Source organism: Microcebus murinus, chromosome 1 (genome assembly GCF_040939455.1).
Source record: "Microcebus murinus isolate Inina chromosome 1, M.murinus_Inina_mat1.0, whole genome shotgun sequence".
NCBI classification, from domain to species: domain Eukaryota; kingdom Metazoa; phylum Chordata; class Mammalia; order Primates; family Cheirogaleidae; genus Microcebus; species Microcebus murinus.
In genome coordinates this window covers 53670392-53742480 of record NC_134104.1, presented here as the reverse complement: position 1 = coordinate 53742480, position 72089 = coordinate 53670392, and the positions used below count along the sequence as shown (strand labels likewise).

At 36.6% G+C, this 72089-nt stretch overlaps 1 pseudogene; it reads right to left on the bottom strand.

Moving 5' to 3' along the window:
* Window positions 1-46375: 46375 nt before the first annotated feature.
* LOC105878063 (large ribosomal subunit protein eL32-like) lies at window positions 46376-46809 on the bottom strand (annotated as a pseudogene).
* Window positions 46810-72089: the final 25280 nt, after the last annotated feature.

Sequence of the window (72089 nt, the reverse complement as noted above, 5' to 3'; positions counted from 1 at the left end):
GTTACTTCATTAAAATTAAGAGAAACTAACTCTAGGTAATCAAAGAGGTTGAAGATATAAGGTACTTACTCACAAGTACAGTGGATAGCTCACAGAATCGAAGAAAGCATTGTGTAGCTAAACCTCAGGAAAGATAAGTTTAGCGATTTCAACAGCGGAGGTCCTTGTGTGGTCACTTTCTAATTCTGACATGGATTAATCAGCATGTTTAATTAGCCATCTCATATCCTGCATGTCTTAAAATTCAAATTTCTGAAATAAATCATGTAACTAGCTTGGGTCTCATGCCCCACTCCTTTTATCTACAAGTCTCTTCCGTACTTTGTCCACAAGGGAAGTGTCCACTTATTTGGAAAGGCAGTCAAGCACAGCTTGCCACTCTTTGGACAGCCACATAAGAATGACTGTGAGATTGGAGCATTCTTTTGCAAAGAAACAAAAAGCCCTCACAGCCTGTGCTGGGCATGTCTCTTTGCTTAGAAATACCTTTCCTTCTCTGGGCTTGATGCATGCTCTTTTGTTCTACCTAATAGTTTGTGGCTTATGGCAACTGGTCAACCCCACACTGTATATGTTCTTAGTAGGAAGTGAGTGGACTTTATCACCTGCAGCACAAGAGGAGTGCAAGCAGATAATCTCCCAAGATCACTGGCCATGGGGACCAACCTAATAGTAGAAGATGATCTTGCTCTGCCTCTTCTCCATGTGGGTCAAGTGTTATGTCATCCATTGCTTGTGAGAGTCACATCTTACTTGATGACCCCAACACCTGCAAGCCAGGCAGTGAGTTGACATCATGGGACTGCTGCTCCTGGTTGTAAGTGTTGTTATACTGTTTGCTATCCTCCAAGTAGTGGGTCTCCTCCCTTGGAGGTGGTAGCAAGTTGTACTTGCTTGATATTAATCATTGTTTAGAAAGTTATTCACCTTGTTCTTTCTGTTACTATAGTACTTTTACTTAACTGTAGAACCCAACCTATGTTAATAATACCTGAAATTCTTTATTTATATGTTTATATATGCTAGTAGATTGACATTTCTTTGGATAAGTCTATATCTTATTTATTATTGCATCACCAACACTTGCTGTGGTTCCTGACACTTAAGAAAAGTTAAGCAAAGACTTATTAATTAAATAAATTAATAAATGGATAAATAGATGAATAAATGAATGTTATTCATCTAAACCTGTTCTAAAGGTTACAAAGCAACAAGGAGATCTGGATACTTGTTCTTGGAAGGTGGTTTCACAGTCTCCAGTTTGGTCTTTGTTTTCAGATCCTTTCTTTTTATCTACCTCTGTACTACTCTTTCGAACAGGCGTCCCCAACCTATGATGAGTTGTATACTTATTTCATTATATATTACAATGTAATAATAATATAAATAAAATGCACAATAAATGTAATGCACTTGAATCATCCCAAAACCATCCTTGCCTCTCCAGTCCATGAAAAAATTGTCTTCCATGAAAATGGTTCCTGGTGCCAAAAAGGTTGGGAACTGCTACTTTAGAACACTGATATTTCCTTGCTCTTTATAATTTAATTCTAATTTCAATACTCAATTCCTTTTGAGAAACCATGTAATCAGATTACATTTTAAATGCCAGTTTCTTTCTCATTTCTAATATCAAGATGTCTGTCATGAGTTCTATCACATTTGGTTCATAACAATTTGGGAATGTATAGTCCTCACTACATTCAAGGCCCATGAAGCTCACCTAACTAGTTAGTGTCTAAGCTGAGACATTCTCTCAATCCATCTTTTTTTTTCATCGTACTAAACACTACCCCATGAGCTAAAGAAGTAACACCTCTTCTCAAATTGCATAAGTTCAGGTATAAGTGGGGCTACCTGTTTCATTATGTAAATCACAGCAAATGCCTAATTTTTCTCCTGAGATCTTAATAAGCAGAACAGGGAGGTCTATAAGTTTAGGAGCTGTTAGAACACATTAATACCCATGAAAAACCTTACTCCCTCTTAACATCTTTTGAGAATTCTGCTGTGTAGTTTTGTCTTAGATCATTTTGCCAATGCTAAGTAATGTGCTGTTTTCTTGCCTTCATTGCCTTGTTTGTGAAACTAAAGGAAAAAAATTATATTCTACAATATCATTTCTCTTTCAAGACTCATAAAGAAGAAAATCTTTTCTTCCTTGTTTGCTTTTTTTTTTTTTTTTTTTTTCCGGTAATTGAAACACACTCTTTCTCTTGCTAATTGAACCCATTCACCTATGACAAATGCAAGGTGTGCTACAGTTAGGACAATACAACCTTGTCAGCAGGGTCACTCACAGAATGCTCTTTGCCAGGGCAAATTTGCTGATGCTTCAGAATATTCTTAGTTGTTAAATTCCAGCAGGTGAGCATAAACAGATAGCTCCATTTATTCAAGAAAGGGAAAAAGTTGAGAGGGGAGTGGAGATATGACAATTGCTATTTCCATCTTCTTGCTAAGTCAACCAAATTCTGAACAGCATAGCAAATCCATTATACATGATACATGTCTTGCATGGCAGAAACATACTGGATTAAAGCTTCTTGAGCATTTGTTAACTTAGTTCTCTATGCTGATCCTTTACTAACTTCATCTGCAGCAAGAGACTGAGAAAAAAATCAAAGTATAATGGCACCATGGCTATTCACTATAATGATGCTGCCTGCATTTCACAAATTAATTTCTGAAGTTTCCATGTACCGTTTCATAGATGGCTCAACTTGAAGTGAGCTCCTAAAACACTTGTAATTTATGCCACATATTTATTTATTATTTATAATTTCATCTTCAACACACATGATTTCTGATATATCAGAAGAATACGGAGAGCTTTGTTACTTGAGTAAGGAAATGGATGAATGAATGAATGAATGAAGAGAATGAAATTTTTCTCTCTAACTAGTCAACAAGATCTTTAATCTTAGTTTCCAAGGATTACCTTCTCCTTAAATTTCCATATATCTTAGCAAATATACTTTCTTTTATTTCTTTTACTAACTATAATTCTGAAACAAAGAAGATACTGAATACAAATTTATTGGTTGTATTATTTCTAAAATGTTGTATTGTTTCTAACAGTCCTATCAGGTCACTACATAGTTACCTGAAGACCATAAAACCTTTGTAAAACATAGCTCATCTCTTTCTGATGAGCCAGTGACACATCATTTTGTCCCTTGGAATACTAAATGAAAAAGGTGAAATCAATCAGTGGAAAGCAAAATCCATTGCATTCTTCTGACTAACAGAAGGCAACTCCAGGAAAGAGGTTTATTTTTAGGTTACATTATTTGATAGACAGAGGAAGCCCTCGTGGGGAATACATTGGCTGTTTTGGTGCTGTTCTCACTTTCCTCCCCCAATCATTCCCATTGTGCCCTGACCTGAACCTGGCAGCACTGGACCTCCTCAAATTCCAGGCCATGAACTTGCCCCCAGCCAAGATGATGAGAATTATTCTGGGGATAAATGGACAGAGCCTGGAGTGGCAAGGACTGTTCTCAGAGCCGAAGTGTTCTTATAATCCATAGTTGAGTTAGGTAGCACTATTAAAAAAAAAAAATCTGTTAAAGACATTACTCATGAAGTTTCCTTAAGACCAATTGATGTGTTTCCAGAAGTGGAACATAGAACTGGCAATGTGAAAGTAAAGCTTCCAAAGGAAAACATAAAACAAAAACAAGAAACAAAAAACCCAGAGGCACAGTTACTCCTGAACTTTATCCTAGGCTAGTGGCTAAACACCATATTTCTGTTCCACAACTTTGGCCTGCGAACATTAAATATTGTTAGATGATGTGATGAAAACAGATTTGTTTCCTTCAGTATGTGGATGGTAAATTTCCCTTATCACATCTGATCCCCTTTATTCTTCAAACTGTTGCTATATCAATCTTTTTTTTTTTTTTTTAGATGTTTTGCTCTCATTTTTCAAAGAGAATTTGTCCTCCAATTAGAGCTATGCTGGAGACCATTTACTAATGCCTGGTTGTTAGTATTGTAATAAATCTAGAAAAAGTCAGAAATAATAATTTCAGGCTTCACCCAATGCAAAATGCAGAGTTTTAGGAATAGAACATAAGAATAGACCTATACATTTCCCAAAATGAGGTGGTCTAAAAAAATAATTTTTTTAGAAAAAAATCAAGACAGTGTCCACTATATTAATATTTCAGTTGAGAGAGATAAAGCAGCTGTTGGGAGATGCATGTTCACTGTTTATTATGATACCAGAAAATTTTAGGACAGCAAATAAAATCAAAAAGTGCCTAACCAATTAAAGTTTGAGAGACAAGTGGGGCCCTGCCGTGGACATAGATTGACTTCATGTTTCCATGTGATTCAACGCAGAGAAATCTGCTTGTCTTAGGTATTCAGAAAACAGAACTTTTCAAGGCCAAAAAAATAAACTGAGGTTTTATATTTAATGGTAATAGTTAACATTGTATGCAACAGAGATAATAAGTATTTGCTGAATTTATTATTGCTCTTAGCATTATTATTTCTCATACTGAATTTATAAAGAAATAAAATAGTTATGTGCTCCAATCTAAATATATTGACCCGCAAGTTCTAGAGCCACAGATAATTTTGCTCTTGTACATTTTATTTCTAAGAATTTTCTGCATAAATAGATTCATAGTCTATTTATTTTAACTAGATTACTGATAGAACTGTTCTCTTGTTTGTAACATTAGCACAATGAAGGTCTTATCCTCAAGTAGAAACTTTGTTTAATGGTCATATTTTCACCTGTGGATTATTTCCTCTTCTTGTCATTCACTGATGCAGTAAAAAAAAATTTCATTTGTTTAATTGTTTCTTTGCTTTTGTTTGTATCCCTTTCATGTCTATCCACCTCACTTCTTATTATTTCTTGTTTAGCTGTTCTATAGCACCATGGAAGCATTAGATTAGAAGATTGGAAATGATTCTAAGCCAGAATTTACCTCTACTTAATCATATAGCACATTTCCTCCCTGGATCTGTCTTCTACTACCTGTGAAAGGAGTATATTGAACTAAATCAAAGTCAAATGTAAACATCTGTGTGTGTGTGTGTGTGTGTGTGTGTGTGTGTGTGTGTGTGTGTGTTTCATAAGGAGAAGATCTATTTTTCAGTTTTTCAGAGGATTTATTAAAATCATACCTGGTTTATTACTTAGAGTAGTTGATCAACATTCTCTTCTCATACATCTCCTAAAACAACCAAGGCAATAGGTACAGACATTTTTCCCAATACAGGCCCCAAAAGTACTTAGATATTTCTAGAAAATTTTTAAAAATTATTCAGAAATTAAATGGATTTCAGAAAAATCCAGTTGATAGAGAAATTCAATGGACATCAATAATAAAACTAAAAAAAATAATAAAACTTTTTAGAAACTATGTTAATAAATAAATAAATAAAATCTGGGTATTTATAAGAGTACTATTAATGCCCTTAAGTAAAGAATGCACTATATAAAAGTATTTATTAAAAATAAAATGAGGGAAAATTGGATAGCCACATGTAGAAGACTGAAACAGGATCCACAACTCTTACCTCTCACAAAAATTAACTTGTGATGGATAACAGACTTAAACCTATGGCATGAAACTATAAAAATTCTAGAAGAAAATGTTGGAAAAAAACTCTTATAAACATTGGCCTAGGTAAAGAATTTATGAAGAAGATCCCAAAGGCAATCACAGCAACAACAAAAATAAATGGGGCTGGATCAAATTAAAAAGCTTCTGCACAGCCAAGGAAACTATCACAAGAGCAAACAGACAACCTACAGAATGGGAGAAAATATTCGCAAGCTACACATCCAATAAAGAGCTGATAACTAGAATCTATGTAGAACTCATGCAAATCAGCAAGAAAAAATCAAACGACCCTATCAAAAAGTGGGCAAAGGACATAAACAGAAACTTTTCAGAAGAACTCAGAATACAGTCCAACAAACACATAAAAAATGCTCAATATCTCTAATCATCAGGGAAATGCAAATCAAAACCACAATGAGATAACATTTAACTCCAGTAAGAATGGCTTTTATCAAAAAGTCCCAAAACAATAAATGCTGGCCTGGATGAAGAGAGATAGGAACACTCATACACTGCTGGTGGGGCTGCAAACTAGTACAACCTCTGTGAAATGTAATATGGAGATACCTCAAAGAGCTAGAAGTAGAACTACCATTTGATCCAGCAATCCCCTTACTGGGCATCTATCCAAAGGAACAAAACACATTCTATAAAAAAGACATCTGCACTAGAATGTTTATAGCAGCACAATTCACAACTGCAAAGATGTGGAATAAACCCAAGTGCCCATAAATACACGAGTGGATTAATAAAATGTGTTATATGTAAACCATGGAGCTCTACTCAGCCACAAAAAACAATGGTGATCTAGCATCTCTTGTATTATCCTGGCTAGAGCTGAAGCCCATTCTACTAAGTGAAATATCACAAAAATGGAGAAACAAGCACCACATGTATTCACCATCAAATTGGTATTAACCAATCAACACTATGTGCACATATAGTAGTAACATTCATCGAGTGTTGGACAGGTGGGAGGGAGTAGGAGGAGATGGGTATATTTACATCTAATGGGTGTAATGCGCACTGTCTAGGGGATGAACACTCTTGAAGCTCTGACTCAGGTGGGGCAAAGACAATACATGTAACCTAAACATTTGTATCCCTGTAATATGCTGAAATAAAAAAAAAAAAAATATATATATATATATATATATATATATAAAGAAACAAAAACAAAAATAAATAAATCCTTTTTAACAAATTGCCTTGAAAAAAATAAAAAATAAAGTAAAAAGAAATACAGTACCTTGAAGTGATAGAATACTATGCAATAATGCTTTTATACAATGACTGATTACTTCAACTATATTATTAGTAATGCTTATTTGGAAAAATATGATGTTTGGACATAGTATTTATGTTAAACATTTCAAAATTTAAAATTAATTTCATTAAAAGCTAGCCTGAGTTTGCATGTGAACATACAAAAAAATAGATATTTTATGGTAAAGTATGGCTTCTTTCCATAGTGTTATAGCCAAATAAAAATGATCTAACTTAATCACTGTGTAGTTTTACATTTTTTAAACAGACCTGTCCTGAAGGACTATTGCCAAGAAGGTGTTTATTGGTGTTTCACAGGGTCTGACATGATGCTACTTAGATGGGAATTCTATTTTCAACCCCGACTCTAAGCAAGAAATTGCTGATCTTTCCAAGAGAGGTTTAAATCCCCTATAGCCACACTACACTGAATACCAATCCCTGCAGAGAAAAAGAACATACAGCCTGCTCACACTAGATAAACACAGACACTATATTAATCCACGGTGATTACAAGTATTTTGTGGGTATATTTCATGGAAAGAAGGATCCAGTAATCTTTAGCTGATAAATCCCAGAGACAACTCTTAGAATTTCATAGAGAGATCAGTAAATGGTTCATACAAAAAGCAATAGCTTTCCTTTATACCAGCAGTAACCACTGGAGTGTAATGAGGGGAAAAAATAGCACATTGACAATAGCAGCAAAATCCATAAATACGTAGGTTTAACTAAACATGGAATATGTAAATTCTATATTTAAGAAAAGTGAGAGAGGTTATAAAACTTTTTTCAAGGAAAGAAAGGTGATTTAAAATTATCTTGGTGGAATGAAAGAAAAAATATTTTAAAAGCATTAATCATCCACTAAATTATAGAGTCAATAAAATCCAGTAAAATATAAAGTTTATTTTTAATGTTATAAGCCAATTCTAAGACCATATGAACTCAAATATTACACCTCTTTGACTCTTCACCCTAGACTCAGTACTTGATAGGTCCTGAACTAATAACTATATTTTAAGTAAATAAATAAATGAATAAGTACAATTTAAGTAATAAATATAACATTGTTAGTATGTGCCAAGAACCAATATATTTTGGGAGAAAAAAAGTCTATTGTATATCAGAATATTCCATGAAGTTATCCACTGCCTGTCATGACTCAGTAACACGCTCGAGACTAGCCTTCTCATCATAAACAACTATAAAACTGGAACAAATAAATGAGGCAACTGTCTGCAGACTTTGGACAAAAACAGTGAAATACTGCAATCTCTGGAAAGAAGGTAAAATCGTAAGGTGAGTCCCACTTGTGCTCCATTCTTTGCTCAGGGACAACTTCCTGACTGTGACAAAGAAGGAGCCCAAGGAGAGTGTGGCAGTCCTTTTACAGGAACTTTGTAAAGACTTTACAGAATAATTATATGCCAATATCTTTCATTAATGTAGATTTAAAAATCCTCAACAAAATACTAGCAAACTAAATCAGAAATATGTAAAAAGAGTGCTTTTTATGATCAACTAGAATTTAGTCTCAGGAATGCAAGGTTGGTTCAACATTCAAAAATCAATGTAGGCCAAGCATGGTGGCTCACACCTGTAATCCTAGCACTCTGGGAGGCTGAGCCGGGTGGATTACTCAAGGTCAGGAGTTCGAAACCAGCCTGAGCAAAAGCAAGACCCCATCTCTACCAAAAATAGAAAGAAATTAATTGACCAACTAAAAAAATATATATACAAAAAATTAGCCAGGCATGGTGGTGCATGCCTGTAGTCCCAGCTACTTGGGAGGCTGAGGCAGTAGGATCACTTGAGCCCAAGAGTTTGAGGTTGCTGTGAGCTAGGTTGACACCACAGCACTCTAGCCCAGGTAACAGAGTGAGACTCTGACTCAAAAAAAAAAAAAAAAAAAAAAAATCAATGTAAACTACTACATTTAAAGAATATTCAGGAAAATCAAAGTACTTAAAACCACCTTAGTAATAAAGGCCATGTCCTAAGAAATGGGCATTACATCACCCAGAACAATAAGTAATACTTTTAAAAAGTAATATATGGGGGGGGCGGAGCAAGATGGCGGACGAATAACACCGCCGGACAGAGTATCCCTGCAGAAAAGACAGATTCTAGCAGAAATTAGAGGAAAGAAGCAAGAAGACAAGCATACAGCGGACAAGGGCCGGAAGGAGGGGTACCTGAGACCCCGGGAGACTCCACGGGAGGAGGCTGCGGAGGAGAACTGGAGGCTGAGACCACCAGAGCAGCCCGGAGACCAGTGGCAAGGGTAGGTGGATTTGCTGCTTCCCCTCCCCTGCATTCAGGACTGCTGGTGGGCTCCCCAGCGGGTGGAGAGACCTGCGGACACCAGCCCAGAGACCGCAGCCGCCGCCAGCCAGCGGTGAGCCTGTAGCAGACGTGGTACCAGGTTCCCAACTTCCTCCAGGCACCTCCGTGTGCACAGACCCAAGCCCCGAGGCAGGCGCCATATTGCCTCCTCCTTCCCTCCGCCGACCCTACCCGCGGCTGCCCAGAGAGACAATACAGCCACCAGCCAGATGCACCTCCAGGGAACGGGACCTTCCCTTTTGGGACCCTACACCTGACTCAGGGGAACTCAGACTGTGAGCTCTCTACCCGCCCGCCTTCCCAGGTGCTGCTGGCACCGTGTTCCCAGTAGAACGGTGCCGACTCAGAGGCTGAGAGACATAGACCCAGCTTGGGCTCCCTGTGGGTGAATTGGGACCAGAAATCCTCTCCCTGGTGGGGATACAGTTTGAACTCTGGGACCCAGAGGTCGGACCTGCAGACCAGATCCCCTGCACCGAGGGCTAGCATTGCCCGGGGCACAGAAGGGTTATACCTGAACAGCCTACTGAGGTGTGTGTGCCTCCAGGGGCGGATTGGCATCCTAGAAGACAACCCTCTTCCCAGGAGGAGGCTGTGCGCCCAACCCAGGTGGCGTTCCTGTGCAGGGAACCTCCCCGCCGGATTCAGTCCGGGGAGGCCTGGTGGCTTGTGGTCTGGCCTGCTGGCAGAGGCCCAGGAGTAGCTGCGGAGTTGGGGAGGGTGGAAAGAGGCGAGGCCCGCTCTAGAATGCAGGTCTCAGACAGCCCCACCCCCACACACAGACTTTCTGGCTGAGCGGGTCCATTCCAGCCCCGCCCTGACAGCTTTCCCTGGAAGCAGAGGACAGAACTTTGACCCCTGCAAACGGCCTGAGGGTAGGCTTACCCAACCCAGCTCCGCCCAGAACAAGAGCTGTTAACAGAACACAAAATCAATAGTATAGCCTGTTCCTCCAAGCAAACGCCACCTACTGACAGGATGCCTACTGACAGGCATCTTGCACAGCCTTTCCACGGCACCCACTGACTCAATATACAGGGAGTGGTCCAATTTCACCCACAGACACCACCTAACGCCTCAGAAACTAAACAAGGTGTGTGAATACCCAAACAATAACTTCAGGAAAGAAACAACAACTGATCGACATGGGAAGAAATCAGCGAAAGAACTCAGGAAATACGAAGAACCAAACGGAAAACACACCCCCAAAGAGGAGCACCAGCCCCCTAGAAATGGACACCGACCAAAATCAGGCAACCAATATGACAGAAGAGGAATTTCGTATGTGGATCATAAGAACACTCACCCAGCTGCAACAACAACTCAATAACCAACACAAAGAAACCACAAAAAGTCTCCAGGATATGGGAAAAGAAATAGACACAATGAAGAAAAGTGTAACCGAACTCCTGGAAATGAAGAACCAATTCAAGGAACTACAAAATACAGTGGAAAGTCTCAAGAACAGTGTAGAAGAAACAGAAGAAAGAATCTCAGAGCTTGAAGATAACACCCTCCAATTAAATAAATCAGTCACAGAAATAGAGCAGAGAAACAAGAGAAAAGAGCAAAGCCTACAAGAGCCGTGGGATTATGTGAAGAAACCTAACGTGAGGGTCATAGGGTTACAAGAAGGGGAAGAAGACAACACTCAAGGGTTGGACAAGCTGTTTGAAGATATAAAGAGGAAAATTTCCAAGGCCTTGCTCAAAATCTTGATATACAAGTTCAAGAAGCTCAGAGGACCCCTGGGAGATTCAATGCAAACAGGAAGACGTCACGACATGCAGTCATCAGACTGACCAAAGTATCAACTAAAGAGACCCTTCTAAGAGCTGTAAGACAAAAGAAGCAAGTAACATACAAGGGAAAGCCAATTCGAATAACATCAGACTTCTCTAATGAGACTTTACAAGCAAGGAGAGACTGGGGCCCCATTCTCACTCTTTTGAAACAAAACAATGCCCAGCCTAGAATATTATTCCCTGCAAAACTAAGCTTCGTATATGAAGGAGAAATAAAAACATTCTCAGACAAGCAAAGGCTCAGAGAATTCACCAAGACAAGACCAGCCCTACAAGAAGTACTTAAAACAGCGTTATGCACGGAACATCATAATAATAACCCACGAATATAAAAACAACCAAAACCCAAAGATATTAAAGGCCAGATATTACAATGGCTCAAGACAGAAATCATAGCAACAACATCCAACCCAACAGAATGAACAGTAATCTATCTTACCTATCAGTTCTCTCAATAAATGTGAATGGCTTAAACTCTCCACTCAAGAGACATAGGCTGGCTGAATGGATAAGAAAATACAGGCCAAGTATATGCTGTCTTCAGGAAACACATCTAACCTGCAAGGATGCATATAGACTAAAAATAAAAGGGTGGAGATCAATATTCCAAGCAAATAGAAGCCAAAAGAAGGCTGGTGTGGCAGTTCTAATATCAGACGATTTAGTTTTTAAACCAACAAAAGTAGTAAAAGACAAAGAGGGTCATTATATAATGGTGAAGGGCACAGTCCAACAAGAAGAGATAACAATTTTAAATATATATGCACCCAACTTAGGTGCACCCAGATTCATAAAGCAAACCTTACTGGAGCTAAGCAAATGGATTAATAGCAACTCCATAATCGCCGGAGATTTCAGCACCCCACTGACAGCACGAGACAGATCCTCCAAACAGAAAATTAATAAAGAAATAATGGACTTAAACAAAACTCTAGAACAATTGGGTCTGACAGACATCTACAGAACATTCTACCCAAAATCCACTGAATATACGTTCTTATCATCAGCTCATGGGACATTCTCTAAGATTGACCATATCCTAGGACACAAAGAAAATCTCAAGAAATTTAAAAAAATAGAAATCATACCATGTACCTTCTCAGATCACAGTAGAATAAAACTAGAAATCAACCCTAACAGAAACTCACATTTCTACACAAAAACGTGGAAATTAAACAACCTCCTACTAAATGATTACTTCGTAAATGAAGAAATCAAGATGGAGGCTGGGCGCGGTGGCTCACGCCTGTAATCCTAGCACTTTGGGAGGCCGAGGCGGGCGGATTGCTCAAGGTCAGGAGTTCGAAACCAGCCTGAGTGAGACCCCGTCTCTACCAAAAATAGAAATAAATTAATTGACTAACTAAAAATATATATACAAAAAATTAGCCGGGCATGGTGGCGCATGCTTGTAGTCCCAGCTAATCGGGAGGCTGAGGCAGTAGGATCGCTGAGCCCCGGAGATTGAGGTTGCTGTGAGCCAGGCTGACGCCACGGCACTCACTCTAGCCTGGGCAACAAAGTGAGACTCTGTCTCAAAAAAAAAAAAAAAAAAAAAGAAATCAAGATGGAAATAAAAAACTTCTATGAAGAAAACGACAATGGAGAGACAAGTTATCAACTCCTCTGGGACACAGCTAAAGCAGTTCTGAGAGGAAAGTTTATCTCCATAAATGCCTATAACCAAAAGGCAAGAAGATCACAAATAGACAATCTAATGAAATGACTCAAAGAGCTGGAAAAAGAAGAACAGACCAACCCCAAACCCAGCAGAAGAAGTGAAATCAACAAGATCAAATCAGAACTAAACGAAATTGAAAACAGGAAAGCTATTCAGGAGATTAATAAAACAAAAAGTTGGTTCTTTGAAAAAATAAACAAAATTGGCATGCCATTGGCTAAGCTAACGAAAAGCAGAAAAGAGAAATCTCTAATAAGCTCCATCAGGAATAAAAAAGGAGATATCACAACTGATCCCAAAGAGATACAAGATACAATTTATGAATACTACAAAAATCTTTATGCACACAAACTGGAAAATGTGGAGGAAATGGACAAATTTCTAGAAACACACAGCCTCCCTAGGCTCAACCAGGAAGAAATAGATTCCCTGAACAGACCAATCTCAACAGCTGAAATAGAAACAGCAATTAAAAATCTCCCTAAAAAGAAAAGTCCCGGTCCAGATGGCTTCACACCTGAATTTTACCATACTTACAAAGAAGAACTAGTACCTATCTTGCAGAAACTATTCCACAACATGGAGAAGAACGGAAACCTCCCCGACACCTTTTATGAAGCGAATATTACTCTGATACCAAAACCAGGAAAGGATGCAACAAAAAAAGAAAACTACAGACCAATATCCCTAATGAATATAGATGCAAAAATTTTCAACAAAATCTTAGCTAACCGAATCCAAACACTTATCAAAAAAATAATCCACCACGACCAAGTGGGCTTCATCCCAGGGATGCAGGGATGGTTCAACATACGTAAATCTATAAATGCAATTCACCACATAAACAGAAGCAAAAACAAAGACCACATGATTCTTTCAATAGATGCAGAAAAAGCTTTTGACAAAATACAACACCCTTTCATGATACGAACACTTAAGAAAATAGGCATAGAAGGGACATACCTAAAAATGATACAAGCCATATATGACAGACCCATAGCCAACATCATACTGAATGGGGAAAGATTGAAATCATTCCCACTTAGAACTGGAACCAGACAAGGCTGCCCACTATCTCCACTTCTGTTCAACATAGTGCTGGAAGTCTTGGCTACAGCAATCAGACAGGAAAATGGAATCAAAGGTATCCAAATAGGGGCAGAAGAGATCAAACTTTCACTGTTTGCTGATGATATGATATTGTATCTAGAAAACCCCAAGGATTCAATCAAGAAACTCCTGGAACTGATCAATGAATTTAGTAAAGTCTCAGGATACGAAATCAATACACAGAAATCAGAGGCATTCATATACGCCAACAACAATCTAATTGAGAACCAAATCAAAGACTCAATTCCCTTCACAATAGCAACAAAGAAATTAAAGTACCTAGGAATATACTGAACCAAGGACGTAAAAGACCTCTACAGGGAGAACTATGAAACACTGAGGAAGGAAATAGCAGAGGATGTAAGCAGATGGAAATCCATACCATGCTCGTGGATCGGCAGACTCAATATCATCAAAATGTCTATACTACCCAAACTGATCTACAGATTCAATGCAATACCTATTAAAATCCCATCAGCATTCTTCACAGATATAGAAAAAATAATTTTACGCTTCGTATGGAACCAAAGAAGACCCCGAATATTAAGAGCAATTCTAGGCAACAAAAACAAAATGGGAGGCATTAATATGCCAGATATCAAACTATACTACAAAGCTGTAGTAATTAAAACAATATGGTATTGGCACAAAAATAGGAATATTGACCAGTGGAACAGATGTGAGAATCCTGATATAAAACCATCCTCATATAGCCATCTCATCTTTGACAAAGCAGACAAAAACATACGCTGGGGAAAAGAATCTCTCTTCAATAAATGGTGCTGGGAAAACTGGATAGCCACCTGTAGAAGGCTAAAACAGGACCCATACCTTTCACCTCTCACAAAAACCAACTCACGCTGGATAACAGACTTAAACCTAAGGTATGAAACTATTAGAACTCTAGAGGAAAAAGTTGGAAACTCTCTCCTAGACATTGGCCTGGGTAAAGAGTTTATGAAGAAGTCCCCAAAGGCAATCACAGCAGCAACAAAAATAAATAAATGGGACATGATCAAACTACAAAGCTTCTGCACAGCCAAAGAAATAGTCATGAAAGTAAACAGACAACCTACAGAATGGGAGAAAATTTTTGCATCCTATGCATCCGATAAGGGACCGATAACTAGAATATACTTAGAACTCACGAAAATTAGGAAGAAGAAATCAAATAACCCCATTAAAAAGTGGGCAAAGGACTTGAACAGAAATTTTTCTAAAGAAGACAGAAGAATGGCCAACAAACATATGAAGAAATGCTCAACATCTCTAATCATCAGGGAAATGCAAATCAAAACCACAATGAGATATCACTTAACCCCAGTGAGAATGGCCTTTATCAAAAAATCTCCAAACAATAAATGCTGGCGTGGATGTGGAGAGAGAGGAACACTCCTACACTGCTGGTGGGACTGCAAACTAGTTCAACCTCTGTGGAAAGCAATATGGAGATACCTTAAAGCGATACAAGTGAATCTACCATTTGATCCAGCAATCCCATTGCTGGGCATCTACCCAAATGATCCAGTGACACTCTACAAAAAAGACACCTGCACTCGAATGTTTATAGCAGCACAATTCATAATTGCAAGGCTGTGGAAACAGCCCAAGTGCCCATCAATCAAAGAATGGATTAATAAAATGTGGTATATGTATACCATGGAGTACTATTCAGCTCTAAGAAACAATGGTGATATAGCACATCTTATATTTTCCTGGTTACAGCTGGAACCCATACTACTAAGTGAAGTATCCCAAGAATGGAAAAACAAGCACCAGATATATTCTCCAGAAAACTGGTATTAACTGAGTAGCACCTAAGTGGACACATAGGTGCTACAGTAATAGGGTATTGGGGAGGTGGGAGGGGGGAGGGGTGCAGGTATATACGTACATAATGAGTGAGAAGTGCACCATCTGGGGGATGGTCATGAAGGAGACTCAGACGTTTGGGGGGAGGGGAGGGAAATGGGCATTTATTGAAACCTTAAAATCTGTACCCCCATAATATGCCGATATAAAAAAAAAGTTAAAAACAACAACAACAACAAAAAAGTAATATATGATTTGGAAATTATAATAGTTTCTTCGAGAACAGAAACTAGAAACTGAGATCAAAACCAACTACATATAAAGAGATACAGGAAAGAATATATAGATTTCATTATAAAGCATGATTTTAACCCATCTTCACAAATCCTTTTAACTTCTTCATAATACCTGAGCTGAATTGCTATATAAGTATACAGACACCTACTGGATCTTACCTGGCCATTAGTGTCCAGTGATTAGATGGCAAAGAATGGTCAATTGTTCCCCTTGGAGAATTTAGCTTTAATGAGCTTTATCTCTATCTGGTGTTTTATGTGTTACAGTTTCATACATTAAAATATATGCAATTGCTAACGAACAATTAAATTTAAGCTCCAGCATTCATTTTCATATAAACAGTTGTTCTTCAATAAACCATGGTACTAGAAAAAGTATAATGCCTCAGTTATAAATTTTGCTTTACTATGCTTCCACACTGTTTCAGAGCTTACTTTCCCCAACCCTCACGAGATAAAGAAATCCAGATCACTAATACACAGCGGTTTGCCAGGTTACAAATCTTGCAGAAAAGTGGAAGGAGCCTTATTGTGTCACAGGTAAGAGACTTGAAAAAATAACTGTCAGGACCAACTTACTGGTCATGGGAAATTTGAAGAATGAGAATTACTTTTAAAAGGAAAAAATAGCTATTTCGGCCTCTGAACTGTCTTTCATTTGCTTCACCTCTGATTTATGGCATTTTGGTGCCTAAGACTGGTAATGTTTTTTATCCTGGCTATAAGCGCCATTCCTAAGCCTTGCTCTCTGAGGCATTCCTTGTCGTTTTTAGCCTCAGCTTTACAGGGGTAGGGATGACTATAACAGGCTCCCACATCAGCTGGCTTGCGGCTAGGCCTATTCAGAGGCACTGGAGAAGCCTAGAAGCTAGAGGAAGGAGAAGCCAGGGCCCTCCTCTCTCCCCTTTCCACTCAACTTTTGGCAGTGTTTCAGATAATAGCTGCATTTTCTATGTGGTGTCAGCTCCCACCTACAGGAATTAACTAGGTAACCTCAGCCTGGTGGCTCCTTTATCCATGCTTGCTCCCTTCATCTCTCTAACCTAGCAGTGGTGACAGTGGCTTCCTGCTGCTGCTAACCTCTGAGTTGCTTCGCCATCCCCTGTTCGTCTTCCATTACATGTTTAATATAATCCCTTTATACATTACTTCTAATTTAAATACTCAGAAAGGTTTCTGTTTTTTAGATGGACTCTAAAAGTCATTCTCCATAAGAAAAATACACATCAAAATGAAATTCTGGGAGCTCCCCCTTAAGCAAAAGACATTGCTGTGCCCTTCTATTTTTCATCAGCACGCAGTGAAGGTACCCCCTTTAGATGAGGTTCATGAGGTTTGTGTGTGGTTTTCACTACTGCTGCTGTTGCCTCTGCACTTGCTGAAAGAAAACTGCTTCCCTTAACTGCAGGTATGAACATGTTGATCCCAGGACTTCTTAGAGTCTTTGACTTTAATACTAGCTCACTTCTGTAAATGTTTTCCAGCTGCCTCTAAAATTCCTTCTGACTTCTACAGGCAGTAGACATTTGTGTTTGGCTGCCCAGCATTCCCTGTAGCAAACTCGAGGAGCTCGATGCCCCTCTCCCTGACCACAGTGGTGGTCATTTTACCTGTGCCTGGCCAATGAGAGATGTGCGCACTCCTGACCACAGTGACTGGGTAAGAGATTGGCAAGGTAAAAAAACAAAGGTGATCAGAGCCCACACTCTCACACTGAACTGTTGTGATTTCTACAAAAAAAGATCTCTTCTTTCAACTGGATTGTCCCATTAGGAAGATTTTTAGACAAGGACTAAGAGCGTGATCAGCAAATATCTTCAGTTATCAGTTTTTTCATGATTTGCCTAAGTTTTTAAGCGCACCTTCACCTGAGCTTGTGCCTTTCCTGGGGTAGTCTGCATCCAGTGATTAAGCAAAGTAGGGGCATAAAGACTCATTCATTCTGACTTTAAGCAGGAAACTGACAGACTATGCTTGCTAGTTTCTAGAATGTTTGGCTGAGGTTTTATCAGCCTTGAATCACAATGTAACTTTTCCCCCTACCCATTCTGCTTTCTCCTGCCTCCTTTCACAGATGTTGATACATAATAAACACTTTGCACATTCCAACTCAGTATCTATTTCTATGCAACCCAACTTGTGAAAGTTGGTATCAGTAGGGTCTAACAAAGCATGAAATAAGATGAGGTTTTGGAACTGGCTCACTTGCCACACAAATGCAATGAGGAACCCATTGCTGATGACATATGGAACACAAGCCTCAGATGACTGTTATAATTTTCATGGAAAGTGAGTATTTGTCAGATTTGTCAGGGTTCTCCAGAGAAACAAAACCAATAGAATGGGTCCCTCCCTCCCCATACACACATACACTCACTCACTCATACACACACATACATGTAGAGAAAGAGAAAAAGATTTATTATAAGAAATTGGCTCCCACAATTATGGAGCCTGATCAGTCTAAAGTTTGTGGTGTGGTCCATCAGAGTAGAGACTCAGGAGAGCTTATGGTGCATTTCTATTCTGAACACTGGTAGGCAGAGTCCTAGGACAGTGGAAGAAGTCCAAGAGCAACCTGCTGGAGAATTCACTAATGTTTATGGAGGCTAGGTTTTTTTGGTTCTATTCAGGCTTTCAACTGGTTGAATGAGGCCCACCTACAGAATGGAGGGCAACCTGCTTACTCCAAGTTCACTTATTTAAATGTTAATGTCAACCAAAAGCATTTTCCAATTTGACATATAAAATTAATCATCATAATGTGGTACATTGAATAATTGATACCCAAAAGGTATCCATGTCCTTATTCTAGGACTCTGTGAATGTTACCTTATAAAGCAAGTGTCTTTGGAGGTATGATTGAGGATTTTGAGATGGAGAGGTTGTCCTGAACTATGAATAAGCCCTAAATGTAATCACAAATATCCTTATAATAAGGAGGCAGAAGGAGATTTATTACAGAAGCGGAGGAGGTAATGTCATAACAGAGCCAAAGATTGAAGTGATGAGCTTTGATGATAGTGAAAAGTACCGTTAGCCAAGGAATACAGATAGCCACTAGAAGCTAGCATTTTCAGAAGAAATAAGCCTGCCAACCCCTTGGCATTAGCCTATTTAAACTGATTTTTGATTTCTGAACTCCAGTCATGGAAGAGAATTAATTTGTTTTATTTCAAGCCATCAAGTTTGTAGTACTTTGTTACAGCAGCCACAGGGAACTGAACTCATATGGTACACTTGGCCCATTTCAGTCTTCCTGTCCAGCTATTAATAAGCAGATATTGCAACCTTAGATAAAGAATAACATGGCAGGCCAGGACTCAGATCTCTTAAGTTCAGGGTCTAAGTCATGGCTATAGGTAGGCTATTGAGGTGAGCACAGATGGCAGCTAAGAATAGGAAGAATCTTCAGTCTGTTGGGTTATCTTTGATCTAATGTCTTCACCTGAAGGATGGACACTCTAGAAGCTCTGACTCAGTGGTGGGGGGAAGGGGTTGCAAGGGCAATATATGTAACCTTAACATTATTTGTACCTCTAGAATATGATGAAATAAAAAAAAAGAAAAAAATCGATACAGATTTGTAAATAAAAGTATGTATACAGAAAAAAAGAAAGATTGGAATATACAACAAAATGTTAATAACAATTTTCTCTGGAAGTTGGGATGACACATGGTTTTCATATTCCTCTTTGTGGTTTTCCATATTTGTAATTGTCTACAATAAACATTTGTTTATGATAAAAAAAAAAGAATAGGAAGAATCTAGGATGGACACGAGAGGAGGGAGAAATAAGTATTAATTGTGACGCCAAGACCAGCTTCAGTGGCAGGGTCTGTAGTTCTTCCCACAAAACTGTCTCCCAAATATAAGTTGAAAAAGTAGATCTGAGCAGCATGATATGCAAACTGTAATAGACATGAAGATCCCCTTTCAAGGAAAAACATTCTTCCCAACTGCACAGAGTGCAGTCAGTAGACATCCTCCAGCTGTCAGACCCCTCAAGGATCACTATATATAGAGAGAGCCATCTTGCCAGGGGTCACACAATTCCTAGGACAGCAAGCGTCCAGTGACTGAGTGAGTACAAAGGGGTACCAAGGCCCAGCTGTCTGTGCCTGATGTGAGACAACTCTGAAAGGCAATATTTGCTCCAAATTTTCTCACCAGGTTGGTTGAGGCTTTGTCAGACTGAATTTAATTTTGATTTCTTCCTCTGCCCAATTCTGTTTCCTTCCTCTTCCTTTCACAGGTGTTGATCCCTAATCTATAGTTCGAAGTGCAAATTCCATCTTAGCATCTGCTTACAGAGAACCCAACCTATGATGGTTTCTAAGCCAGTGGGTGAGATTATTGGACTACTGCCCATGATCTGTCCAGCACTCCCAAGTCATAGAGAGAAACTGACATTGAGGTCACTACTTAGCATGACCCATGCCATGCCTAAAGCCAAATATACTCCTGGACTTCACAGTTTTGTAAACCGATAAATTTAAACTATTATTATTGATGTTAATGCATAAGCTATTTTAAATATATTTCTATCACTTACAACTATATAATTTTGACTGACTAATTTTATTTAAAAATAAACTATAAATAGCTATGAAGGAAACAGAAATTGTATTCCATCATGGCCTGCCCCAAAAAGTCATGCTGATATTGAGCTTATTCTCCTCTATTTCCTGGTTTAATAGTGAGCAAATGAGTCATTATCATTACTTATCATACTGGGTCAGAATTACCTTGTACCTCCATGAGGCCACTGGTTTTAAATCATTTCCCAGAGAAAATCTGCCTAGCTTCCAAAATATTATTTTTAAAACATTAAGGGCATAATGAATAAGGGGATCTCTAATCTGTTTGCAAAGCCAAGCAGATAAACAAAAGCAGTAAAAGCAATAAATCATAGAGAAAATCTAACACATCTTTGAATTGACTGGTAGGTGAGTCCATTTCCTACATGATTTATAGTTCATAAGTAGCCTTGAAGAATTTTTTTATCTTTATTATCTGAATACATAAAGCAACTACATTAAATAAACTACCTGGTGGGAGATATCTTGGAAATGTCATAAATGTTACTTAGGATTTCTATTTGAAATGACAATTTTCAAGAAAAGGATAAAAAATAAAACAGTACGATGCTAAAATTTAATAACTGCATAGCACTGTACAATATACAAAGTTCATTTTAAATCCAAATATATTATTATCATCCTATATTTATAAATTACAACTGTGCATAATATAGGTTAAGCAAGTTGCTCAAAGTTACAATGAATAAATTGTGGACCTGGGAGTTGTTATCAGTTTCTTTATCCAAGAGTAATGATGTTAAGTTGGTGTCATTGCACTATTCTATGTGGCCACTGGAGCCGAGAATACAATGTGAATTTTTCCCTCTCACATTGGACAAATGATATCCTTGATCACCTAAGCACAGCTGTAGGGCTTAAAGAGCCCTGATCTGAAGGAAGCTGCATGGCTCAACAATCTAATGGGTCCCTGAGTTTATTTATGAAAGAGGAATAATTATAAACATTCTGCCTAAGTAAGCATTACTGAAAGCTAAAATATGCTCTGATTCTACCAAATGATGTGTACAAGAATGTTCATAACACCTTTATTCATAATATCCTTGGTTAAATAAAATATTCTGGCTAAATGCATTTATATTTTCTTTGGGTTCTCTTCTATTGAGATCATTAATGCATAAACCCCCAAAACAAAAGGAAGTAGACAAAGACATCAGAGATAAAGGATTTCAGCAGTTTCAAAAGATGGATAACAGATATAAAATGGGGAATGTCATTTAAAATATTTAAGAACCAGCATGATCTGGGCACCAGCCAATCAGAAAAGAAACCAGAAGAGTTTAGAGCTGAGTCCTGGAGGCCCCCTGTGGGGCCAGAAATTAACCCACTCATGATGGATGAATGGTGAGGAGTCAAGGGCTGGGGCTGTTGAGAAGCAAAAGACTATTTTGCAGGGTCAGAGAAGGTGATTTTTGTTTTTGTTGCTGTGCTTCTAATCCTTTAATCCTTCATTTTCTTTCTTTTCTTTTCTTTTCTTTTTTTTACAAAAGACTCCAATTTACCTAGGATTATTGATGACTTTAGTTTGAACACATACAGCAAAAATTAACATCTCTACTTAATCAAAGATAGGATTCAATACTTGGTATTTTCTTGGTGCTAATTCACCATAATTTAAAGACATTATTGGATTCTCTAGTTGATTGTAGGACAACTAAGATGTAGGGTTAATTGAGGTTTTGGTCAAAAGTTAAATCGGTTTCATATCCTTTGGATCTAACATGCTAATTTGTATCTTAACATTTATGCTAATTCTGTTCACCAAACAGAATGGCATTCTCTCTTTTCTCTGACCTTTAACATTTTATCCACTCTTCATGAACAGATTCAAATTCCATTTTATTGGTGAAAGCTTTCTCACTAATTCTTAGTCATACTGACTTTTTACTACCCTGCCATGCTACAGTGCTTACTTTATGTATCATACATTTTGGCTTAGAACTAAAGATGATCTAGAACTATTGTCGCTGCTTTTCATCTGTGTGGACTAGTTCTCCTATGAGATTGTGAGCCCTTTGAGAGAGAGACTGTGTCTTGTCAAGAAGTATATACTGAGTGTATTAAGGTTCAACCAGAGAAGCATAACCAGTAGGAAATATGTTTATTTCATGGAACTGGCTAGTACAACTGTGGAAACTAGCTAAGAAAGTCTAAAGTCCATAGACAGCTAGGAAATAAAGATGACAGACAGGCTGGAACCACACAGGCCTGGGCTGAAGCTTCCTGTTCTCAGGATGGAAAGGAAGATATAGGCGCAAGGGAAAGCAATTAGAGATCCAGGAGCTATATGGATTCTTGACCTTAGGAAAAGTCTAAACCCTCTTTTAAAAGCTTTTCAAACAATACATTCAGACCCACCCAGGATAATCCTCTTTTTTATTAACTTAAAGTCAACTAATTAGGAACTTTAATCACATCCGTGAAATACCTTCACAGCAGTACTGAGATTAGTATTTTAAAGACTGGAAGGAGTTATGTGGATGCTGCAATGTGACCATTGCCTCTTTTTTCTCATGAGAGAATATCCCTTGTAATCTGCCCTAACCAGATACATATAAAATAGAGAATTCTGGGGACTGTAGTTTAGCCTACTCAAGCTGACACATTAAAACTTCAGAACACACTGAGTATGCGGTATGTAGGAGACACAGAACACACTGAGTATGTGGTGTGCTGCCCTTTAAGAAGAAATAAAGCCCTATACAAATAAAATAATTTCCTATCTCCCCAAATGTCTGGCTCTATGCTAGATATATAACAGGTACACAGTAAACATTTGAAGAAATAATTGGTGGCCTTAGCTAATTTCTACCTAATTTGATTATGATTGATTTGAGCACTAAACAAGTTTGATGAGTACATTGTTTTGTCTTCCTTAAATGATGTAATGGAAGAAATAGTTGAGTTAATGGCACTGTTGTGTTTTTATCTCATTTATTTCTGTTAAGAAATACACACTGAATGGCTATTTCTGAAAACAGCACAAAAAATATCTTATTATGTTTCATAGAGCATTTATTCAGCAGACTATTTGAAATTCACAGCAGAAGCCATCAATACAAATTACCAAAATAATTGAGGCAATAGTGGTAATCTATCCTTTAAGGTCAATAGTTCCATTCATTTATTCATTCATTCACTCATTAATTCAATAAATATTAATCAGCTGCCTTCCGAGTGCCATCATTGTTCCATGTGCTGGAGATATAGTTGAGGAAAAAACAAAGCGTCTGTCCACATAGAACATGTATTATGTGGGAGACAACAGAATATAAAAAATTCAACAATTTAATACACAAAATATCAGTTAATCGGGCCAAATTCAATAACTTAGAACCCAAAATTTACATAATTTTTCATGGCATTGATTAAAAGAAAAACAAAACCCATAAAATCAAATAATGCTAACAAATCAGTTATATACCCATTAATACTTATTTAGAATGGGAAGATAAACTATAAATTTACAAAGCCAATATGATGGCTAATTTTATGGGTCAACTTGACTGGGCTCAGAGATATCCAAAGAGCAAGTAAAACATTATTTTTGGGTGAGTCTATGAAAGAGATTAGTATTTGAATACTTAGACTGAGCAAAGATCAGTCCTCACTAATGTGGGCAGGCATCACCCAATCTACAGAGGGCTTAGATACAAGAAAAAGGTAGAGGAATGGAGAATTAATTCTTTCTTCATGGACTGCGGCATCCATCTTTTCTTGTGTTTGGAACCAGAACTCCAGATTCTCAGGCCTTTGGACTATAGGACTTAAACACCAGTGGTCCCTCGGTTTCTCAGGTTTTTGACTTTGGACTAAGAGTTCTACATCAGCTCCCCAAGTTCTCAGTCTTTAAAGTCAAACTGAATTATTGCAACAGCTTTCCTGGTTCTACAACTTCCAGATGACAAATCATGGGACTTTTCAACCTCAGTAACCTCATAAGCCAATTCTCACAATAAATCCCCTTTTACATATATGTTTATATGCTTTTGGTCCTCTTTCCCTGGAAAACCATGACCTATACAGCTGACAAACAAGAAAAATCACAAAATTTACAGAAATGTCATAATCTTTTAATTAATTATTATAATTACCTGGCACATTCTAAATAGTAATTTTTTGCTATTTTGGGGCAGCATACTCTGATGACTATGAAAATTATTTTATAATATTTTCTGTATAGGTTGTACATCAAAACAGATATTTGTGAGGACAAATGACACGAAGACCCAGCTAAGAAGGAGGAGAAGGGATTCCTTAATGACGAGGATTAAATGTCTTCCACCCTGCCAAAATGGAAGACTAAAAATAGACATCAAATCAAGGTATAAAATAAGTAAAAACTAATATATAAATAGAATTATAAAAAATTATAAATAGAATTAAGAATTAAAATAAGAAAAAGTAAAAAGAATTATATGTTTATGTGTGCGTATATATATGACAAACACAAGCACACACATATGTATATCTTGCATACCTGAATTGTGCCCCGAAGAACATAGCTTATACCCCTAGTTATCAGATACCAAGCCATTCTATTGTAGGCATTCAAAAAATGGCTATCTTTCTTTAAGAAAAATTATCAAAGAATTTATTAATGAATAAACATCTCAAAATCCTCAAGACGATTCTGCGTAACTTTCATTAACTCATATAAGTTTTTTCATGGATAAATATTAGCATTAATATGTTCTGGATCTATCTCTAATGTTATTTATATTTCTCACACTGAGATAGGTGAATTTAAGTATTAATCTATTGATCTACCCACACTATAAAAACTATATCTTTAAGGATGCAAACATCTAACTTACAAATTATCACTAACAAACTACTTGGGTTTTTAAAATTACAAACATAATAAGAATCTTTATGTTAATTCTAAATACATAAGCTATATTCCAGATTAAATATGGCTATTTTTATGAGATCTATATTATCTAGTCCTTAACCTTGGATAAATTTTATAGAATATTAGAACATCAACTTCAAATTGGCAAATATGCTAGGTCACTAACCAAGTGCGTTTAATTTGGCTGATGAAGTAAATATTATTCATTTTTTCAGAATTACATTTAGTATTTCAGGCCGATTAGATACACTTGTCATACTCTTACTCCCATTCAGTACTTGGTGCCCACAGAGCCTTATCTAGGAGAGCTATGCGGAGGGGGAAGTTGCATCTAAGCTTGTCAGGGTACATGGTGTACCCAGCTGAAAATTGTTAAATTTGAATACTGGTAATCAAGGATACAGTAAAAAGTGCCAGTTTGGAAAAGTTCCCGATTTCAATTTGTAGTCACCTAAAACCCCAAAATTATTTCAAATGCACTTGTAAGAGCTAAGCAGGAATAAGAAAGGAAGCTCACTGAGTAAAAAATTAATGGACCCCTCTCTTCTTTATTCTCTATACTGTCCCCCTTTTCATGTGCCTCTTTAGCCGCCTGGAGCACTGCAGGGCTTCCTGTTTTTTGAATTATGAGAGAGAAGTATTCACCTCCAGCAGCAGCCCTGGAAATAGACACACCGGAGAAGGAGCTGAGGAGCAGAAAACTGGGCTACTTGTCCCTAGTACATAAGGTCTTGTAAGAATCTGAATTCGCTTTAGGACTGGGAGAGGGGCTGAGGGTGGGTAGAGGACTCAGGGATTGAGGTTTGGGGATTGCATACAAGTTGTAATTGTGAAGTTAAATCTCATTATCATTTTCAGGACCTAATAAAGCAGAGGAAGAAAATGTGAACTAAATCACCAATTAAATTCCTCCAGAGGGTCATGTGGACTATTTTGTTAAGTTTCCACTCTCAAAAATTTCTCATCAACATATAAAAATAAGAATAAATACAAAGTAAGGGAATTATGTCCTTTTAGGGTTAGCAATTAAAAGAAACTATCAGGTAGGCTGTAATTACAAACTGCACAAAACATGCCTGCAAGGCAACTGATCAGGCACACACATAACACTACTTCATTTGGTCATTCTACAAATGTTTTTGTGCACTGGCTGCCAGCATACAATGATAAACGAGATTCTGTCCCTAATTTTCATTAAATATATAGTCCAATATAAGTGTGTATGTGTGTGCTGGGGAGGGAGGGCAGAGATTAATCAAATCATTTACTCATTCATTAAACTAACATTTATCAAATGGCTACAATATGCCAGACCTGTTCTACATGCTGACAATGAAAGCAGTTCCTGTCCCCTGTCCTTATGATGGCTCACATTCTAATGAGGGGCACAGAAAATGAGCAAATAATATTTAAGGTATTGGTAAATCCTACGAGGAAAAAAACCAAAGGAGTACATATGAGTTATGTGTGAGTCCAGGCTATTAAAGATTGTAAGGTTTAGGCAGTTTAGAACGGGCCCCTCTGTGGAGGTGACATTTCAGCAGAAACCTGAATAAAGTGAGGAAATGAGCCATGAGAATACTTAAGAATGAAACCTTTTAAAGAGAGAAAAAGAGCAAAGGCCTGGAGTTGGAAATGTGCTTGCATGTTTAAGAAATAGCATGAATGCCAAATTTATTAGGCACACAATTTAGTGAGCTCTGACTATGTGCCAGGAATCAAAAGACTCACTTAAGTGAAACCAAGTCCTAGCCCTCAAGGAGTATAATAATCTCTCAAAGATTACAGTAGAAACATATACAAACACAAAGTTCCCCCACCCAACTACCTCTGGATAGTCAGGGAAATTGTCTTAAAAATTCCCTGATAAAGTTAATGTGTTCAATGAATATTATTAAGGGGTATAAGAAATTAAAATCTGTGCAACAGAGCCAGCTCTAAGGAAAAGCCATGACCATTATAGACAGGAGGGTCCCCAGATATAAATGTCATTGGTGGGAGGAGTGTGGAGGAATATGGGAAGGAGAGGAGGAGAACCCACGCATTTATAGAAATATATGATCAATAATATGGTACTATTACCTCTACTAAGAAATAAATAAATAGAGGCAAAGTCGCTTATAAGATGGTGTCACATAAACACTAGTATTCCATTGCCTAAAATCACACAAAAGTGTTTATATATATATAACTTCATTATCAATGACAGATGTCAGTTAGTGGGACTATTAAGACAAGAACATTAAAATGAAAATTTCCCAAGGTTTCTGTTATTAGCAGACCAAACTATATAGTTTTCTGTTGAAATATATACCTTTGGGGTATTTTAAATAATTTTATTAGAAATTATTCTACTTCTTTTTAAGCCTCTTCTATCACCAAAGAAATTATTATACCTTTGAATTAGCCAAGTAATCTATCATCTTCTAAGAAAATCGAAGGTTTTTGGAGATTGTCATAAATGATCTATTTCTTGATGAAGAATGTATCTTTGCCACATGCATGTACAAATGCAGATCAGGACATGTTTAAAAGGTGTGATATGAAGGGGATGCTATGTTAAAGTTAGCCATTCCTTTTGTTTCCAGAATACCTCAAATGACTCAGGCAAGATTTTATGCAAAAGCAATAGAACTGAGGAGAGTAGATAAAAATTGACTGTAAATTTTCTATTAAAATAATTTGATCAGTTTTAAAAATTATAGTGTAGAAAATTTATAATAGCCTTAGGTTTTTTTTTTTTTGTCTTTATTAGTTTGATCAAATTAGATGTCAATGCATCTGGGATTTCCTAGGATCAAAAGTTAGTATATTCTGAAACAACCATTTCTAACAAATATTCAAAACCCTTTAAGAACAGAAAGAAAGAAAGAAAGAAAGAAAGAAAGAAAGAAAGAAAGAAAGAAAGAAAGAAAGAAAGAAAGAAAGAAAGAAAGAAAGAAAGAAAGAAAGAAAGACAAGAAAAGACAAGACAAGAAATCCACCAGGTAAATTAAGAATTTAACTGCAACAAAACCAAAGGCAAGAATTTCAAATCCACACTTTCCAAATTTCAGAGATGTACACCAAGCTACCCTTTCAAATTAATGTTGGTATACAGTCCCAATGCATAAGAAATTCATCCACTGCCTAGGCCTTTCTTTATATACAGTACTTAAGCCATAGGAAAACAAATCAAAATCAAATGTTCAAGTGTTACATTCTATGTGAGATACTCCATGGGCTCTTTGCATCCTAAAGGCTTGTAAGAAAATAGCCTCAAAAAATGATTTTTGACAAATTTGTTCCTCACCTGCTATTCTAACTTAAGCTATCAAAAATAATATCCTGAGAGCAAGAGAGTAAACCTGAAACATCATGGCCCTAATCATCTACTCTCATACCTTGCTATTGGAAGTAAATAGCCTGTTAGGGGAAATTCAATTTCTTCTTTGCAGCCAAGAGCCCTAGAGCCAAGCATATAACTTCCTTAGACACATTTATACAGTCAAGTTAAAAAAATATGAATGGTTATGACAGAACTCACTATTCATATATCTGATATCTATAATATAAAGTTATATAACCTATTCTCGTGTATATGAATAGGTTCATACTTTTAACATTATTCATTCAGAATATTACATCATAGAATTTTTTTTCTCCATCTAAAAATCTCTCGTTAAACAAAAATGACTGGTGTGATTGAACAATGGTAAGAAAATTTATGTCAGCTACACTGAGAAAAGCCAAAAGGCACAATATAAAATTAAGAGACTCCTGGGGAACTTTCCAAGATTTCGCTGAAGAGGAACAGCTTTTGATGGATTCTGAATCATTATTTTTCCCTTCTTTTTGAATAATTGTATATCTATCACCTGAAAGTGGATTATAGAATGTCATTTGATCAGAATCAGTCAACGTGATGGAGTCAACCACAAGGCCAGGTGCTCCTGCTATGAAACTAATAATCAGGGTTCTTTGAGAACAGTAAAGAATATAAATGGGCCGGGCACAGTGACTCACGCCTGTAATCCTAGCACTCTGGGAGGCCAAGGTAGGCGGATTGCTGAAGGTCAGGAGTTCGAAACCAGCCTGAGCAAGAGCAAGACCCCCGTCTCTACTATAAATACAAAGAAATTAATTGGACAACTAATATATAGAGAGAAAAAATTAGCCAGGCATGGTGGCACATGCCTGTAGTCCCAGCTACTCAGGAGGCTAAGGCAGAAGGATTGCTTGAGCCCAGGAGTTTGAGGTTGCTGTGAGCTAGGCTGATGCCGCGGCACTCACTCTAGCCTGGGCAACAAAGTGAGACTCTATCTCAAAACAAAACAAAAAAAAAAAAAAAAAAAAAGAATATAAATGCAACACACAAAAAATCTCATTATAAAACTGTACTTCCTGTTATCATAAGTGGATACTTATAGGTCAAATTATATTTTAGCTTAAATCATAATATTGAAAATATATTTCTGAAGTGTAAATAAAAAGGAAAAATATAATAAATCCTTAAAATCTCTCATTGTTTAAATTGTCCTTTAAAGTATTTATTCCCTTTGAAGTAATAATTCCATTTCTAGGAATTTATTCCAAGAAAATAATTAGAATGTTACCCAAATAAGAGTTTTTATCAGAGCATTATTTAAAGAAATAGAACTACATAAATAGCTTAAATATCTGTCACTAAAAGAAGAATATGTAAATAATGGCAAATCCATATTATAGAATTTATTCATTATTTAAAAATTATATTTTCAAGCAACTTCTAATATTTTAGAAAATGTTCATGGTAAATGTTAAATGAAAAAAGTAAAATGCAAAATATACTTTGTTTAACATTTAATGTACATAAATGTACAGAGAAGGGGGCCCAAAGGGAATAAATTACAATGGCAACTATGCCATTATATCATCTTACTGTTCAGAGAGAAGCAACTATGCTTCCCTATTCCTATTATGTATTATATAAATACATTTCTATGATAAATTTAATATTTTTATTCAGCATAAAGATATTTATTTTTAAGTATTAATTTTGTCTAAATCTTTCTAATACTCAAAATATCATCAACAGTAAGAAGTACCTTCACACAAAAATATCTTGAAAATGAATTCATAAAATTTCATTTCTAAAAACATAAAGTTTATATACCAAATGCAATATACCAACTGCTATTTTTTTAAATTGTTGCTTAATTTTTTGAATAATTTTTACATATTAGTACTCTAAGAGATTATGTTTCATTTTTTCTTTTGTTTTATTATTATTATTATTAGTTTTTTCTTCCCTGAAAATCTGTTTTGTCCTTCTACCCAGCATATTATCAGTAATCATTGACCAAGATTAGCTACCTGATTAATTTATTTACTTAAGATCCAGTTGCCACTTGAATGCCTGTACCACATAACAATGACATTTTCCAAAGCAATGTCTATGAAAAAAAGGTCTCATAATCAGTAACTTTGGAAAACACTGCTTGGTATCTCCCACCACCTCACAACATGGAGAATCAGAACCTACACATGGATGTTTTCTGAGAGGTCCTACTATGTAAGAACATAAGCAATTATACTTAACCCATTGTTCCCTGAACTTATTTTTTACAGAATTATTTCTCAGAATCTTTTAATAATCTCTGGAACTAGTGTTCTCAGGCAGTGCTTACCAATTTTAATTTGTGAAAGAATCACATGGGTATATTATTGAAACCATGATCTGATCCAGGAGATCAAGGATGAGGCCTCGGATTCTGCATTTCTAACAATCCGCTCAGTGATGCCAGTACTACAGGGCTGCTGGCTACACTCTGAGTCCCAATACTAGAAGGGACATACTTTAGGAACCAGACAAAAGCCTGAGATGGACCCCACACTCACACAAACATGCACAATTCTATCATTCATCAGATACTTATCGAACATACAGATGTTGTGTGGGGCATGGCATCAGATGAATAGCAAATGAAAGCTTTAAAAGTTAGATATATTTTTTAAATAGTTTTTGCTTAGAGAAATGGTTTGTCTTTCCACATAGGTTAATTCATGGTCTGAACTACCTGGTTTAATAATATGTTACTGAATAGGCAATTAACATTGAACACCTGCAGCCTAGGCTGGCTCCTCAGCTGTAATAACCTCAGAAAGCAGCTCATTTGCATGGAGCGCCTTATTTAGGACCAGCATTTCTATTTTTTTGAGAAGTTCATAACTGCCTTGTTATGTTAACTTTTAGACCAAAAGCAAACTCTAGCTAATTCTCTAAAGTTTCAAAATTTTCTTAAAAAGAAATCAAAGATTTTAATATATATAATATACATTAAAATATATCTTCAAAAGGATATATTTTTCTCTTTAAAAAAGAAATAATAATGTGAGTTGCACTGCTAAAATTTCACTTTCTCTAAGGCAATGGTCTTAACCAGGGCAATTTTAAGTTCCAGGAGATATTTGGCAATGTCTGGTCACATTTCTGGTTGCCATCAGGGGAAGTAGCAGGGGGCACTACTACTGAAATCTAGTGGGTAGAAGTCAGGGATGTTGTTAAACATCCTGCCATGCACAGAACAGTGCCCCACAACAAAGAATCATTTGGTCCAAAATGCCAGGAATGCTGAGTTTGAGAAACCCTGTTCTAAGGCCAAGTACTCATGCTATTTCTTATTATTTAATTTTTATTGAAGTAAAAAATGCATGTATAATTTACCACATTTATCATTTTTAAGTGTACAAGTCAGTGGTAATAATTACATTTATATTCTTTTTTCTCCACTTCATTCCCCCTTGTGCTATTTAATACTGCCTATAACATCATGCAAGACATGGCTTGAAAAACTTTTTAAAAGAGAAAACAAGCTCTAGATCCATTTTACCAAGGGTACATTTAATGCTGATTTATAAATAAAAGGGAAGAGAAAAATTGTACAGATTGCTAACTCTCCTGAGAAGAGAAAGGCATTTATGCAGGACACTGACAAAATCCAATGGCCATGTTACAGTCACCGGGAGGAAGCTGGAGTTCTAATGGCCATTGTCTGGCTACAACTGGTCACTGTGCCACTTCCCATGTGTCCATTTCAGGTTGCTCCAAAAATAGTAAAAGGCTAAGATTTCCCAGGGCTCCTTTAAAAAATCGTAATTTCTGATGGGGTGCCTGAACAGTTGTGAAAAGTGGCAGGCAGTCCTCACATAAGGAAGCTGTGACAGTGGGCAAGATGCTTAACATCCTTGTACATACAGAGCTAAATTGGAGATTAAAAAGTAAGATAACACACAATGATGGTAATGATTGTTTCTTGACCAAATGCCCTTGTTATTCAGCATGCTGATGCAGACCATTGTTACATCCCTCAGCCCCAACATTAAGACTGCCTTAAGAATGTCAGATATTCACCAGGTGTAAAGATAAAGTGGGAATAGGAATTGGGCTGGAGGAGTTAGGAATATGTGGAAAGAAGAAAGTGGTCAGGGAAAGTTCCAGGCTGGCACAGATTAGGAATCAGCACTCAAAGCCCAGAGAACAGAGCAGACATCTGCAAGAATAGCATATCCAGATGTCACCATGAATGGAGTCAGCGGCCATATGAAATGTTACACAGGTCCAGGAAATTCTATATGAAATTTTCATTATGATGAGCTTAAAAACTAAGAGTTGGGCATATGCTTATACAAAATGTGCAGATATCCTACCTTTTTAAAAATTATTATTATTATTATTATTATTAATGTACTGGGCAACCAAAGTTACCATGTTATAATCTCAATTTTATCAACACATACGTCCCCTAGAGTGACCAGAAGACATGCATTTATTGGGAATTTTATTTTGAAAGACTTAGCCTATAAATTATAAAAATGAACACAGTTTGAACTGGAAAAAGATGTTGTAACACTGGGTTCTTTGACATGTGGACTACATGAATTTGAAAGTAAAGAACAGCTGGACACAGTGGCACTTGCAGAGATAAATGACCAGGTTCAAAATGTACTGTAATGTGCTTGTAAAAATTAATGCAGTTATGGTTGAGGAGGGATATTGCTACTGTGGGTTTCTTGGCATGTAGACCATGCAGGTTTTGAAGTGAAAAGCAATAGAATGCAGCAGTAGCCGGAGAGTTAAAAGACTGGACTCGGAAGGTTAATAGGGTTTCCACAGCTTGAACCCCACTGAGACAGCAGACGTGGTGATGCAGCATGCAGGGCAGCTGTGGATTGCTGGAAGGAATGAGCAATCAGGGAAAATCAGTTGTGCTGGGCAGAACAGTGAGGGACTAAAGAATTTCCAAGGATGACAGTGAAGGCAGAAAAATGGAGCTGTACTGAGGAAAAGGGCAAGAGTCACTGTGTGCACTGTCATTAGGCATGGTCCAGTATGGCAAGAAGTCATGACCACATGAGGGGATGGAACATGACATTAGACATTTTTTTTTTCACATTTTAAAACAAAATGTGGTTTACTTAAAAGCTCATTCTGAAGATTCCATTAGGCAATATTTATGGGATGACTATGAAGTTCTTTTATCCAAATGAGAGCATATATATCCAACTGAGGACTGCCTTTCAAAGCAGTCTCTATGGATGTTTGTCATTTATTCCATAGCAGCTCCCACTGCCCACACTGCTTGGGAAGCCTCTTGGAGAGTTGCCTAGGGAACCCACAGTATTCATTTGAAAGTCCTACATGACAAAAAGTCTTCTTTCTTGAGCATAGGTTTTTCGAATCAGCCCAAATCCATTTGGACACAAGTTTGGTAAACATGGTGGGCAACAAACAAGAAAAAAAGAGCAAGCAACAAAAACAAAAAATAGGCTGTGTTATTTCAGATGGAAAATAAAAAAAATGAAAATTCTAAGAACCTGTGAAGTGTCGGGGGTAGCATTTGTTGCTTTCACTCATATGGTTACATTTGGTGCTCTCCTGAACCTTGTGAAGCAGTGTCCCTCCTAACAATGACTCTAGCTTACAGGGCTGATGAGAGTTGCCTAAAGTAATATTGTTTGTAAGTGGTAGAGTCAGGACCTATGTATGGGTTTGGTCTGGCTCCAAAGTGCACATTGAACTCAATAAGATGGGATCACTATCTCCACCTTGGAGGGCAGTATGACCTGTGGCAGGAGGTCTGGATAGGCTACTTAAGTTACATGGGTAACATTAATTTCTTTCTGCTCCTCCTTATTTCTATGCAAGTATATTGATGTACTTTCCAGATTATACTATAATCTGTTTATATGTCTGTTAGATTGAGCTCCTTAATTCTTCAAAAAAGCAGTATAGCATTGATAGTTTAAGTTATTACTATACAGGGGCAATATTTCCTCAATGTGGTCTCTGGCATACCTTCATCAGAATTACCTGGGTGCCGGCCGGGCGGGGTAGCTCACGCCTGTAATCCTAACACTCTAGGAGGCCGAGGCAGGCGGATTGCTCAAGGTCAGGAGTTCGAAACCAGCCTGAGTGAGACTCTGCCTCTACCAAAAATAGAAAGAAATTAATTGACCAACTAAAAATATATATACAAAAAATTAGCCAGACATGGTGGTGCATCCCTGTAGTCCCAGCTACTCGGGAGACTGAGGCAGTAGGATCGCTTGAGTCCAGGAGGTTGAGGTTGCTGTGAGCTAGGCTGATGCCATGGCACTCACTCTAGCCTGGGCAACAAAGTGAGACTCTGTCTCAAAAAAAAAAAAAAAAAGACTGACCTGGGTGCATATTGAAAGTACAGATACCTGAATCCTACAACAGGTTTGAGTCGGAAACTCAACAGGTTTGAGCCAGGCCCAGGTAAAACTCTGTTAAGTTTCCATTGTGATTGAGGTGCACACACAAGACTGAGATGCACCCCACCCAAGATGGGGAAGACACTATTGGGTCCGGTCACAGACTGACACTTGAACCAGTCAAGGACAGAGCAGGAAGGAGATCTGCAGCCTCTGCCTACGGGACAGTGCTAGATCATAGGCTGCTAGCACCAAGGTCCTCAGCGGGAGCCTCGTACAACCACACCTTAAACAAGTGACTCCCTGAATTTATTGTTTTATGCTACAATTACAAAAAATATAATGTGAAATGGAAAGTATCTCACATAGATTAGTATGCCATTTTAGAGGTTTATTAGTTTAATGGGGTGATAAAATGACTTGGTTTTATAATGTTTATTTTTTTCAGAAAAAAATATGTCTGGAATATAGGCCTTCCTCTAGGTTTTGAAAAAATTCTTACTTTCATTTTCTTTCCCAGATCTACTTGATTCCCAGCTAGACTAGATTCTTGAGAGCAAGAATATTCTAACATTTCTCTATACTCAAATTATGTTCAATAAATACTTGCTTGAAAGAAATCGTGAATAGTATTAGAGAAAATTTGGGAGAAAAAGAAGATGCCTGGTTAAAAAATAATTGAATATAAAATAATTGAACACTATATTCAAGCAAGAACCAATTGGAAAAATAAAGAAAATGTCATTCAAATGTATAACAGGAAAGACAAACGAAAACCTAGGAGAGACAAGGCATGTTCAGAACTTATGTGGAAAAAAAAATTCAACACTCCACTAAGAAACAAAAAATAAATACTAGAAGGATATATTTTATTCTTAGTAAGACACAGTACTATAATGTTGTCAATTTCATCAATCTCAATAAAAATTACAAATAGGCCTCTACTTTTTTATCTTTCTAGGAACGTTTTTTATTATGGAAATACATATATATATATTGTGTAACCAACACCACCACCCATCTCCAGAACTTTTTCATCTGGCAAAACAGAAACTGTATCCATTAAACACTAATTCTCAATTCCCCCTAACTTCCAGCCACTGAAAATTACCATTCTACCCTCTGTCTGCAAATTTGACTGCAAATTTGTCTGCAAATTACTATAGTTAACTCATATAAGTGGAATTATATAATATTTGTCCATTTGTGACTGGCTATTTTCACTTAGCATAATGTCTTCAAGGTTCATACATGTTGTAGAATAAGTCAAAATGTCCTTCCTTTTTAAAGCTGAATGATATTTCATTGTATGTATTCACCACATTTTGTTTATCCATTCATCTATCAATGAACACTTGTGTTACTTCCACTTTTTGCTATTGTGAATTATGCTGCTATACACGTGGGTGTACAAATATCTGTTTTCAATTCTTTTGTGCATATTTCCAGAGGTGGAATTGCTGAATTGTATGGTGACTCTATGTTTAGTTTTTTGAGAAATCACCACACCGTTTTCCACGGTGGCTGCATCATTTTACAGTCTCAAAAGCAGCAAAAAGTTTACAATTTTTCTACATCCTCGTTAATACTTCTCATTTTCTATTTTTTGATAATAGCCATCCTAATGAGTGTGAAGTGGTATCTCACTGTGGTTTCTATTTGTATTTCCCTAATGATTAGTGATGTTGAACAACTTTTCTTGTGCTTGTTATATTTTGAATAAATGTCTTTGCTCATGTTTTAGCAGTTCATGTTGAGTCGTAAACGCTTATATGTACTCTGTATTTCAATTTTTAACAGACATATGGTTTGCAAATATATTCTTCCACTCCATAGTTGACTTTTCCCTGTGTTAAGAGTGTTCTTTGATGCACAAAAGTTTCTAATTTTGATGAAGTTCAACTTACGTATTTCTTGTTTTGTTGCCTGTAACACATTTTTTAAAATTAGCCAACTAATTCTAAAGTTTACCTGGAAAAATACATGTGAGAGGAAAACTAAAATACATTTGAAAAAGAAGAGTAATAAGGGAATAGTTTTCCCTGATAATAAAATATATCCTAAAATAACATACTCCTAGTCTAGAATTGGACAGGCATATCAGTGAATCACAGCAGAAAATCCCAAATATATTCTTGTATAGTTAGGAATTTAATATATTACAAATATAGCATTCCAAATCAATAGTAAGTCTTGATAAAACTGGTTGGTCATTTGAGAAAAAACTGAAGTCCTATTTCATATCTTTTATCAAAATGAATTTCAGATTGATCAATGATTTAATATAAAAATTAATTGAAATGCAAAGCCTGAAACCAAAATATTACTGAAAGAAAACATGGGGGAATATTTTTATAATATAATAAAGGTAATGGTCTTCTTAAGCTCTCTAGAAGCTTACATTAAAAATTTTGACTACATATCAATTCAAAATGCCTACACCAACTACTGCCCTCAGCAAGCAAATTAACTCTCTTGTTGAAAACAAGAATAAAAGCTTAATGCAGTATATAAAACAACTGCTGGAAGACAATGGAGCTTTTAAAATTGCAGGCAATACTTGAGGAATTACAATCTTTCAAAAAAGAGATACACATAAAATAATGTTCATATTCAATACTTAGAACTCACGAAAATTAGGAAGAAAAAATCAAATAACCCCATTAAAAAGTGGGCAAAGGACTTGAACAGAAATTTTTCTAAAGAAGACAGAAGAATGGCCAACAAACATATGAAGAAATGCTCAACATCTCTAATCATCAGGGAAATGCAAATCAAAACCACAATGAGATATCACTTAACCCCAGTGAGAATGGCCTTTATCAAAAAATCTCCAAACAATAAATGCTGGCGTGGTTGCGGAGAGAGAGGAACACTCCTACACTGCTGGTGGGACTGCAAACTAGTTCAACCTCTGTGGAAAGCAATATGGAGATACCTTAAAGCGATACAACTGAATCTACCATTTGATCCAGCAATCCCATTGCTGGGCATCTACCCAAATGATCCAGTGACACTCTACAAAAAAGACACCTGCACTCGAATGTTTATAGCAGCACAATTCATAATTGCAAGGCTGTGGAAACAGCCCAAGTGCCCATCAATCCAAGAATGGATTAATAAAATGTGGTATATGTATACCATGGAGTACTATTCAGCTCTAAGAAACAATGGTGATATAGCACATCTTATATTTTCCTGGTTAGAGCTGGAACCCATACTACTAAGTGAAGTATCCCAAGAATGGAAAAACAAGCACCAGATATATTCTCCAGCAACTGGTATTAACTGAGTAGCACCTAAGTGGACACATAGGTACTACAGTAATAGGGTATTGGGGAGGGGGGAGGGGGGAGGGGGGAGGGGGGCGGGTATATACATACATAATGAGTGAGATGTGCACCATCTGGGGGATGGTCATGATGGAGACTCAGACTTTTGGGGGGAGGGGGGGAAATGGGCATTTATTGAAACCTTAAAATCTGTACCCCCATAATATGCCAAAATAAAAAAAAATTAAAAAAAATAATGTTCATATTCAAACTGACTTTTTCCTTTCAGCGCATCTTCTAATTTGTTATGCATGAGGGAGTGGCGAATAGAGTGTAAGCAGAAAAGAGTAATCAATCTGGGCTGAGGAGGATGAAGCTGTCCAAAGGATCCTGTCCAAGGGATCTAGTCCCTTAGATGGGACCTAAGGACTAAAATCCTAAAGAAAGGACCTCAGAGAAATGAACCCAAAATGTGGCTACAAATTTCCTTTCAAACACTGTATGACTTTTAAGAAGTATGTGTGCAGGATAAGATTCCAATAAATCCACCAGAAAACATCAAGTAGGAAACTAAAAGCTGATCAGAGATTTCAGCAGCCGCAGAGACAGAGGTTGAAATTCAAAGCCTGTGAGACAGAGAGACCTTGAGAAACTCCTAGGCTTTCAGGTAAGAACCAAAAAAGGTCACACTCTAATTTAATGTATTAGAGATACTTAATCACTTGAAAATTATGTGAAATTCAAATTTTAATGTCAATAAAGCATTATTAGAACATAGCTAATCTCATTGACTTACATGTTGTCTATCACCACTTTTCTCCAGCAACAGCAAAGTTGAATAGGTTTGGAATAGATCATACAACCCAGAAAGTCTAAAGTATTTATTATCTGGCCCTTTATAAGAAAAGTCTGTTGACATCTGCCCTAGAAGGAAGAGCAAAACTGCACTAGATCAGCCCTAACAAACTTAAAGTCAACTTTTGACAGGTTCGATGTGATCTGCCAAAATAAAATTTAACCCTCACTGAAGATACATAACATTATCCAGAACCTCTATAATTTTTCACACACAGTGTCTAAGATCCAATTTTTTAAAAAAGAATAAAATGGCCAAAAGCCAAGAAAATAAAAGGAGACACAGAGGCATGTAGGTCATTTAGATATTTATATGTTTATTAAAATAGAGAAAAAATCAAGAATTTTAACAGAAATTAGTTTTTTTTAAATTCAAATGAAAATTTTAGAACCCCATAACACTATAACTAAAATTAAGAATTGAAAATATGTGTTTACAGTACTAATATTCTCCAGGCATTAGGGGGGTTGAGAGGGTAAACTCACAACAAATGGATGCGATGAGCATTGTAGAGGGGAAGGGCATGTCTCTAATCCTTGCTTGGGTAAGGCAAAGACATAAAATGTAACCAAAATGTTTGTATCCTCATAATATCCTTAAATAAAAAATAAAATAACTCCCCCCCGAAAAAGAAAATATGTGTCTAGTACCATGTTGGACACAAATGAGCAAAAGATTAGTAACTATATAGAAAACAATTAGTGAATTAAAGTACAGAAAGGAGGAAAAGTTGAAAAACAGAAAAAAGACCAAAAAAGACAGTGAAAAGTTCAAATTATATGTAATTTGGAGTCTCAGAAGTAAAGGAGAGAAATAATGGGGCAGAAGAAATATTAGAGTTCTTCAACACTGACAAAAGGCATCTAACCGCATTTTTTCAAGAATCTATACAATCCCCAAGCACATTATGGTCAGTTAGCTGAAAACCAAATGGAAAAAGAACAGCTTCAGAGAAAGAAAATACACTATGTTGGAAGGGGAAAAAATGAACTGACTGAAGAATTTTCAGTTAAAACTAAGTGACATCTTTAAAGCACTAAAAAGAAACACCAACTTCAAATTCCATACCCAACTATATAAGTTTCAAGATTTAAGAAAAGATGTTTTCAAACAAAATCTGAGAAAATTAATCAGAAGCAACTTGCAGTAAAAGAAATCTAAAAGAAGTTTTTCAGGCAGAAAGAAAATGATCCCAGATGGAAGCACAAAATGGGAAAATAAAAAACTCAGAAAGTATAAATATGTGATTAACATGAAAGAATACTGACGCTTTAAAATGGCAATAATCATTATACCTTGCAATTTCAAAATAAAATAGAATAAATTATGTGACAATCAGCACAAAAAGAAAAGGAAGTAAAAAAAAGATTTAAACTTTTGTAAAGTTCTTGCTTTCTGAGGCAAATATTAAAAACTTTAAGACAGACTATAAAAAGTCAAAGGTGTAAAGGGTAATAAGCAAAATAATAAGAGAATGTGTAATTAAATAGTGAATATAGGATAAAAATGGCAAGATAAAAAAATTGTAAACAAAAAATATAGACCAGAAAAAGGAAAATACAGGGGACATACACAAGAAATAAATAATACCATGACAGATTTAAAACCAAGCATGTCTTAAAATTGTACTCAATGTCAATGGAGAAAATAATTCAATTTAAAGACAAAGAATGTCAGACTGGATTTAACAAAACAATGTTACAAAAGGCACATTTTTTTTTTTTGAGACAGAGTTTCACTCTTGTCACCCCAGCTAGAGTGCCATGGCATCAGCCAACCTCACAGCAACCTCAAACTACTGGGCACAAGCAATCCTCCTGCCACAGCAACCTCAAACTACTGGGCACAAGCAATCCTCCTGCCTCAGCCTCCCGAGTAGCTGAGATTACAGGTGCATGCCACCACTCCTGGCTAATTTTTGTATTTTTAGTAGAGACAGGGTCTTACTCTTTCTCAGGCTGGTGTTAAACTCCTGAGCTTAAGCTTTTCTCCTGCTTTGGTCTCCCAGTGTGCTAGGATTACAGGCATGAGCCACTGTGCCTGGCCCAAAAGGTACATTTTAACCACTTTGGTACCAGCATCAACTATAGTCGATAACCACAAATGAACGCACACAGCAACTTTAGCCAACAGCCATAATATGACTTTTCTAATTTTTCATTTGTCAAAATAAAATTGTGAACATTTAAAAATAACGTAATGAAAACATGTATGTATATGTTACCTATTCTGATTTACAAGTGTTACTCTTCTTGCATTAGAAATCATGGTTTTCAAAATTTTAAATGTGGATGCCCTTTGACCAACACTTTACTTTTAAAAAGCAATCTTAACATATGCATAAATATGAAAAGCTATATACCCAAAGACATCTGTAAAAAGAAAAAAGACAGAAAAGAAGGAAACCACTTCAATTTCTCTTATATTCTGTACCTTAAAAGTAAGTCACTAATGCCAACTTACATGACAAAGGGAATGACATTTTACTTTTTGATGAGAATAATGTGCAAGGATTTGTGAACATGTTTACAACCACTGCAAAAGGAATGTGATGATGCAACCATTGTATAAATGAAGCAATGAAGTAGATCTTTATGTGCTGATAAGGAATGATGTCCAATTTTTAAGTTTTAAAGCAAATTGATTACAATATGAACACATTTGTGAAAAACATAGAAATGTGAATATATGTACATATCTATATTTATACTTATATATTTGTATGTGCATAGAAAATCTGAAAAGTATATCAGTAACTGCAGGTGGGACTTTTATTTTTATTTTATACTCTTTTGAAGTTTGAATTATTTTTAATAAGAATATAATAATTGTATCATTTAAAATTTAACTTTAATATTGAAAATAAGTATTTTGGGCAAGATGTGATAGAGTTGCCATTCTTGAACTAGATCTCAATAAATGAGTTTACTACTGAAGAGTGTAGAATGAGGCCGGGCGCGGTGGCTCACGCCTGTAATCCTAGCTCTCTGGGAGGCCGAGGTGGGCGGATTGCTCAAGGTCAGGAGTTCGAAACCAGCCTGAGCAAGAGCGAGACCCCGTCTCTACTATAAATAGAAAGAAATTAATTGGCCAAATAATATATATAGAAAAAATTAGCCGGGCATGGTGGCGCATGCCTGTAGTCCCAGCCACTTGGGAGGCTGAGGCAGAAGGATTGCTTGAGCCCAGGAGTTTGAGGTTGCTGTGAGCTAGGCTGACACCACGGCACTCACTCTAGCCTAGGCAACAAAGTGAGACTCTGTCTCAAAAAAAAAAAAAAAAAAAAAAAAGAGTGTAGAATGAAAAAAGAATGGTACATTTTAGGTAAATGGTCAGCTGTAAGTTGTAAAGTACAAAAGGTTATAGATGTTTGATATTTGGGCAAATTGCTTTCCTTCGATTCATTCCGCTTACTGGTAAAATATGGGGAACCGAACTAGAGGGTAACTAAGGTCTCTTACAGTTCTTATACTCTATAAATCATGAACCAGAGTAGCTAGAAAGATCAAAATGTAGAGCAAAGACTAAAGTGATATACCTTAAATATATCAGCATCATGTGTTTTCTAAGGGAAATGTCAACTCCTGGACAGTGTAGCCAGGCCTTGGATATTGTGGCAATAATATTAAAAGCAGACTTCTTGAGACAGCTGTCCTTGATTCTAATTAATAGTTAATAACTTTTTTCCTTTTGCTTCAATGACAGATATAAAGAATTTCAACTTCTTTACTTTTCAAGTTCTTTAAATAAATGTTCTTATGATTTTCCCATTTCAAACATCTTTTCTCATTTCTCAATCTTTGAAACACAACTTATTTTTTTAAAAAAATGAATTCATCAGCATAAAATAGTCCAAAAAAGCAAATCACAAGAATGCATATTCACTTCATATTTCAGCTTTCTCCAATCTGCTGATGCTGCTAATATTGCTGACTTGATAAATAAACATTTTGCATGTTGTGTAGAATATATTTCACAACTTAAAAAATCTAGGGGTAAAACTACCAACACAATTCAAACATGTTTTTTTTTCTCTCTCTCTAGTATCAAAGTAGGCGGTTCTCAAGTTTCAAATGGGCTATGTCCTAGAATTTACTTTTTAAATCAGCTACATAGAACTAGGAATATACTTCTCTCTCACACAGAAAGAGTATTATAAATGCTGCATGTGTTCTCAATTTAAATCCCAATAACTTGTTTAATCCTTAGTGTACCTAAATTGTAGTATTTTTCAGGGGTAATGGAACATAGAAAAAAGCAAACCCTTCGGAGTCAGAACCAGATTGGAATCCTGGCTCTGCCACTTCCCCGCTCAACAAGTCACTTAAAGTCAATGATCTTCATTTTCCTTCCCCAGCAAAATAGAGACCATAATATTTATTTAACAGAGTATCGGGAGGATTATCTGAGATAATATAAGTGGTCATTTCTTCCTTCCTGCCAACCCTGCTAGCCTCCCCTTTATAGTAGGTTTTGCTACCTTACCTATTATTTAGAAACCAGAGAGGTTTTTTGCTTGTTTGCTCTACACCATAATTATGGTTAACATAGCTAAAAAAGTGGGCTTTCCTGATCTTAATCATAGCCTCAAGCAGTATCTGAAAGATGAGCGCTGCTTCAACTCTGGAAGAGCAGGAGAACAGAGCCTCAGAGCTCCCATTGTGCTCTTTGGTGATGATGGCTCATTTCATAGTGGCCATTCATACTCATCCATGACTAAGACCACAGGCTCCGAAACAGAGGTCAAGTTCAAAGTCCTGGATCCACCACTTACCAGATATGCAAACTGAAACAGTATATTTAACTTCTCTGTGCCTCAATTTTTCTCATCTGTAAAGAGGGGATAATAATAGTACCTATCACCCAAGGCTCACTTGAAGACTAATAATTTAATTTATGTAAAATAAAATTAATAAAATAATTTATGTAAAATAATTATTTGAGTGTCTTTCTGATTTTTTTAAATAATTTAAGCTTATTAATTATGGCTTTGATGCTTTCTAACCGAAAGTTTAAACAAAAAAGAATATCTGTATATACTGCTAAATTCACTTGGGAAAATACTGCAAGTTAATTTAAAATAATTTTAAATTTTTTAAGAGACACTTTCCATATTTACAAATTTAGGATTCAAGGTTCTATGTGTTCTCAGTGCACACTGATAAATCAGTATAAAGGGATAAATCAGTTCACAAATCAGGTGTGAAAACTGTAATCGTATTGAGTTTTCTGTAGCAATTCAATTTTTTTGACAGTCCCCTTTCAGCCAGGATGACAGAAACTTGACCTATATAGCTTGGGCTTCCTAGGAATAGCGATCAATTTATAGAGACTTTGCACAGTCCCAAGACATAGGGCTGAGGCATCTGGTGTTTGATGCCATCTGTCCAAACAACTGCCTGCTGAGTCATCTCACTGGGTCCTCCCTCAGTCATCACCTCAAAGAGGTTGCCCATGGACACTCCGTATCCCTGTCAACTGGCCTCCTCATAGCAGGAGACTGCCATGCCCATACCTCCCTTCAATCTTTCTGCTGTTTTCAGGCATGTTTAGGCTTAGAAATTGCTCTATGGCTACCTAAAACCCCAGGAAACACCATGCAGTCTTCCCTTTCTAGTGCCTAGGGTTTCACCAGGAAGCAGAAAGCAGAGTCTTCTCTGAGACCTACCATCATCTGTGTTCATCTCACGTCTCTTGTATCTTTCTCCTAAAGAATGACAAATGTTTGAAGGCTCTTGAGAGCAATGGCGCTGGGGTCTCTTCAAGCAACAGTGAAAAAAGTGAGGAGAGTATTTTTGTGTGGTGAATGGTGAGGGGATAAAAAAAAGAGAATGGTGGAAGAGAATGGCAAGAGACATTGAAGTATTTAGATCATTTCTAAGCTGTGTCCATAAATAAGAAGCTAATTTTTCTTTTTTAAAAAAATTCCATTCCTTCATTTTAACTTCCTTAATCCAACATTTTTTAATTTTTATTTTAGCATATTATAGGGGTACAAGTGTTAAGGTTACATATTTTTAATTGGTGTGCTAAATAATTTTTTGTTAACATCATTTGGAGGTCTTACTGAGTCTACCTTGCTTAGATTTTATTTATTTATATCCCAAATTGTTCCAGAGCTTTCTTAGTGACACTATTCATACTGACACCCTTACTACATCATCAGTCTCTGCCTTGGTTCTGTTAATCATCCTAGGTGCTTTTTGTCTGCACTCTCTCATTTTTCCTGATTGGAAGCTTCTCTGGGTCCATTTATATTATGTCTCTATTTTTACTGGCATTTTGAGCTAGTTTTTAGTTCCCAAAGTTCTGTTATTTTCCAGGTCAATTTGATTTATATTTACAGTGTTGTGAGAGACTGTATCAAAGGGTTTTTTTTTTTTTCCATTTTTTCATTTAAAGGAATCTTATCACATTTCCCTGAAAGACCAAGGACAACCTGGAGATGTTTCTCATTTTTTTAGCATTCTTTTTCTGAGGTAGTTTTATACTGTGTACTATTGAATTTCAATTTGAATGGCCTGAGGCCTCATCTTTTGAAACTCTTCAAAAATATAGACATTTGGTTATCTTGTTCCTAGCCACAGGAGACATTTTAGAAAATAAAGCTCTAAATTCTAAATAACAGAGGTATTTCCATTTCTGATAAAATGGCAACATTTTCTCTATGAAGGCTTATTTAAATAACATATTGTTGTTATTTATATATTTTTATATATGTAGAATGTAGAAAATATGTTTTGGTTTGTTATTTTAAAATTTAAAGAAACTATACAAACTAGAATAGGTTTCCAGGGAGAAGGCTTGAAAGAAATAAGTCCAGAATTTTAAAAAAAGGGTTCTGACCCAGATTTTTGATAACAAAACAAGACAATAATATCACATTTCCTCAAGCCATATTACCCAGTACCTGGAGACTGGTGGTGGTCCTCCATTTTGATACTCCATATGATTATGGTATCTGTCCTTTGAAAGGCAGACTGTGTTGTTTTTTTCTATAGTGCAAAAATAAAGCTCCAATTGATGTTTAGGTTTGGAAACAATTAGAAGCATTTTAAAGCCACTGCAAAGGAGAGAGAAATAGAGCAAGGCGATTTTTCAAATATCAGTTTTACGCTGACTTTTTTTGGGCAGATTTTATGGTTTTATTTAAACACAAATAAAATGTGCACATGCGCTGTCTATTCATTTTCTTCACTGTGTAGCCTGGCATTGGGATTGCTGACTCTGATGGCCAGCTGGGCTGCTCTTTCCACAATGGCTTTGTGGTTCTTGGAGGAAACATTGTAAGCAATCTCTGCACAGTAAGATTTGTTGCACATTAGCAGCACTTCCAGCTCCTTGACTTTGTGGACCAGGAACTTGGGGAAACCACTGGGGAGCATGTGCTTTGTTTTCTTGTTGCTCCCATGACCAATGTTGGGCATCAAGATCTGGCCCTCGAATCTTCTCTGAACTCTGTTGTCAATGCCTCTGGGTTTCCGCCAGTTACACTTTATTTTGACATATCAGTCTGGTGCCAAATAAACTTCTTGGTCCTCTTTTTGATGATCTTGGGATTCACAAGGGGTCTGAGGGCGACCATGATGCTGAATAGGAGATGGCTGCCACCTCCGTAGGCAGCGCCAACAAGAGAGCTGTACCGACTTTTCATGGAGTTTGGTTACAAAAGACCCACCAGATAAAATAGGAAAGATAAAAGAGAAAGAAAAAGGGATTGCTGAGTTTATTGCACATTTACAACAAATTGATTAACAACATATAAAGCTTATGGGTTGATAGGTATCTTCCAATTTTTTATTTTTATGACTATGCAATTTTTTAAACTATTTCATGAAATATAAAATACATAACCAACATAGAGGTTGGGATTTATATTTATATTTATTGAAAAAAAAGACTCTAATCTGCACTTTGACTTAGGACCTTTCTGTTAATCCAATCCATCCTATTTCAGCATTGTAAACATTGAGAGGCAATTCCCTGCACTGCTCTGGATAAATATTCAGTCCGATTATAATTTTCCCATAATTAATCCTGAATCTCTTCTTAAAGGTAGATTCAGAGTTGTGATTTCATACTCTTTTCTCAAAGAGGGAGTTCATAGTATTTATTAGCATACAGGAAACACCCACCTACCCTCTCTGAATTGGTACTCTTTATGCTTTATGAATGGCAGCGAGGGAGGTGGCTGTGAAACTGTGTGAGGCTAACAGGTCCTGACAGAGTAGGAACCCCTGCCGTCAACCTCCGCCCGGGAACATGATGCTGTAACCAATTGGCCTAAATTGCCATGGGCAACAGACACTATTATGAGGGGATTAAGTGAATACATCTGAGAACTAGAAATTTTTTTGTTTCAATAACAGCAAGGCTATTCTTTTAAAGACCTCTTCTTTTCTGCAACAATAGTAAAGTGCTCTTGATAAAATATTAAGTTTTAGATGCTATTATTACTGATGTATAAATTTCATAGATAAGGGAACAGAAATGAAATGCAGAAAAATAGAAGACATTTTACTTTTTTCAAGATAATTGAATTCTAAGTAATTCCACCTTTTCCACATTTGAATCTCCATTGTTTTCAACCATATTGTTTACACAAAACACACACAATACAAAAATTCATCCTTAAATTGGTTGTGACTGCACATTTTCCCCTAATTGAGACTGTCCATATTTTAGTTAACCAGGTTTTAAATATATGTATACACGCGCATACACACACACACACACACACACACGCACATACACATACACACACATTCCTTAGTCCTTGGGTATATTTGACCCAAATAAAAAGAGCCTTCATTCAATTTGGTATCTCATCAACACCTAACTGAAGTTTCTGCTGATTTCTAAGGAACTTCAGAAAGTCCAAGCTAAAAAAAAAAAAGTTAAAAATGCCTCCCTGCACTAATCTTATAAACAAGTTATTTTAAGGTAGGTTGAAAACTTATACTATTTTATGTATTTAATAATTAAAATTACATAAATTTTTATAAAACTTTTTGGTGTTCATGGTAATAATAATAATGATAATGATAGTAATAATATCTTCTGCTAGGTTCTGAAGATACTGAGTTAAATATAACACTGCTCTCGAACTGTGCATAGTCTAATAGGAGACCTAGATATTAGTTTGCAAATTATAATCTAAGCTAAAAACAACAATAGAAATATATAAGTTGCAGTGATTCATACAGTTTTCAGTGATGACACTGAAGCAGTGAGGGGAAAAATAGATTCTCAAAACAGGTTATATTTCAGTTGGGTTTTATAAAATCAATCAAATTCACTACATACATATTATGGTTAAATTGTGTACTCCAATAACAATCCATTGAAGTCTTAACCCTCAGTACCTCAGAATGTGATCTTATTTGGAGATAAGGTCTTTATAGAGGCAAGCAAGTGAAGTAGAGTGAGCCCTAATTCAATGTGACTGGTGTCCTTATAAAAAGGAAGAAATATGGACACAAACACATATGGAGGAAAGACAATGTGAAGAGACCCAGGAAGACAATGGCCATCTACGGGCCAAAAAGAGAATCCTAGAACAGATCCCTCCTCACAGCCCTCAGAGAAACCAACCCAGCTGACACCTTGAGTTCAGACTTCTAGGCTCCAGAACTGTGAGACATCATATTTCTGTTGTTGAAATCACACAGCTCGAGGTACTTTGTTTTGGCAGCCTTAGCAAAATAGAATAACAGAATAGACCAGGTAGGAAATAGCACTCTAGACAAAGGCAAGAGAATGTGCAAACCCTGGTGTATTTAGGGAACAGTTTAATGTTATGGTTGACCAAGAAGGAAAATGGCAAGAGTAGAAAAAAGATACAGAGCTCATCAGATATGACATTCAATGGCATACTTGGATGAATAACTGAGGGGAAAACATGGACAGTGTCCATGCCAGGGAGATAATTCTCAAATACATGTGCTATTTTCTTGACTTATATTAATAAATTTTAGACATTATGTCCTTTATATTTGGATAGATAAGCCTTTAGCTAGAGAAACTATGTGTCCTATTTTGCCTGAGATAATCTCATATTACTTCTTTCTAGCATAATTATCAGTAGCATTCTTTTTCACTCTCAGTTCCCAATTTGCAAGATAAAATACACACTATGTAGTTCACTACCTTTAGATCTCTTACCTACCACCTCATATCTTTCTTCCTACCATTCCAACATAATTAATTACGTCATTGCTTTTGGTTTAAATAATTATAACAACAAACACTTACTAAATGATTACTATCTGTCAGGCATCATTTTATGTGCTTTATATGTTTTAAAACATTTAATTATCATATGGTTCTATGACATGTATTCTTTTACATATAAGGAAACTGAGTCACAGAGAAATTAAGTAGCTTACTTAAGGTTACACAGCTAGCAAGAGTCATAGGCTGAAGGCAATCCAAGTAATTTAGCTACAGGCTTCATGCTCATTACCACTTTAAAATAGTCATCATTATAATCACATAAATATTATTTAATTCAGAATCCATAGTACATATATTTAGGTTTGTATTATTTCTTATACAGCTTCAGCTTATTTTCTTAGAGTCAATAATTGTGCCTCTTTTCAATCTGCTCAACCTTTCTAGTATCCTTAATTCTTTCTAGATGTTCAGTCATTGTCTACTTTATCAAGTTTATTTTTCCCTGGAGAGCTCCCTCCTGGACACCCCACACTTGTTCACTCATCTTATTCTTGACTTATTATTCTCTGGTCTTGCTGTTTCTTGCTTTCAAGATCCCATTCTTTCTCTTTCTTAGTGTATTCCTTTATTTTTTTGGAGTATATCCTTTATATCTCCTTAAGAAATGGTTGCTTGACACCACATGTACTCACTCACCAGCAAATTGCTATTAACTGATCAACACCTAAGTGAACATATAAGAATAATATTTAACGGGTGTTGGGCAGCTGGGAGGGGGGAGGAGGGGATGGGCATATACATACATAATGAGTGAGATGCCCACCATTTAGAGGATGGTCATGCTTGAAGCTCTGACTCGAGGGAGGAGGGAGGCATGGGCAATATATGTAACCTTAACATTTGTACTCCCCTAATATGCTGAAATAAAAAAAATAAATCAAAATAAACAAATAAAAGAAAAAAAGAAAAAAATCTCTGAGTCCTCAAAACTATGTCTTAATTCTTCCCTAAAGTTTGATTTATGTTTTAGAATATTACAATATAATTTAACATTGTAGTCTGAAAATAATCTTCCATCCGATTTTGAAAACAATGTGCATACTTCCTAACATCTAGAATTGTTTTGAGATGTTAAATGCCATTTTAATTTCCATTCTTCTGTATGTAACCCGGCTTATATTCTCTCTGAAATACAACTCCATGCCTTGATGTGGTCTGTTTTCATTCATTATGCTCAGCACTTGGTACACCTTTTCAATCTGAAAACTGGCATCCACTTCTCGAGAATATTCTTATGTAATTGCTTTGATAACTCCCTATTTTCATTTTTTTCTGTTTTCTCATAGTAGTTAGATGATGGAACTTCCACATTAATCTTCCAAGTCTTGGCCAGGCGAGATGGCTCATCCCTGTAATCCTAGCACTCTGGGAGGCCAAGGCGGGTGGATTGCTCAAGGTCAGGAGTTCAAAACCAGCCTGAGCAAGAGCAAGACTCCGTCTCTACTATAAATAGAAAGAAATTAATTGGCCAACTAATATATATAGAAAATATTAGCTGGGCATGGTGGCACATGCCTGTAGTCCCAGCTACTCGGGAGGTTGAGGCTCGAGGATTGCTCGAGCCCAGGAGTTTGAGGTTGCTGATGCCACGGCACTCACTCTAGCCTGGGCAACAAAGTGAGACTCTGTCTCAAAAAAAAAAAAAAATCTTCCAAGTCTTTTATTATTTTTACTTATTCATTTTGAACATCTTCCCTTACTTTGGTTATGTTTTCTTAGAGATGTTTTTGAATTTATCTTCTAACCCTTTCATTGATTTTTAAATACATTTTGGTATGATTTTTACTTCCTCAGTTTCTTTATTCCAATTATTCCTGATTTTATAGAATATTATTCTTATTTTATAGATGTTATATATTTTTATAGTTCTCTTAAGGTATTAACTAATTTTTAAAATTTTTTTGTTCCCTGCATTATCTATGTCTCTGGTTTTTTTTTAAAACCTTTTCTCTTTTTAGTCTCAACTTCTAAGGTGATAGCATTTACACAATTATTCGTTAATTTTTATTGATATGCAAATGAGACACTTAAAAATCTGCTTGTTAATTGAGTACAGGACAAGGATTTTTACTGAAAAACTTTATTTCTGTGCAGTTAGTCATGGAATTGACCTCTTTATTGAGTTCTCCAGACTTTGGAAGCTTTTTCTCAGGGGCTTTTCAGGACCTCCTGAGAAGAATTCTCTAGGCTTCTTTTGTTAGATAGATGCCAGGCTGCTGCTGCGATGGGAGGTGAGGGAGTTAATGATCCCATTATTTAGTTGACAGACTCTAAATTAATTCTGGTAAGACTCTGAGTATCAGACTACTCAGACCGACTTCTCAGTATGGTAAATCCCTAAATGCTAGTCTGGGAGGAATTACCTAAATGCTGGTCTTTTGTGCATTCCCTACATAGAATTTTAATCTACATCTCTGATTTCTAATCCTACTCCTCTTCCTCATCATCCACTGGATTTCACGCTTTTAGACCTAGGGTTTTGAAGCTTGAATAGATCTCTTTTCATTAGTCTCCTCTGTTGCATTCACTTTAAATTATAGCCCCTTGCACCCTGTTAAATCATTTTAACAATAATCCATCTGTTCTCTACCTTCCAATGTTTTGTTGAACTCTTTCATCTATTGGTGTCCTTAGTACCACTAAATGGGGTCTTGGTAACAAGAGAAGATAAACATGTGAATCATTTCTTTACTCTAACATGAAGGGTGGATTTGAGGGTAATAATTTTTATTCCTTCTGCTAGTCTTATTAGACTAGAAAAAATTAAGTTATTGCAGTTACCTGGAGGTATGGCCTGGAGATATCATATATTCCTATAATGTGTGATTGTGGATGAAGAGTATACTTTGAAAGAGATTTAGAGATGTGATAAAGGATAATAGCCTTAAATAAGAAGGAAAATGTTATCTCTAAAACAGAAAATACAAAAGGCTAATGTAAAATTTTAATGAATTTTCAAAGTTGGGACTATATTAATATTCATATTCTCTTTTTTTCCCCAGCATATTATGGGGGTACAAATGTGTCCATCCCCCAGTTGGTTCTCATTGCACTCATTAAATATATATATATATATATATATATATATATATATATATACCCATTCCCTCACCACCCCACCTGCCCGACACCCGATAAATGTTATTCCTATATGTCCTCTTAGGTGTTAATCAGTTAATAGCAATTTGCTGGTGAGTACATGTGGTGCTTATCTTTCCATTCTTGGGATACTTCAGTTAGTAGAATGGGTTCCAGCTCTATCCAGGAAAATACAAGAGGTGCTATATCACTGTTGTTTCTTATAGCTGAATAGTACTCCATGGTATACATATACCACATTTTATTGATCCACTCAGGTATTGATGGGCACTTGAGTTGTTTCCACATCTTTGCGATTGTGAATTGTGCTGCTATAAACATTTGAGTGCAGGTGTCTTTTTCATAGAGTGACTTTTGTTCTTTTGTTCTTTGGATAGCCCAGTAATGGGATTGCTGGGTCAAATGGTAGATCCACTTGTATGGCTTTAAGGTATCTCCATATTGCTTTCCACAGAGGTCAAACTAGTTTGCAGTCCAAAATATTCATATTCTCAATCAGCAAAACTCTTTAAAATTAATCCAGAGCCAGACAATGCACTAGGCAATGGACATTAAAAAGATGAATAACTCTCGTTTTGGAGAGGCTTATAGTTTAGCAGATTCAGTTAGAGTTTAAGTGGGATGGCCCCTATTGAATTAGAAACCACCGAAGTATATCAGTACCAATGGGAAGAATTGTGTGATTTTCTCCAGAATCACTGACCTACTCTCCAGAAGGGGCACATAATGATAAATATGGGTAGATAATGCAGAAGGGTAATCAGGGTAAGTTTTTGAAAGAATTGGTGAGATATGTTTTTTAAAAAAACTATACAAATTTAAAAACTATTTTAAAAAGCACAGCATGTGGGAAAATGTGTACCAAGGTTTCCTTATGTGGGAGAGAAGGAAGTGAGTCTAGAAAGGGACTGGGGAAGTTGGCTATAAATGCTGGGTCAGGGAACGGGACATTTCAATGAAATCAATGAACAGAAGTACAATAAGGATTGTGGCAAAAAACAGGTAATTGTGTCCCCAAAACCATTCCCTCTTTCTTCCTTTCAGAGGTATGGAGTATGTGCAAGTTTGGGGTCACATCCTTTAATAAGAAAACTATTAGCCCTTCATTCTTTCTCTTCTTTTCAAAGGCTAGAAAGTGTATATGGTAGTATTTAGCCAGCTTCAACTTTGTGATCAAAGACAGCCCCCTAGAGGGTGGCAAAACTACAAGATAGAAAGAACTTGGGTCCCATGATGACCTTCTAAAACAGAGCCATTTTTCACCCTAGAGCACTCACTTCTGCACTGTTACATGAGGAAGAGCCCTTGGTCTTGGGATCTGTATCTATTTGTTTCAACAGTTTACACTGTAACTAATGTGGGTGGAATAATGTGTGAGTGGAAGAATAGGAGCTGTAATGAGAAACTAGGATATTAATATATCCTAGTTTTTGTGACTTCAAATATGATGTAGTTCTGTGGCATACATCAGGATGGGCTCACAGGGTTTGGTTGTTGCAAGAAAGTGAAGATAGATAAAGATGGAAAAAGATGGAAAGAATATCTGAATTTAGTAAATCAAGTTAATCTATATAGGTACTAAAATCACTTGAATGAGAATAGGAATGAGGATGGCAAAATAAAAATGATAAATCATAAGCAGAGTTCTCAATGATATAGGAAAACCTTAAACATAACAATGGGGACATGGAAAAAATGAGATTGCAACAGTTGATTGACACAGGCCTCAAGGTCCCAGTGAAAGAATTACATTGTAGAAGTAGTAGTAATACAGGCTACTGGTAATCGTAGCCCAGATGCTATCATCAACTTACTTGGCAAATCATTTAACATCTGTGGTTCAAAGGTCTCTCACCTGTAAAAGGAGAAAATTGGATTAGATTATACCTAGTTTCCTTGCAGCACTAACATTTCATGGTTTTACCTTAGAATTGAATCCAAATCCCCTAATTCTAATAGCAGGCCAATCTTCTGCTTGCCTTAAAACCGGAATGTAACTGCACTTTTAACAAAATATAAACCCAAGGCTAATGCCTCTTGGGAAGGATGATGGAATGGTACATAAACAAGTCACTTCCCTTCTCTTTCCAGCAGAGATGCTCAACTTCAAATTTCTTCCCTCTGAATCTGTGCACTGTGGTTCACAGCTGTGTGAACCAATTCCCAATTACCATGATTTGCAGGAAAATCTAAGCCCAGAATGAGATAAGGCCTATGGGAGGAGTGTCTTGGGTGACCTCTTTCTGACCTGTGCTATTTTATCATCCAGCTGCCAGTGGAGAGTGGTTGCTTATATAATAACGTTTCTCTTTCCTTAGCCTATTTGGATATTTTCTCTTTGTTTTGTTTTTCTCTTTTGATTTCAATAATTTTCTCTTTTCAATAGATTATTTCAAATCATATATATGTGTGTGTGCATTACACATAAATACATATACACACACATACAACATAGCATTACTATTTTCTAAGCTTCAAATAATCTAATCATGAGTTTGATAAATGAGTGTTATAAACAAGATAATGTCCTAACACTTTGCTAATGAGTCCCAGGCAGTTTACTTTGGCCTCTTTTATCTTTGGCAATGATACTCTACATCTTTTTAACCCCCTGAGTCTCTTACATGTGTCCCTTCTTGGATTTGACCCAGCTAACTTGAGTGTAGGGCTCTTGCTCCACTCCCAGTCCACCATCTGTGTATTTTCTAACAAGACAACAGCACAGGATAGAATATGAATCAATCACTAAGGTAAAGATATAGAGCCTACTGGATTGAATTTGTCTATAATAACCATGGAATAGGACCACTTCAGATCCATTATCAAGAATCTTTGGATTCTTGATAAGAAGAACAAGAATAGTGAGGTCAGTATTTCTTATGCAATAGTGTTATTGTGAAAACTTCAAAGTTAGGTTCCCTTTACACCAAAGATCTTCCCAGTTCTTTCATAGATTCCTGTGGACCCAGAATGATCTGTGAGATAAATCTCATTGCTTTAATTTGGAGGTGATTTGGGGAAGAGACGTTGATAAGTGGTTGTTTACCTGTTCTTTAGTTAGTACTATATTCTGTGTTTTGATTGTTGATTTTCTATTAGAGATGTTAGTTGTGAAGCTAATGCTAACAAAACTTATTTTTTAACCCACCAGACTGGGTCAGGGCTATCATTACTGTTTTCTCTTAGCATCTATACAGATCTTTGTAACCCTTATTATGTTTATTAAAAGTAAGACTTGCTAGCTTGCAATCTACATCAATGCTAGGAACATATTTGTATTTTTCACCACTGTACTATGATTTGCAATTTCTAGACACTCCAAAAATGAGTGAATAAATGTAAGTAAGTAATATTATATTGAATAATATTTTTCAGAGTTTTTTTTTTTGTTGTTAAGTGTCCATGCCTCTAAGGCATATAGTCTCTAGAAGGTCCTCCAGAAGTATTGATCTCTGAAAACAGCAATAGCCCTACTGTGATTGTTAGGTAAGGTTTAAACAAAAGTCATACTTTACTCTTTATTCTGATTAGTTGTTACAACACCCTTAACTGCACTGGTAATTTTCAATATACCATGAAAGAACCTACCACACAAAGTACATGCATTCGGAATGTAATTTCCTTTTTTTTTTTAGACTCAGCAGGCACTCAGAAATCAACACTGTTAATAGCAATTATCTCTCCATTCTAAATGTGTGCAAGTGTAGTTAGGAAATTTATAGTTAACATCATGCCATGTAATCCAGGGTTTACTATAAAATATAATATTCAAGTGTCACTGAGCATAATCAGTCATATAACTCTCACATGTTCTAGTCTGTGTTAGCAATCACCAGGTATTTATTGCTTCTTTTCCCTTCTGATATACTGTATTGATAGCAGGTCACATGTCTTAAATGAATGGGTGTGATTCAAGCAGGATTCACTTTAAGCTTTACTTATGGCATAAATGCCAATGTTTTTCTTATCATATATGCTTACCTTCATTGAAATATCTCATATAGATATAAAATATAACAATTTCTGTGTATTTCAAATCAAATCAAGATGAAGGACTACTTGAATCTCATAGGACTGTCCTACTGAATATCCAAACTATAAGTGGATATTTGAGTTAATAGCTGTGTCCAAGCCAAACCTTAAGCCCATGCCAATACCACTGAGAAAACATATCTCCAGAGGAAGTTTGAGGACTAATTTGGCATGATTGTTTCTTTTATTCTTTTTTTCATTCCTATGCTCATACTTCAAGATAATATAATTGTTCTAGGTTAGAATGTTTGTAATTATAGGCTTGCTGGCAGTTCTGGCAAACAGTAGAAACTGTGAGTCTGTAGATGTGGACACTTCAGTCCAACAAATTTACATTTTTATTCATTTGATCACTTAGTATTTCTTTTGTCTGAGAGGTTACTCAAAACTGAAATTTATTGGCATTGCTTAATTTATTCGTGATATCTAAACAGGCATAACCTCTTAGATTTCTACCTCCCTCTCTCATTCCTATGGTCATGGCACTCCTCTATTTAAGAACTGACAAGTGCTGCTTCTTATAGGAAGTCAAAACCTCTGCCCCTCTTGGGCAGAGGCTCCACTTACAGCTATATTCAGCCTATTTCAGCCTCTCTATACTACATAATTTTTGTTTTGGTAGACATACATTTGCTTAGTCTTACCTTTTGCATGTAATATACATCAGCTTTCAATAGCCCTGCTTCTTACTCATCTTTCAAGACCAAGTTTAATCCTTATCTTGTGAAAGAGATCCTCTATTTCTCCCTCCAGGTCTACTCTCCATCCTTTCCACCTGGACTTTTGCCCAGATGCCCAAGGGACTACATCAATAGACTCCTTTGATCTTTACCTGTCAGTTATGTTTGGCCAAAGGGAAGCTTGGGTAGAAGATGGGAAGGAAAGAGAAAAGAAGGTGAGGATATGGTCTTTATTCCTCCAATTTCTTCCTATAAGCAATTTCACCTGGATTTATTCCTCAACCAAAGGCAGGTCTCTCCACAGGACTCTTTTCTTCCAGGTTCCAAGAATTACTCATTTCTTAGCCCTTTCCAATGGTAACTGCCTGGTTGCTATTAGCCCCATGGTAAATGCACTATCCCTGTGGCTTCCATATACCCTGAATGCATCTTTATAAATAGTTCCTTTCTTAAACCTTCCTGAAATTATCTGTTTCCTCTTAGGATCCTGATTAATACACATCTCTTCCAAGACACCTTATCCAATAACTCTAATTCATTTCAGGTTATATAACACACCTCTATCACACTTTGGTGGCTTTGACATATCTCCACAAATTCTTTAACACTTCTCTCTGCAAAGAGTGGAACCTAGTTTCCCTCTCCTTGCCTGTGGGCTATCGAAAGTAGCATAAATATTGGTGTGTGACTTCCTCTCTTAAAACACAAAAGACATAGGGACTTCCTCCTTGTTCTCTCTCTTGGATCACTCACTCTAGAAAAGCCAGTTACTAGTTGACACTCAAGCATCATGCCTAGGTAGAGGCCCGCATATCAAGGAACTAGGACCTCTTGCCAATAGCCATGTGAGTGAGTGGAGCAGATCCTCTAGCCCCAGTCAAGCCTTCAGATGACTGTGACCCTGATGGACATTTTGACTCAACCTCATAAGAAACCTTAGCCAGAACTATCCAGCTAAGCTGCTCTCAAATTTCTAATCTACAAAAACTGTGAGAAATATTTGATCTTCTAAGCTGCTAAGTTTGGGGGAGTAATTTTTATATAGCAATAGATAGCTAATACTAATAGATAATGAACATAGCAAGACACAAACAGCCAGACACATACCCTATATAAAGAATTGTAGGCTACAGTGCTGAAATGCAGATTAATATTGGATCACCATAGAACTCCTTATCTTTCATCATCTCACTTTTTCCTCTAATGACTAATCTTTGGATACTTTCAATAATCTTGCCTCCAAATTTTTCCATAACTTTGCCTTTTGGTGTGTCCTAGTGAATTTCCTACCCATGACAATAGCTGTGCCCCACAATTTTGCTACATGAATCATGGACTAAAACCTAAGCCCCACTCACTACTTCTCCAGTTTTGACCGTGAAAAGATTTTTGCCACCAATCCTGTGTCACACAGGGTTAATACTTTCATATTCTTCTCTTGATTTTTTCTATTATATTTATATAATTACATTATTTAAGTCTTAAGTAGTAGTATATGCTTTATCTTCCTTAACTATATTGCAAAGGAAGGAACCATAATCTCATTCTTGTATGTTCTATTCCTTTAAATTATTTTAAATATCTAGTAGAAAATAGCATCTATAAATGTGGATAGCTCATGCCACTGTGCTTAATAAAAGCTTTTTTCTTTTTTTGCATTATTCTTTCTTTTGCTGCTACCACCACCCCACTGCTCCAAAAATCCATATATCTCATTTGAGTTAGATTTCAATTTTCCCTGGGCTCCTCTGCCATCCTTTCCTACAAATTGTTACATATTCTGTATAGTTTTTTTTTTACTTGTTTGTTTTAGTTTATAGCAATTTGCTGGTAAAATGTACCACCTTCCTCCATAAGCCTTAATGTAATTATATAGAAAACATTATTTCTGTTTGCTGAACTCAACTTGGACATAAATGAAGATAACTCTATCCTGGTGTCATTGGGTTAGCTCTTGGATGAATAGAAACATATGTGGCATGTCCAAAGTAAATGGATGACTTACTCTCCTGGATAACTTGATTTGGCAAAAAGAAAACTAGGCTTCCTGGCTCTTTTTCCTTTTGTCCAATAAAGGTAAGCCTTTGAGACAGCTTTTCTCTCATTGACACTCCATTAACTGTCAATACTGTGGAGCTACACAGTTATAAATATGTAAAGTGTGATATGCACAAGCCTATTTTGCATAGCGTGCCTGTGTTCCCAGCTGCTTGCTATTTTTGTTCAAGTCAAACATGTTTTGATCTGCTTATTTTCTTGTTTTGTTTGAATTCTGTGATACTGAATGATTAAAAACAGTTTAAAAAAAATCATCAGATATCCAAATGTTGCTGAAATACATCCAAAACCTAACCTTCTGTGTTTGAGTGTAAATATAGATGCTAATATGGCAATAACACAGAAATTTGTGTTTTATTAATCCTTCACATACAGGAGTTAAATTATACCTAAATCATATAGGCAATGTACATATGAACTCCAGAAGGTTAGATATGTATAGTTGAGTTACATAAGGCCAGAGTGAATTGGAAATTCAGAGATATTTTAGTTCAATCTTTTCATTTCATTTATGGGGATGTTAATGCTGAGGTATGTTAGTGTATTTGCTCATAGTTATGCAGCCACTTTAATAAAAGAAATATACAGAACCAGACTTCTCATGACTCTTATTTCAGTGTTTCTTTCCTATATAAAAATCAGAAGTGGTAGTTTATCATCTAGGAGAAGACGAGGGCGGCCTCATCCAGGAGTGGTTTATCCTCCATGTTCTGGGATATGATGCTCTGCCTAGACAATTCAGCTTTGCTTTTTCTATGCCCAAGGATAGACAAGTCCTTAAATCAGAATCTCACTAAATCAAAAGTATCTAACACTAAGATAGTCATAAGGATTACAATTTGTAATTTAACCAAGAGAAATAGAAAATTCTGTAGACCATAAGATTCAGGTCAGCATTATCTCCACAGCCAAGCTACACAGAAAGCTAGATAGACATCACTTTATTCATTAGCCATGAGAAATTACCACAGGTATCAAGAATGTATTCTTATATAATCAGAAAATTTCCCTCTTGGCCCAGAAAATAAAATCTCAAAAGCCTACAGGGGCTGCTATTGAGGTTGGGGAAACAGCTGAGTGTAATACCACAGGGAATAGTGAAGATTCTGGTTAATGAAATGTAAATGTCCTATTTCAAGGGAATCTTTTATATTCAGCCTTGAAAAGAACGAAATTCTGCCAGTTGTGACAACATGGATGGACCTGGAGGACACTATGCTAAGTGAAATAAGACAGACACAGAAAAACAAATACTGCATGATCTCACTTATACGTGGAATATAAAACAGTCAAACTCATAAAAGCAGAGAGTAGAATGGTGGTTGCCAGGGGCTGGACGATGGGGAAATAGGGAGATGTTGATTAAAGTGCACAAAGGTTCAATTATGCAAGATGAATAAATTCTGGAGATCTAATATATAGCATAATATCTATAGTTAATAATACTGCATTGTACAATCTGTGGGAAATTGTTTTCAGGACCTATCACAGATGCAAAAATCCACTAATGTTGAAGTCCTTGATATAAAATGGCATAATGTTTGTATATAACTTATGCACATCCTCACATATATTATATTTTAAATTATCTCTAGAGTCATTATAATATCTGCAATATAATGCTATGTATATGGTGGTTGTACTATATTGTTTAGGAAATAATGACCAAAAAAAGTCTGTACATGTTCAGTACAGATGTAATTTTTTTTCCAAATATTTGTAATCCATGGTTGTTCAAACCCACAGTTGTAGAACCCATGAATACAGAGAACTGACCATATTTTTGAAATTTACTAAGAGCTGATTTGGGGTGTTCTTGCCACAAAAAAAAATCACAACTATGTTAGGTGGTGGGTATATTAATTTTCTTTATTGTGGTAATCATTTCACAATCTATATGTATATCGAAACATCACATTGTATACCTCAAATACATTTAATGTTTGTTTCTCAAGGATACCTAAATAAAGCTGGATAAATAAATTTAAAAAGTAGCTGCTATTTATCTCTAGCCAGTTGCTACCACCTAGAAGTTTGAACCTAATTTTATAAAAACTTTCTATTTTGGGAGAGGAAACAAGATAAATTATAAACTACTTTCTCAATTTGTATATGTTTGCAACCATTTGAGAACATTTATTTTAATTATGTAAGAAAAATTTTCTCGTCTGAATTTGGCCTTTGGGTCCTCAGTTTTCAACTTTTCCTGTGCAGACTTACACAGAAAGTCAAACTGTAATCAGATGTTTGCTTACCTACAATTATTTAATGTCATTGGTCTAATAAAGTCCCATGTGGAGTTTCCTAGCAATAATGCTGTCAATGAGGATCAGGAATGCCACAAGTTCACTTATTCTATTCTCTGCATCTATTTCCAAATCAAGAATGGCCTTGTCATTGGCTGAGAGATACTTGTGATCTAATAGTTGTGATTCCTTTTCTCCTATATTGTACCTATGGTTATGTCCAACTTTGCCTCAACAACTATCCATTTTTTCTGTGCCTCCAGGATGACCAACACCATTCTGATTCTTTTTAATGAATCTCTTCCATAGATATTTAAATACATTTTTATTTGTTAATGTGAGATTGGTTGGCTTGAGAACAGTCCTATCTCCTCCAGGCAAATTTGGATTTGCCTGCTCAGATCCTTCCTACATTGATCTTATATTTAACTTGTGAGTATGCAATCTCATCTTCCTCATGTCCAAATTCTTGAGGGACTACCTCAATGTGACCTCTAATGCTGGCTATTAAATATATTAACACTGGCTCATGGCATAGTGTCCTCTAGGTCATGAAGTGGCATATATTTCCAAATACAAAAAATAAACTAATACATTTATTAATTTAAAAATTAACTTTTGTTCAAAATATCAAATCAGTTGCTGAACTAGGTGGCATTTTCAGAAGGCTGTGTTCTCTTTTCTTGGTCTCAGTGATTGCAACCTGCTCTCAGGCACCCAACCTACTGGCCTCACCTTTTCCTCATCCTTCCCATACAGCCAGTATATACAACAGAGGAAATAAAGCACTGGATTTTTCCAAAGAAAGAATCGTGCTCTCCATGAGATCTTGAGCTGACGGAGTCATGGGCCTGGTACTATTAGTCAGTCCTTTAGGGGTAGTGGTGATGCTATCTCAACATGCTTCTTGCTTAGTTAGCATACTACCTAGGTTTCCAGGAAGCTTATCGTGGAGGCCACTGGTTGATCAGCAGTTCCAGGTTTGCCATCAGTGTCTCTGGAAGAGTTAGGCACATAGGTAAGTGGTGTCTTAGCTGCTGTTTAATAAAGGCTTGGATAATCTTTTATATATGATCGATTTGTACCAGTCATGTTCACCACTTCCCATTACTAAAGAACAATATCCTTCCCCTTTTCATGTTTATCCTATACACTACTAAAAGGCAATAGAGTATAGTGGTAAAGAGTATAGATTCAGGAACAAAACTGACTTCGCAGCTTGCTCTGCCACCCAGTAGGGCCATCCTGAATTTCCACATTTGCAATTTAAGGAATTAACATACAACTTATGTCATAGAGTTTGTAACTATTAAACCAGTTAATTGCAGACACTAGAGTACTGCCTGGCATATGATAAGCACTCTATAAATTTTAGTTTACTATTGTGTTTATTATCACCTACATTATCATCTCCACGACTACGCCCCTATGTGTTTTTGGTTTTTGGGTTTTTTTTTGTTTTTTGTTTTTTGGGTTTTTTTGAGACAGGGTTCTCACTCTGTTGCCTGGGATAGAGTGCAATAGCGTGGTCATAGCTCACTGCAACCTCATACTCTTAGGCTCAAGCAATCTTCCTGCCTCAGCCTTCCAAGCAGCTAGGACTACAGGCACATGCCACCACGCCTGACTAAGTTTTCTATTTTTTGTGAGATGGGGTCTTGCTCTTGCTCAGACTGTCCCTATGATTTTTTTTCTCATGATTCTGCTCACTGTCTTCATAATTCATATATGTTTAAGCAGATGTTCCAATTTCTGGTTTGGAAAATATATTCATCATAATTAAAGAAAATATTTTTTAAACAGTGTTGCTGTTTAATCTTCCTAATCTTAAATGCCAGGTGTAGAGTTCTCTAGCAAGGAATATCTCTTGATGTCTCCTAGTCCCTAGCACAGACTAGGAGACACAGGACTCCTCTCTTCCTCTTCTGTGTCTTGGCCCATAACGGGCTAATTTCTTTAGACACTTTTGCTCAAAATTAAGTCTTAAATGTCAAACAATGAGTATGTTTTTTAAGTCACAGAAGGATATTTAGTAGGCTGATCCAAGATTCTTTACTTGCTTCTAGATCATTTACTCTTCCCAAACTAATGGGGCTTTTTAAGCTCCAGCGTAATTTTTTTCTAGTTCTGCTTAGGATATTCAGAGTCTTTGTCATTAAAAATAATTTTCAGGAAAGCTCATTGTAGCAGAGATCATTATTACTTTAATATAATAAGCTAGTCTACCAAGCAAGTCACATGAGATTCACTACTTTTATGTGTTGTTTTCATTAGTCAAAATATTGGGGGGGGGAAGACATTGTTACAGAGCCCTGTTATAGAGGTAACATTTTCAGTTATCTATCACTGTGTAATCAATCACCTCAAAATTTAGTGGTTTGTAACAAAACCATGTTTAGTCTCTTTCATGTTTCTGTAGATTGACTGGGATCAGCTGGGTGGTTCTTATGTTCCACAGGATATTGGCTCCTCTGCAGTCATGAGGGTGCTAAATTGTACTGGAATATCCAAGATGGCTTGTTCTCAGGCTGATAGTTGGTATAGGTGGTCCACTAGGAGCTTATCTGGAACTGTAGACCAAAGCCACTCAATACTCATGCTGCATATAGCAATAGCATGGCAGCTGGGGTTTTTGGTGTGTTTTTGTTTTGATTTGGTTTTGAGACAGCATCTCACTCTGTCACCCAAGCTGGAGTGCAGTGGTACAATCATAGCTCACTGCAGCTTCAAACTCCTGGGCTCAAGTGATCCTCCTGCCTTAGCCTCCAGAGTACCTGGGACTACAGTTATGCATCACCATTCTCAGCTAGTTTTTTACATTTTTTTAAAGATGGGAGTCTCAATATGTCACTCAGGCTGGTCCCAAACTCCTGGGTTCAAGTGGTCCTTCCACCTCAGCCTTTCACGTCACTGGGATTACAGGCCTAAGCCATCATGCTTGGCTGGGATTTTAAGCAGAAGTATCACAAGAGTTAGTGTTCAAAGAAGTGGAAGCTGTTAGTTATTTTAAGGCCTGGACTCAAAAATCTCAGAGCATTCTGTTAGTCAAAACAGTCAGAGAAGCAGCCCAAATTTAAAGGGAAGATATATAACTCCATCTTTTCCTATAAGGATTAGCATATAGTACAGGGAGGAGAGGAATTGCAGCAGCCATCTTTGAAGACTGACTACCATAGTAGCCAGATTCCTTCCCTACAGATTCCTTTTGTCTTCTGATAGATAGGAAGGAAGGAAGAAGGAAGGAAGGAAGGAAGGAAGGAAAAGACAGAAGGAGTCACATGCCCAGTACTTTTTTACCATCTCCAACACACAGATACACACACATTTCCACCCTGACACCCTGCCAAGAGATTCTAAATCAGTAGATATATATTTTCATAAATCCTAATCCTGAAATGTAGCCAGGGTTGGTAGATATTGTTTTATGTTTGACAAGGAAAAAGTCAGCTTATACTAGAACAAAAATCCTATAATTGATCCAAATGTTGGGCATGAAATCCAAGGGTAGGAATGTTATGTTTCTGCTGGCCCAGATATGAAAACCAAGGGAAATAGCTAATACATTTTTGAGTACTTGCTATGCGTCAAGTACCGTTCCAAATGCCCTAAATATATTTTATTTTCACTGTAACAGCAATAATCCTACCTTACTATCTCCACTTTTACTGACAAAGAATTTGAAAAATAGTACACAGAGAATAAGTAATTCAGGTCAGGTAACAGAGTTTGGCACTCAAAAGTAACCAGAGCAGCATGCAGACTGTGCCCCTTTAGCTTTCTTTGTATACAACTAAGCACGAGCCCATGTACAGATTATTGTGTGCCCAATAAATATCAGAAGCAGCACAGGGCTTACCTTGTCTCTATTTGTAATCGGAAAACATTTAAGTTGGTATAACATGATTAAACCACAAAACCAATAAGGTAAGAAGTGAATATTCAACTACGGTGCTACCACTGGGGTTGGGAAGATGGCAGAAGATAAAATATAAAATAATACAACAGAGAAAGTAATGATTGGGTTGTATAAAATGTTTTCTGAGTAAAAGGTGAGACAATTTCAAGGGGCATTCCCTGTTTAGAAGGGCCCTGCTCCCAGTTTAATGATCCACTGTCATTGTCCTAAAAGTATTAATAATTTTTGAACAGAGAACACCCCATTCTCATTTTATACTTAGCCCCACAAATTACGTAGCTGGCCATCTCCAGGAGGGGTCTGTAAAGTCCTTCACTGCACAGAAATATGTAAAGGTGATATTTTGTAATAGGCAATTATAGCCAACATATTTGCAAAAATGGGGAAGTTGTTTGAATATCTGTAAAAATAAACAAGAAAAGAATTGTTAGACTTACAGAAACATAGACAGAGACTTTGTAATCAGCATATCAGTCTTAAATCGAGGGAATGACAAGGCTGACATAAAGCAGATTAGATCAGCAGGTATTGGCCCAGCATGGGATACAGAAGTGGATCAATGAACAAACAGTGAGCAAGGACAGTGAGAAAACAGACATGGATGATAATTAGAACGACAATATCCTTAGCAGTAACAGAAGAGTGCTTTTTTTCAAATATCCCTAGAAAAATGGATTGGTAATAAATATCAGGGGTACATAAATTTATCTGGATATCATTTGTGACTATGCATAAGCAAACTGTTCAGTAATCTGTATATAATTAATTTCAGGATGTGAGTTGAGTCATATTCAATTAATCACTTTTGATGTCTTTGTAAACTTTTGAGTTAGAGGAACCCCTTCCAGAATTGTTAATCAAAGGAAAGTAACTGGATATTTGTGCTAAACTTCTAATTGCTCAGAGGGAACAGATGAGGTAAGTAGAACATAATAGTGAATGATCCTATGAAGACTCTTTCCTCATTTAAGTGAGCTAGCTGCTTAGAATATATGCTAGGAAGGAACAGGTGTTCATAACAATGTCTGATATTTGAGTGCTTTCTATGCATTGTCTGTTTAATCTCTTTAAGAACTCTGTGAGGCAGATGCTACTTTGATCCCTACTTTGTTGATGGGGAAACCAAGTACAGATGTGCCAAGTTATATCTCAACATCATACAATTAAGCCATATCAAGGGAAACATAGATAGACACATAAAGAAAAATATAAGTTATATCATCAGAGAAATATGCCTCTAGACTTACATCCAGGAGCATGGCTTCAGTGCAGTGCTCTGACACATGCTTTACACTGCATCATTTGTGCTTGCATGTGCCTCATAACTAGAATGTGTCATCCTGGTCCTCCCAAACACCTACGAACTAGTTCGTTTATTTTAAAAAGTATCCTTTCCCACTGAACTGGGATATTCATATACCGAATACAGTCATCTCTTGATGTAAGTGGAGAATGGCTTTCAGAACTGCCCACATATAACAAAATCAAGTCAGCTCTCCTTATAAGCAGTTTTCATATCTTGCAAATACTATATTTTCAATCTGCATTTGGTTGAAAAAAATCTGCAGAGGGAACAGCCAAGATGACCAACTAGAGACATCGCTTGTCAGATCATCCCGGTGGAAGGTAGAATATTGCACTCAGGAGAGCAAAACGGAGTTGCAGCCCAGGTGTGGATTACAGAGGGAGACAACAGAGAAGCCTGAGGACCCAACAAAGAAAAACGGTGAAGCTGAGAAAGAAGATAGAAGACAGTGGCTGGACCAAAGCCAGCGAGGCTCAGAGCCCAGCGAAAGGGTAAGGGGTGCTTCTCCTTCCCCACCTAGGTACCTTCAGTAAAAAGTGAGACACAAAATATATTGGAGGCACTTCTATCCTTCACACATAGACCAGGCACGACAGCTAAATAGGAATAGCAGGGTGAACCAGCGATCCCCAGGAGTTTGGCACAGGAGAGTGCCATGAAACACCAGGGTGCAGGTTTTCATACACCTAGACACTTCTTCCAGTGCACCTCCTCCAATCACGCACGGTATCAGAGAAAGTAATTTTAGCTGAGGCCAGCTGGTAGACACAGCCCCTTCCCCCGTTGCGACCGCAATGTGTGTGCTTTCTCTGAACTGAGAAGCACACAAACAGCTACTTCTGTGTGGCAGGTGCACGTTCCTGGCTGAGCCCACCACTGAGAGTGGGGCCACCACAATTTGCAAGCTTCCTGCCCACTGGCATTTCAAAGGATCCTGCGCTGGCTGGCGGCTTAGACAGATGGGCCGGAGCCGGTCTCCCCTGGACGTGAGAGTAGTGCAGGGAGACGCAGGGGTGGGATCTCAGTCCTGAACGCGGTGGTGAGAAAGTCCTCACAGACATACCCAGCTGGAGAGTGAGGAGGGACGCTCAGGAACGGGGATCTCCACCCTTGCTGGTAAACCACCAGCACACCAGATAGGGGTGTGGCATTCAGAGTGAATTAGCCTAGGCCCTAGTTCCCATGACAACTGAATGCCCTGGGCAAACTGGTTGAATGGGAGCAGCAGCCCCCACCTCTCATTACAATAGGGAGTGCAGCTTGAACCCAGAAACTCCTCAGTGGCCACTTCTCCCCCCAGGGGCACACCCCAGGAGGAGGCTCCATACAGACAGAAATTATGGAATGCTGAGCCCATCCACAGCTCCACAGATTTAGTGCACATCAGCACCCTCTTTCCTATTAGTTTATCCCATAGGATAAACGTCACTTCCTACTTTTCAGCATAAACTATGCAGAAATTATAATACATTACTTTGGATTTCAAACTAGTAAAGAGTTGAAAATGTGCTGCTACTGACGGCAGTAAAGGTGTCAGTTAAATATTACAGTTAAAAAAATGTGTAGTACACACTTTGACATCTTTGTATTTGCTGAATTTCAGTATAGCAAGATATTTCCCCTGGAAAAGTTTGCCACCTTCTGCTATTCTATGATAGTCTTATCCAGTAAAATGAAATGGTTTCTGGTGAAAATTTATTGGAGCATAGTTTTCTAATTATAGCAATTTGCCACTAATGTTTAAAATGATTTCATGTATAAAATCCATAAAATTGAAGAGAAATCTATCCTTAATACATGCAAAACGTTATAGTCAGTTTTTCAAAGTGAGTGTTAATCTGTGGCAGTGTAATTAGACGTGCATAGTAGATGATCCATGTAGGTGAATTGTTTGACTTTCAAGTCATAATTTTGTGCCAAATTCTCTTACTCTTAAATTGTCGATATTTATTTTTTTGAGAGTCACAGATTTCCTCTGGCTTGTTTTACACAGTTTGTATCTGATGTTGCGGAGTTTCCTGTTGTAAGATATTTATACAGTGATTTACAACTGCAACAAGCTGAGCAATCTAAGGCAAGCAGCCACTATATTTCACTATCACATAACAAAGTTGGTTTGCACTCAGAAAATATTCAGCAGAAGTTCACTCTCAGTTTTCTAACTTGTAGCTAAATGCAAGTGACTGAATTCAGCCATGGAGATTATTCCTGATTCTCTCTCTCCTCATTTGTACTGCCAGTGTCATGACCCCAATTTGTGTGCTCTTTAACTCATTCCTGAGTTATTGCACTACTTCTTACACATTTCCTTAGTTCAAAGTCTACTCAATCCCTGCAGTAATTTGTTTTACGTCTTCCACTAAATTAATCCTGCCATAGCACTGACTGCTATCAGCATACTACTTCCTACCTGCTACTTTGTTTTCTCAAAAACATCCTCAGTCATGTTTCTTTGCTTATTTTCTATCTCTATAATATGTCTAGTACTCTAAGTTGGGTGTTGAAGTCTCCACTGTTATTGTATTGCTGTCTCTTTCCTTAGGTCTAGTAGTGTTTGTTTTATGAATCTAGGTGCTCCGGTGTTGGGTGCATATATATTTAGGATTGTTATATCCTCTCATTGAATTGATCCCTTTATCATTACATAATGACCTTCTTTGTCTATTTTTACTGTTTTTGATTTACAGTCTGTTTTACATAAATATAGCTGCTCCTGCTCACTTTTGGTTTCTGATTGAATGAAATATTTTTTTCACCCCTTTGCCCTCAGTCTATAAATATCTTTACCAGTAAGGTGAGTTTCAGTGTCAACATAGAATACAGACCCTACAGCCTATGTTCAAGACCCTCTAAAGACTACATCATCATTCCAATCCCAGTTTCCAGTTGCCCAACACAAACCCTATTTTTAGTCAGAGCTATCTCTACATGGGCATCTGCATATATGGTATTTATAACCATGTCTGTCCTCATTTTCCTACCAGCCTAAAAAATTCTCTTATCCTCATTACCTAGCCTACACTTTTTGATTTAATGTCTCATCCTCTAAATAAAGCCTTTGATGACAATTCCAGGCTATAGTGATCTCATCAACCTCTGATTTCTTACTGCCTTTATTTTCTGAATTAAGCAAAGCACTTAAATAAATGTAGTATTGTGTCATATTATATGTAAGTGCATCTCTCCAACCAAACCATGTGTTCTTCAAAGGAAGAACTATGGTTTATTTCTCATTTGATTGCTCCTACATGTTTCACATATTATCAGGCAAATGGCAGAGATATAGATGGAGACATAGATATGTAGACACATGGATATAAAAGAGATAAGTACTTATTTAATTCAACTTATTATATTAATCAACATATTTGTCCATCATATTGATATTAACCAACATTTATTCAGTAGTATGATCACTTGTTAGCTCTGTGATCTTCAGCAAGTAGCTTAACCTCCCTGTGATCCTGTGATTCGGTTTTCTCATCTATAAAATGGAAATGATAATAGTACTTTCCTTATCGGTTTACTGTGAACATCAAATAAATAAAAGCACTTAGAACCATACCTAGCTCTGAGAAAGCATGCAGTGTTTTCTCACACAACCTCTTTCTTCTTATTCTGTTCCTTCTTCTCCTCTTGCTCCTGCTGCTCCTACTTCTTCATCTACTCATGTATATCTATTCACACACTCATACTTTCATGGTGGCAGTCAGCCAATAAGTCAGTCAACAAATATTTGTCTTCTCATTTAGCCACTTAGCTTATTTCTAATGTAGTCATTTTAACATTGCACTTCAGAGCCCCTCCACAGCTATCACAGAGAGAGTTGGTTGATAAGAAAACATAGCTTCAAGACACCTCAGCCCTAAGTCAACCAGAGCAGCAAGGCTTTCACCTGTCTTACAGTTGAACAAGTCTGGAAACCAGTGCTCTAATGCATAAATTCAGCCACAAATATTACTGCTCTCAGAAGCTCTGTAGCTCCCAAGCTTGCTATTTTTCTATTGCTCAATTTTTTAAATAATTGTCTTCCCCAAATCTCAATGTAAAGGCTTAAATAAAATTATATACTCCAGCTTCCCATCCCCAAAAAGTTTCCTCACATTTTTCTACAATATCTCTCTATATATAAGGTTTCATATTCTGCTCTACTATAATGGTAAAATAAATACATTGGAGACAGTACAAATGCTAATCACTGGAAAGCAGGATTCAGTAAGATTAAGTCATTTTATAGCCCAATTATTAAACAAATACTTATTGAGTGCTCCCTGTATGCCAGGGATTGTTCCCCAAACCAGTCTGAGTCACAAATATCCAAAAAGATATTATTCCAGTAGTGTTTTCCAACCTCTTTTAATGAACGTGTTCTTCAAACAAACATGGAAATGTCCCTCTTCGATATTATTTGGAAATTAAACATATAGCAAATATTTTGACTTAGCATAAAAATCATTAAATAATTATTTTAATATATATTATTATAACTCTCAGTGTTTGCAGTCGGTTTCCTTACCACAAATTCTTTCTCTTGCCCCTGTGTAAGTCAGACTGCATGTCAGTTTCCACTCCAAACCTGTTGTTTTGCTTTGCTTTCATAGCCCAAAGTGGAGAAAACCACACTTTAAAGATGCGTGTAATTACAACACTAAATATACATTTTCAGACCGCATATCCCTCTCACCATGAATCTGGGCACTCACTTTCTACGAGCACAAATAAAAGGCAATTACTAATAAATAAAGTAGGGAATTTTCAATATGTGATATTAAATATAATGTTCTATTAATGATATAAACACAGCTTTAATTTACCCCATTGTCTCACTTTTGGTTTCTTTTCTATAATAGATCATATCATAAATGTTTTGAAGCAGCCATTTAATTAATTCCCTTCTTGAAGACAATAAGTCTGATGCTAAAACTACCCAGGAATGTAGTTATCTCTTCTTTTAATTAAGTTTTCCACCATTTTTAGCTCATATTTAGTTGATTAATGACAAAAACTGTGATTTGAATTGGATTTTAAATAGATGCTTTTTCATCAACTTAAATAAAAATAATATTATTTAAGCAGTTAACCAGTAGTCTCTCATCTTTGAATGAGGACTTGACATGAAAAGCATCTTTCTTACTATTAAAACAAGAAATTATTTTCATAAGAAAAGTGAAATTTGCAGCAAAGACTTACTGATGACAATACCCTCAGATTCCCCAGACTTTGTGATTCTGTTTTCCACTCTTCCATCCCTGTGCACTAATTGGAGTTTGTTATTTCAGAGTACTAAATGGCACGCACAATTGGGTACGTAACAGGCAGTAT